Below are 72,089 nucleotides of genomic sequence, written 5' to 3'. Positions count from 1 at the left end.
ATATACAAAATCAGGCGGGTTGTCCCCTGAGACTGCTGGCAGGTATCAATCACACAGGGGAAAGGAGGAGAGGTGAGGGTTAAAGTAGAGAGAAGAAGGAGAGAAAGCTAGGACAGAGTAGGAAAGCCAAGATATGCAAGGCAACGAATCTCGCCGCCTAGATGGATTAGGGGCAAAAGTCCAACGCCAGGGCTGACGAGGTAGAAGGACAAGTGGAAGCAGGCAGGAGGTCGCACCGGTCCTGTAAGAGCTGCAGGAAAGTAGCCGAATAGTGGAGATCTTATCATTTGGCAGTTCTATCATCAGGTGGAGCGCAATGAACCCAGATAGTCCGTCTTATGTAGAAACGATGTAGACAGGAGGAGAGTATACGGCTCAGGTCACTGGAGAGGATGGATGAGACGTATGCAAAGCAGGGGGATCATTTCCAGTGGATTTCGAGGAGAGAGGGATACACCAAAGTTGGAAGAGTTGTTTTCCTTTATCGAGGTTTTTGATCGCATGAACTTGTCCGTTTCTACGGATGAGTAATTTCAGGAGGTAACCTCATCTATAAGGGACATCATTATCCTGGAGAGCAGTAGTAATAGGCATTAGCTCTCTACGCCGTCGGAGCGTGAATCTTGATAGGTCAGTGAAGAGCTTGATCTTCTGGTAAGGAGCAGGAAGCGGCTGCTTTTTCCGTGCGGCCGACATCAGAGCTTCCTTGGTGTGAAAGAAATGGATACGTGCAAGGGTGTCACGCGGGATGTGTGATCCCAGATGAGGGGGTTTTGGTATTCTGTGGGCCCGATCAATAATCATGTCAGGTACTGGGATCTGCGGTAGGAGCATTTTCATGAGGCCTTTCAAGTATGGTTGCAGTTCCTCAGGGGCCACTTCCTCAGGGATGCTTCTAAACTTTATGTTGTTTCGCCTAGAGCGATCCTCCATATCTGCCAATTTTAAATTAATAGCCTAAAGCTGGTCAGCCATGTCATTGTGTGCGTCTATGAGCTCATTTTGGGATGACGCAAAATCACTCATTTTTGTTTCAATATGGCTAATTTTGCCCTCAGCTGACTGCATCCTTGTGAATATGGGGTTAAGCAGTTTCTCCATGTCTGTATTGAGGGAGAATTTCAGGGCCAACAACATTGCTTTAAGAGAGTCTTCAGTGACTAATTTATCAGAGGAAGAGAGCCTGTGGAAAGGGTCATCAGACTGACCAGCGGTGCCTGGTTTGCTAGAAAAGTCACTGACCTGTTGTCCAGAGGGATCGGAGGGACCCAGGGTTTGCTGATGAGAGTCACTGAGTTGCGGCCATGTGAGGAGGCCAGCGCTGCCTGTGGGAGATCGGGCGCCATCTTGGCCCGCATGTACAGGATCTGTTATGTCGGCAGGGGTCGGAGGAAGAGGCGGCTGGGACATGTGGAGGAGGTAAGTAAGCCCCGGAGGGTCCGGTGGGGACGGTGAGCGGGCCACAGGTGCAGGCGATGGAGCGCTGAGAGGAGAAGCCGGCAGGGACTCATTCATGAGGCCGACGCCATCTTTCCCTCTGCCTCTGGTGAAGAAGGAGTCCACAGATCCGTATTGGAGCTTGGGCAGACTCCTCTTAGATTTCCCTATAGTAGCAGGGGATGGTAAGGGAGACAGGAGGCAATTAGATCTTCCACCCAGGAGTTCTTGGAGCAGGGCCAGCTGTGTTAACGTCGCTGCAGTGCAGGAGCACCTCTTTTATGCGGCCATCTCGGTCAGCAGCCAGGCCACGCCCCCTGCACATGCTTTTTAAGCTAGCTCCCAGAGTCCCATAAGCTGGTGTTCCTCCACTTGTTGGTGCCTTATTTCTGGTCCTCATTTTCAGCTATCCGCCAGTCTGCCTTTTCTTTTACCTTTCTCCTGAAACATTTATTGGTTGTTTACAAATGTTTTACTTATCCTTTTTTCTTTTTCCCGCAGTGAGGTCGGTCAACGGTTATTCTAAGCTGAATTTACCTGCACTCGTCAGATCGGAGAAGATAAGCAGCTTGGGGCTTGGTAGGAACCAGCTCGGGAGACTGGTTGGGAATCCCTTGTTCCGTTGACTTTAATAAAATAAAAAAAAAGCCTCCACGGGATTCGAATGGCAGAAAGGCGGTTTCCAAGCGGAAACATTTTTCGTGCTATGATTGTAGCGCGCTTTTGGAGGATAGCTGTCCCTACTCCAGGTGTGACGGCCGCCGTCCGAGGGTTCAACCTTCCACCGAACCTACGATGCAGGATATGTATCAGTGGGTAAAGACCTATGTTGATGGATCCATCAAAGGGGTTATAAGCCTGCTGGATGAGAGGCTTCCTACTCAGACTCCTATGGAGTCTTCGGCTCCAGTAGAGAGACCGTCCGTAGTCTCCTTGAGTTCCTCCTCCTCGGATGAGGAGGAGCTTACTTCATGCTTTTTTCCTCCTGATAGGACGCAACAGTTACTTAAGTTCATCAGGTCGGGGGACCATGATGTTGACCTGGGGGAGCCCTCTGATCCCGCTAGTCGGGCACTTCGTGTCTTTAAAGCGGATGAGACCCTCCTCTCTGTAATGCGCACAGAGTGGAAGAAACCCGAAAGGGGTCCGATTCTAACTAAAGATTCAGAACCATGTTTCCGATGGCTAAACCCTTGGTGGAATCGTGGAGTTCCATTCCCAAGGTGGACATGGCGATTGCCAAACTGTCCAAGCGCACTCTGGTTCCTGCGGACGATGGGTCGAGTCTGCAGGATCCCCTTGACAGGAGAGCAGAGTGCACACTCAGGAGAGGTTATACGGCAGCTGCAGCTTCCGCGTCTATGGCCATCGCTGCTACAGAAGTTTCTACCTTCCTCCGGTCTCGATTAAACCAGATCCAGATGGATGCGGATCAGAATGTGTCTCGGGACGACATTCTGGCGGCTTTCAAGACTGTCAACCTGGCGATGAATTTACTGTCTGATACAGCGCAACAACAGCTGAAGTTGGTGGCCAAAACCATAACCCTGGTGTCAGCGGCCCGCAGGCCTTTGTGGCTTAAGCCTTGGGTCGCTGACAATTCCATGTAGCCTTCCCTTTGAGCCCAACCGTTTGTTCGACTCAGAGTTGGATAAGATTATGGAAGACCAGTCCTTTCGGGGGCGGGGCAGACAAAACCGTGGTAGTAGGTCTGACCAGAAGTCAAGAGCCCGGAGGGACTGGGGAGCGCAGCGAAGAGGTTCGAGGCGCTCTTGTGAAGGAGCCAAGGATAAAAAATCCACCTCCTGACTACGGGCCTCATCAAGGCTCTTGGATGACTCCCGTGACGCCTGCCATCCTGCCAGAAGACTTCCCCACTCATCTGTCTCATCTTCCCATCGGAGGTCAACTCTCCCACTTCAAGGACATCTGGATCCTGAATGTCATATCAGAGGGGTACTCAATCAATCTTCTTTCTCTGTCTCCGGACAGGTTCATCAGAACCAAACTTCCACAGGCCGCAAGGCAGTCGGTTCTGGAGGCTTACATTCAGGATTACATCCACAAGGGGGCTCTGGAGGAGGTTCCGGCAGGGGAACGGGGCTTAGGGATTTACTCACCAGTGTTTCTGGTTCCCAAGGCGTCAGGGGATCTCCGGATGATTATCGATTTGAGACTCTTTAATCGATACGTAAGGAAAGTAAGGTTCCGTATGGAAACCATCAGGTCAGTGGTTCACGTTCTCAATCCTGGAGATGTGACGGCAACCCTGGACCTCAAGGATGCATATTTGCACATCCCGATTCATCCTGCTTCCAGGAAATATCTCAGGATCGCTGTCCAGGTGTCAGGTGTCACCAGACACCTTCAGTTCGTTGCCCTTCCCTTCGGCATTTCTTCTGCCCCTCACACTTTCACCAAGGTGGTAGTTTCTGTGGTGGCGGCTAGCACTCCAAGGACTGACCATCATTCCTCATCTGGACAATTGGCTTCTAAAAGCCTCTTCCTTTGTGGTCCTGACCAACCATCTTCATGTAGCGATATCCTTTCTGTTCCGCCTAAGGTGGATCATCAACTGGCAGAAGCCGAACGTGAGCCCGTCGACTTCAGTAAGATATTTAGGCTTCATAATCGACTCCGTTGGGAGATCTCTCTGGTTGACTCCAGAAAGAAGATCCCGAATACAGAACATGGCAGAATTCCTATCCGTGCCTTGGCGAGTTCCAATTTGGACTCTCATGAAGATGTTGGGGCTCATGTCAGCATCTGCGTAAGCAGTCCCTTGGGCTTTATGGCACCTCCGGTCGCTGCAGTCAGAGGTTCTCCCCAAATGGAATGGCAGCCCCGCCGGGCTGAACTCCCTGTGCTCCCTGTCTTGGCAAACTTGGCATTCCCTCAGATGGTGGAGCTATCTTTTAGACGGGAAGTCTATGACCCAGCCAACCTGGGTCTTATTGACAACAGATGCGTCCCAAGTAGGCTGGGGTGCTCATCTAGACGATTCTCCAGTGCACAGATCCTGGTCTCCTCAGGAGCGGCTCCTCTCATCCAATCTCCGCGAGATTCAAGCTATCAGGCTAGCCCTCCTTCACTTTGCCCCTCAGATCCGGGGCAAAGCGGTGAAAGTCCAGTCAGACAATATGACTGCGGCACTTTATATCAACAAGCAGGGAGGCACAAGATCACTTACCCTCTTATCAGAGATCGGGGTGATTCTGGATTGGGCAGAACTTAACCTTTCACACTTATCTGCTATCCACATTCGAGGCTCCCTTAATATGATAGCGGATCGGTTGAGCCGCGGTCTTCCAACAGTGGAGTGGTCTTTACATCCGGAGATATTCAAGCAGATAGTCCTCAAGTGTGGAATGCCAGAGGTGGATCTTATGGCAACAAGGTTCAACGCCAAGGTGGAGAGGTTTTTCTCCCTTTACAGGGAGGACAACCTCCTGGCGATAGATGTTCTGTCAATATCCTGGAGGTTCAGGCTGGCTTACATCTTCCCTCCCTTTTCCATGATACCGAGGGTATTGATGAAAATTCATCAGGATCAGGCCTCGGTAATAGCCATCATACCGTTTTGGCCCAAGAGATCCTGGTTTACCCAGCTCATTCAGATGAGTCGGGTACATTATTGGAGGCTCCCCCCACGGCAGACCCTGGTGTCATGGGACACTCACCTATGCCCAGATCTGCACAGGTTCAACCTGACAGACTGGAGGTTGATCAGTCCCTTGATCAGTCAGTCAGTTTCCAGAATAGAAGGGCTTTCAGAGTCGGTCCTGAGAACGCAGTCTCATTCAAGAGCAGACTCTACTAAGAGAGCCTACTCACAGATTATGAGGATATTCTCTTCTTGGTGTTCCTCAAAGGAGGTGGCGTCTGCAGATCCGCCCCTCCCCATCATCCTTCAGTTTCTGCAAGATGGCCGTGACAAAGGCCTTGCTCCATCTACCTTGAGGGGTCAAGTTTCAGCCATTCCAGCTTGTTTCAACAAGTCTTTTTCGCAGGACCCGCTCATTAAACGGTTCCTTAAAGGAGCTGAAAGATTAAAGCCTACAGTACTGAAACCCATCCCTCAATGGGATTTATCAGTAGTTCTCAGGGGGTTAGCATCTCCCCCCTTTGAGCCTTTGGAGGAGGTAGATTTCAAGTTTGTCACATGAAAACTTGTTTTTTCTTCTTGCTGTGACTTCGGCCAAGAGGGTCTCTGAGCTTCAAGCTCTATCAGCGCACGAGCCCTATACCATTTTTTTGCAAGACCGGGTCCTTTTAAGATTTCTCCTGTACTTTAGGCCTAAGGTTCCTTCTTTCCAGAATATCAACCAGGTGATATCCCTCCCGGTTCTTTATAGACCTTCTACCTCCTCCGAGGAACCTGCTATACATCCTTGGATGTCTTGAGATGCCTCCGGATCTATGTGGATAGATCAAGGAGTTCAGGAAAGATGAAAATCTTCTAATCCTGTTTGCCGGTGAGTTTAAAGGCCATAAGGCGTCTAAACCATCCATCAGTCGATGGATTAAGGAGGCTAATGGGGAATCCTTTTGTTTCCCAATCTCTAGACCCTCCGGGGTTTGTAAAAGCCAATTCTACGAGGGCTGTAGCTACTTATTTTGCCGAGAGGAGTCTTCTTCCGCTCGACATGATTTGTAAATCTGCCTCCTGGAGCTCTGAATCAACGTTCATCTCCCATTATAGACTAGATGCCAGATTAGCTGAGTACTCGGCCTTTGGGCAGACTATTCTTAGTTCTGCCAGGCATGATGGCCCTCCCTAGGGGTTCTTCTTGCTATCTCCCCATCTGTGCTGCTGGCAGGATGTAAGGGAATCGTTAATTTCTAACGATAATTTGTTTTCCCTTAGTCCTAACAGCAGCACACAAATTTCCCACCCTAGTAAGACTAGTTTTTTCTTGCTATAACACAATGGGCTGGAGGTGATTCCCTCCTTTATAGGGGAGGTTTAAGTGTTTAATTATTACTTGGGCTCATAAAAATTCCGCCAATCCTACCAGTCCATGGGGGGTGGTTAACCCCATCTGTGCTGCTGTTAGGACTAAGGGAAAACAAATTATCGTTAGAAATTAACGATTTCCTGGCTGCAGAGAGCCTTTATAAAGTTGTAGAACACTGTGCCTTGCAGGTACACGCATATGGAGTCTGCTTTGGTAGTAAAATAATACTGTGAGTTCGTATGACATGCAGATGACAGGTGTCACTCTTAGAATCACTGCACACTTCACTTATTTGGGCAGTTACGGGGCCAAAACTGACCAAATAACTCAAGTATGAACTCAGCCTTACAGGTCGATGTTAGCGCCAAGACACTCCGTGTGCTGTCCGCATCCGTTGCTCCGTTCCGTAGACCTGCAAAAATGATATATCATGTCCTATTCTTGTCCGTTTTGCTGACAAGAATAGGCATTTCTATAAAGGACCATCCGTGTTTTGCGGATCCGCAATTTGAGGACCGCAAAACACAGCACATTTGTGTGAACAAGCCCTTTATCTGAAGATATGCTAACAAATCAGAGGCCTTTGGCTAAAACTTCTCAAAGGGGTATTCCGGTAGGTGAACGTTATCCTGCTCTATCCATTTCTATGGAAGTTCCGGAGATAGGCGAGTACAGTGCTTGGCTATCTCCGGAACACCCACAGAAATGAATGGAGCGGCCGTGCGCTTGTGCGACCGGCCACGCAGGTCATTTCAGGGGAGCAGCAGGGGGCTTGCCGGGGGTACAGGGCCCTGTTCTTGTGATTGGTGGGGGTCCCACCGGTAGTACCCCCACCAACCTGATCTGATAACTTTTTCCTACCGCAATACCCTTTTAAAGGTATATAACTAAATTAGTACATACTGTATATCAACTAATGATTTAATACCTTGTGCAATCCATCTCTAAAAGGATTAGTTAGGATTAATATGCCTAATGTAGTTGTATATATGATAATTCCAGTCTGGCTCAACATCTTCCTCCTTGAGTCAGCCTCCACACATTAAAGTGGTTTTCTGGGAGTTTTATACTGATGTCCTATCCTCTGGATAGGTCATCAATATCTGATCAGTGGTGGTCTGACATCCGGGACCCTCGCTGTTCAGCTGTTTGAGAATACAACAGACCTTCTCACAGTTGACCAATGAATGTGATGTCACATGGCTTAGGGAAAGCTGAGAGAAAGCTGTGGCACTACTGCCTTCTCAAACTGCTGATCGGCGGGTGTCCCGGGTGTAGTGATGGACGAACATCGGCCGGGACGGTTCGCGAACGCGATCAAATGTTCGCGAACCGCAAGTTCGCGACGGGCCCCATTCACTTTAAAGGCAGGCGAAGCTGGAATACCTCACAAATAGTCCCACAACATGGACAGTGATGTACCAGATGTATTATTCGAATTTGCGATCTCCATTACAGAGGGAAACATTTTTTTCTCCCCACAGCATTTAAAGGGGTTGTACCACAGAAAATATTCTACAGTTTTCAAACCAGCACCTGGGTCTGAATACTTTTGTATTTATATGTAATTAAAAAGTTAGCAAAGCCACAGAGTTATTCAATAAAATGTGTCTGTGTAGCGTCACCTGCTGTTTGCTTTTTTACTTATTTCTTTGACCTGCTCACTGAGATGGCCGCACACGCTCAGTTTCATCCTTCAACTGGCACCTGAGCTGGGATAGGGAGAGCATGGACATGTCCCCTTAGCTGCAGCAGAAAAGACACTCCCTTTGAGCTGCCAGTTTGATATCAATCTAGTTTTTAAAATATTTTATTATGAGGTCATACGAATGTCAGTATCGTAGAAAATCAAAGTACAATAAGAAGTGCACATGCACTGAGATACATGGTAAACTGACATATACATAAACATGTAGCCATGTTAATTTCTCAACTTAACAGAAAGGTACAAAAGAGATGACAACAGATCATATTTGTTGTAACCACTGGGCGATAACAGTGCTGATAGGACTGTAGTTACGTGTTTAGACTGTAGGACTGTAATTGCGTAATAAGACTGTACTAGACCCGGGATAACGGAAAAACCCAGAGATCCGGCATGACAAGGCTCCATCAGGTAAAGTTGCAAAATTTTTTCCAGGCCCCCAAACCTTTTCAAATAAGGGAGAGTTATTTATCTCCCAATGCGCAATCTGCTCTAAGCGATACACTTGATCGCGCCTAGAGAGCCATTGTGGGATACCTGGTACTACATTCGAGTTCCAGTTAGAGGCGATTAAGACCCTGGCCACTGCCAACAGTTGTTGTTGAAGGCGGTAAGCTTGATGGGGACGACACTGTGGGGACTGAAGCCCTAGTAGACAACATTGTGGTAGAAGTGGAAATTCACTACCCTGCAATTTGATCAAGGTATTACATACTCCTATCCAAAAGGGTTTCACTAAGTGACATGTCCACCATATATGTAAAAAAGACCCCTCAGCACCCAAACATCTCCAGCACAGTGTGGAGGTAGAGGGAAACATCCTATGCAACCTCACCGGGGTATAGTACCACCTAGTAATCAGCTTGTAATAGTTCTCTTGAAGACGCACGCATCTAGAGATTTTGCTAGTTTGTGATATTAATGTTCTAGTCTCCTCAGAGGAGAACGTGACTTTTAAATCGTTCTCCCAACTCCTAATAAAAGGGGGTTTATGTACTTTGGATACTTCGAGGAGTGAAGAGTATATCTTGGAGATCTTTTTACTCGGTTCTCTCATTCCCATAATCATTTGTTCAAAATTTGTGGGGGAGCTACAACTAAGTATCTGAGCCCCGGCGATGGATTGCAGGAGATGTGAACAATGAAATTGAGTCAGGTTCCTTATTTGGGGGTAGTCAAGAGCGGTCTCATCACTACCATAAGGCCTTGCTATGAGATCCAGTATTGTAATAGAGTTTGCTCTTGATCCTTCGCTCAGTGTGGCTCTAAACTCTGGGGTAGAATCCCACATAACATCTCTAACCTGTAATACTGGTGAAATCGGACCTGACAACAATTTCCCCGCCACCCCCGAGTACCACACCTTGAGGGTCTTGCGCGTGAAGGGATTTGTTATATATTTCAAAATCTCCGTTCTATACCTTCTGGTCATGGCCAAAGAGCGCAAAGGAATCCCTGCCAGGTCTTGTTCTAATGCCACATCTAACCTTCCCGGCAGACTACGAATCCATTCTAAAACCCTAAGACCTTGTATAGACTTATAGTAGTTAAGAAAATCTGGAATACCCAGACCTCCATCTTTCTGAGACTTAATCACCTGACAGTAGGGCAGTCTAGGTCTGGCATCACTCCACAGGAAGCACGTCAGAACCCTTTTTAATAGGAGAAAGAAGGATCCAGGTATGGGAATTGGCAGCGCCTGTAAATGGTACAATACTTTTGGGAGAACTATCGTTTTAATTAGAGTTCTACGACCAAACCAGGAGGTAAACGGCAAGTCCCAGGATGTCATAAGATCATTGATTATACGTGGTATGTTGTCATTTTCCGCCTTACAAAGCTGAAGGATGGGAGGTGATGTTCACACCAAGGAAGGGAATGCTGCGTGTTGACCAGGTAAAGGGAGTGCTCAACTCTAGTGTATTTTGTATTTGTGAATCCAATGATACGTTTAATACTTGTGACTTGGATAAATTTACTTTGAAATTGGAGAGGGCTCCAAATCGTTCTAGTAACTCGTGAATTGCAGGGAAGGCCTCAATAGGATTAGTGATGATGAGAAGGAGGTCGTCTGCAAATGCAGCTAGTGAGTGAATAACTCCTTTAATGGTCATACCCTGTATCCGTTGATCCTGCCATATCGCTTGTAACAGCGGCTCAATGGAAAGGATAAAGAGAAGTGGGGAAAGGGGGCAGCCCTGCCTGGTACCATTACTAATTTTAAAAGCTGGGGATAGTGTATTGTTTACTAAGACTTTTGCGCAAGGATTGCTATACATGGCCATTACCACCTCAATAAAGCTTTCTGGAATGCCAAAGCTTTTCAAGGCTTCACTCATGTATGCCCAGTCCACTCTATCAAAAGTCTTCTCGGCATCAGTTCCAAGAAGGACTAGTGGAGTGGAAGTGAAGTGAGCATGATGTATTATGTTTATCAGGCGGCTTATATTCATTCTACCTTCACACCCTCCCACAAAGCCCACTTGCTCCATGTGGATCAATTGAGGCAGGAGGGACTGAAGACGAAAAGCCAGCATCTTTGCCAGCAGTTTCAGGTCGGTATTGAGCAAAGATATCGGTCTGTAACTGGCACACAAGGAGGGGTCTTTTCCTTCTTTAGGGATGATGGTTATTTGGGCAGCAAGCATATGGGGATGTAGGGGTTTCCCTTCCCAGACTGAGTTACAAACTTGAAGGACTTTGGGTAAAAGGATGCCTTGGAAGGAGTCATAGTATTTCATAGGTAATCCATCTGGACCTGGGCTTTTATGAAGGGGAGAGTCCTTAAGGGCCTTCCTCAGTTCTATAATTGTAAATAGGCGGGAAATCAGCTGCGATTGCTCTACTGTTAGCGTAAGCTTGATATCAATCTAGCAGAGCATTGAATGGGGAGAACTCTGGATCCATGTGAGGTACAGGGCTGGTTCTAGCTTTGTTAGAAAGAGGTTGTCATGTACTATATGATGTCTGATTAGAATTTTTTACATTAGTCATAGGATAACCTCTTTAAGGATAAAACAGGGTCAGTGTCTACCTGATTCCACCTCAGAGGATCACACAAATGTGTTTACAGTCACTCAAATAACTGTAGAATGGTAGAACATGTCCTATTCTTGTCCGTTTTGTGGACAAGGATTGGAAATTTCTACAGAAGTTAAAAAATAAATGGTGGCATGCTTTTGGCTGGGATCCGGCTTTTAGCGTATCCGCCATTTACAGACAATAAAACACTTGCGACCGTGTACATGAGCCCTAATATGTATAATTACTCATATTCCTATTCCTACAGCCTGTCCACCTCATGCTGTGAGTAGAGACTTTTTCTCTAGACCTCCATACATTTCCATGGGATTAAGGGATTTACTTGTGTGAAGATTGGTGCTTATCTTATTAAACAATACCACAATGGCCCAGTTGACCCAACATCTGGTATTAGCATAATTGAATTGGATCAAAAAATAGATGTTCCTATCACCACACAGCCTCCCAGATTCAGCTGATTCTGTTGACTCTTGGTTTCTCCATCTGGGACGCTGGTCTATGGCTTGTATCCTGAAAGCTTCTTGCCCTAACTATCAGCCTGGCGTCCACCGGCATGCCACGCAGATAGGAAGACTGTTGTAACTGTCTCTGTGTGGTTGGTGATTGAACCTGCTTGGTCGCTGCATCATAAATTTTGGTGATGCTATGACTGCTGTGTATTGAATCCATAAAGTCGAGTTCCTATAGAAGCAAAGAAAAGCATAGTAAATATGTGGTTGGAAACCAACTGTTTCAGATTGATAAACAAAACCTGCGGGGTAAAATATCTGCCCATTAACGGCATATCCATATCAAAAATGTCACATCCGAAAAGAGCGGAGCTCGCCTACTTGGCTATTTTCTTAAGCCGCACTAAAGTGAAAGGAGAGAGCAGCCCAACGTCGGCCACTTCCCCCTTTCCTGGCTGTGTGTTACAGGGTCCCCTGCTTGGAAATTTTACTGCAGATTTTGCTGACATTCCACAGTGGATTTCGGTGCGGATTTACCAAAGATCTAACCCTACGCATTGCAAACGGTGAAATATACAGTGGAAATCTGTAGCATAAATGAAACCAGTCAGATTATATCTTTTATTTTGAACAGCTCCTTTGGAAAATGAAATGAGGAATCTGATTGGTTGCTATGGGCAACTAAGCCAGTTCTACTTTACACCAGTTTGATAAATGACCCCCTTAATTCTTCTCTGTACCAATCCTGATTCCTATTCGTTTTGAATGTGTACTCTTTGTGGAAGCTTCCATGCTGATTTTTTTTAGATGAGGTATTGGTCATTTCAAAGACAATGTATAAGAAACTGGTTATACTAATATCTTGTTAATGTGATAGTTTGGTAGATCGCTACTTATTGGCACCAAAAGAAAAGTCCACTGGAATCTGTGTAAATTCAGATGTAGCAAATGGATTTGAGGGCATGGATGTGCATATTACACCTCAAATCTGTCATTACACTCCCTAACTTACTATTGTTAGGGCAGCTTTTAAATGCCATAGTGATTAGGGGCCTTTCTAGTGACAAGCAGGGGCGTAGCTATAGGGGGTGCTGAGGTAGCAGTTGCTACCGGGCCCAGGAGCCTGAGGGGGCCCAAAGACCCTTGTGCCACATCAGACACTGGCATTATAGAAAGTGAATACTGGTCAATTTACACCTCTGGCTAGAGGGAAGTTAAGAATTTGGCATGAGGGGGTGCCCTTTCAATGTTTGCCTCAGGCAGCAGGAAGGACATGTGTCCCCCGCCCTTTGCCAACAAGCACTGAGGGACGGGGGCCTAAGCTGAACTCTTGCACCAGGGCCCATGAGCTTTTAGCTACGCCCCTGGTGACAAGTATATTGTAGAGTCTCCAGTCAGTCAAGAAAGGGTTAATACTTGGGACCACTGTGGTTGACTTCACAGTTAAAGTGCATGAGGTAGGTATCAATAATAAGCCCCTGTAGTAACAATGACAACTGTGCTGCTGATGTCATAGATGCATAGGTCTATGACATAAAGAACCCACAGATGAAGGTTCCATAACAGAAGGACAAACGGCCATTTGCAGAGCCATGCTTGATGTGTCTGGAGATCTGGAGCTTCACCATCTGTAGAGGGAGGAAGGGGACGCCCGCCTAGCCAGCCAGATCAAGTCCAAAAAGTTGAGAGGTATGCTGACATGTGAATTAGGCTTAAAGGGGTTGTCTCACTTCAGCAAGTGGCATTTCTTATGTAGAGAAAGTAAATACAAGGCACTTACTAATGTAGTGTGATTCACCATATTACCTCCTTTGCTGGCTAGATTCATTTTTCCATTACATTATACACTGCTAGTTTCCATGGTTACGACCACCCTACAATCCATCAGTGGTGGTGGTCGTGCTCGCACACTATAGGAAAAAGCACTAGCCTATGTTAGGTTTTACGGTACCAACCCCCAAATATGTAGGTCAGCACCTTTTCCTATAGTGTGCAAGCACGGCCACCACTGATGGATTTCAGGGTGGTCATAACCATGGAAAAGAGCAGTGTATAATGTGAAATGTGGAAAAATGAGTCCAGCCAAACGAAGCAATATGGATAATGACAATAAATTAGTAAGTGGTTTGTACTAACTTCCTCTACATAATAAATGCTATTTGCTGAAGTGAGACAACCCCTTTAAGATGACCGTGGTCAGGCCGGGAAATACAAAGAAAAAAGTATACTATTAGACTCTGCCATAGGTGCTATTACACTTCTGCACATGGCTGACCTGGAGGCCTTTGTTAGGCCTACTCCTATAGCAACCCAGTGGCACCACACAATTTTGTTGCAACGTGCTGACATAGGAAGCCCCTTTCGTCTCTTAAACTCCTTAGATGCTACGATTGCTATTGTTTGCAGCATCCAAGGCATTAAACAGCCAGGCCTGGAGCCTGGTTTTCAGTCAAAACTGGCCTCCCACAGCGACCACACAGGAACAACTTCTGCTATTATGTCAATTGGCTGGAACTACATAGTTCCCATGGTGTAATAAAATGTAACAGGGTGAGAAGGGGTTAACAAGTTATGGTAAGGCTGCATTCACACCTGTGTTGTGTTTTCTGTCATATAAAAAAGGTAACCAGTACATTGCTGCCACCTAGTGGAGGTGTGAAATACATTTTAGTTACAAAGGAAAAAGCGGCCCCATTTCCACACTGGAGAAATGCATCTACTGGAGCTACTAATTAGTGGAAATGACACAAGGCTATTGAGCCTTTCAGTGCAATCTTTTCAGGGAGCTGATCCCGAACATGCTGAACCGACATGTCTGAATTCTGTTACCGTACAATCCTAAACGCTCTAAGCTCTATAAAGCCTTATTCACACCTCAGTGTTCCACGTATGTGCGCTGTACATGTTCTCCACGGACAGCTCACGTCCTCATTCATTTTAATGTGTGTATTCACGCATCAGAGTTTTAGCACGGTCCGTGGGTCTGTGTTTTCAGCACGGATAGATGCTCTACTTTGTCCGTGTTCACGGATCCATCATGCCCATTATAGTCTATGTATCCGTGAAAACCACGAATGCAACACGGATCCAACAGGGTTTCAGGGATCATTAGGAAGAGATGCTTTGAAAATAATTTTTCAGCTGTGCAGTGTCAGTGAAACACGGATGACACACGGACAGCAAAATACGCACACACGGACCACACATGGATCCTTCACAGATATCTTCATGGAGGCATCACTGACCTCCTTTTCACATATTTAAGCACGGATGTGTAAATGAGGCTTAAGGCACACTGTCAGTTTTTCGTGGCCATTTTCCAACCATTTGTGCATCCATTTTTAGTCTGTCTGTCCGTTTTTAATGCCCGTTTTCGTTTTGCATCTGTTATTCACAGCTGTTAAAAATGGCTTTTTTTTTTTAACAAAGATCCCAACCCCTGCAGTGCCCTCAGTGTACATAATACCCCCCAGCAGTAATAATCTCCCCCATAGTGGCCCCCAGCAGTAATAATATCCCCCATAGTGCCCCCCAGCAGTAATAATGTCTCCCATAGTGGCCATTAGCAGTACTAATGTTCCCCATGGTGGCCCATAATGTTCGCCATAGTGACCCCTGCAGTAATAATGTCTCCCATAGTGGCTCCCTGCTGTAATGTTTCATTTCAGCAAAAAAAAAAGAAGAAAAAAAATATATACTCACCTCATCCTCTTGCTCCTCTATTGAATGAAAAGGATCTGCCGAAGGACCGGCACTCACTGTGATGACGTCATCGCACGCTCCCAGCGCGACAGATCCTCTTCAATCAAAAGAGGAGTTACTGTCTCTTTGTGTACAAGTGGATGAGGTGAGTATCACAATATATGCAATGGGCGGCCACGCCACTGGGCCCTCTATGTAGCGTCCCAGGTGTAGGAACGGCCGAGTGGTATAGGGTGGCCTAAAATGTCTGGCTTGGCTTGGGCATGTTCAGGAGAGACGTGCCCAGCACACCCTCCCTTGGCAGGGGGTAAGCTGGAACTGACTCTCACTAATTCCTACCCTTTATGCAGGAAGTGGGACTGGCCCACTCCTACACCGAGAGGGTTTAGAATGGAATGGAAAGCTCTATTCTACCTAACTATAGCTCTGCCGTATTTGCTGCCACCTGCTGGTAAACCAGGCAAATTACATTTAAACACAACAGTTGCAAACATTAGAAATGCACAGTGTAGTGGACCTGAAATAAATACACAAGATGACATGATATTAGCACATTAGAGATAGTAGCGGGGTGAAGAAGTGGTAATGCCACTCTGGGGCGTTACATATACACTGCTCGTTACCATGGTTATGACCACCCTGTAATCCTCTCTGGTGACCAGGACTGTGGAAACTCACATAGGCTGGTGCTTTCTCCTATAGTGTGCAAGCAGGGCCACCACTGATGGTTTACAGGGTGGTCGTAACTATAGGAAAAAGCAGTGTATAATGTGATGGAAAAATGAATCCAGACAGCAAAGGAATTGAAGTTGAATAGGTCTCGATTCGTCATGGCCGCCGCACGGACATTGCCCGTGCATTAGGGACAGCAAATTGCAGTCCCCAATGCACGGAACGACCGCACAACGGCCGTGTGCATGAGGCCTAAGGCTGAGTTCACATGTACTTTAAGCATCTGTTATGCACATGTTGCCTTCGTTTTAGCCATTTCTGTCTACGATCCGTTATTTTAGACTGCAAAGAAAAACTTTATGTAGGAATTTTTTCCCTCTAAAATAACGGATCCCAGACGGAAATGGCTAAAAAGGATGCAACATGTGCATAACTGAGCATAACGGATGCTTAAAATACAGAAGAACGGAAAGCTAAACGGTGATGTGAACCTGGCCTAACAGGCACTCCAGCACTAAGATCCCGTTGGAGATTGCCACTACTTAAAAACAAAAAATCTGGATTTCTGTCACCTTTATATACTGCCCTGAGATAAGGCAGCACAAATAGGTGACAAACCCCCTTTAATTTCTTCTTCTCCATGGCATAAAATGTAAAGATTATTTGGATTTCATTCACACTTGACATAAGTGCAGGAATTCATCAAGATTAGTATTTGAAAAGAAAAAGTGATCAGGAAGGTAATGTCCCCTTTAACTCTGATGTTGACATCACCATGGCAACTGCAGTAAACAGACAGCTATTGGTCGGCTTGAATCTAAAAATCTTCAGTTGGCTCCTTGGGAGATGAAACTGATTTTATGGTTAGTGATGAATTTCGGAGACACCCGGAGGAGCTGCTTTTACACCTACTGCTCACGGTGGGATTTCTGGGGTAAGATACTGAGATATAGCTAACTGTTATATTCAAGTGTGGGATATCTCCGTATAAAACTGGTGTGTTTTTAGTAAGCTACAATAAAACAGGAAAAGATGTTTAGCGTTTTCCCTAAATTTGAACGGTTTATTATGTGTCTAGGGAAAATAGGACTTTTGGTCAGGTCTACAACACTTGTGGTGAAGTTACCTAAAGAAAGGTGAAGTATAAAGAATGGAAGACACTGCAGATGATTGCATTAGGGCCTTATTGGCACAGTCAGTGTTTGGTCAGTGATTTCCATCAGTGATTTTGAGCCAAAATCAAGTGCGGGTCCAAAACACAGAACAGGTGCAGATCTTTCCCTTCTACCTTATGTCTGTGTAGGATGCACTCCTGGTTTTGGCTCACAATCACTGATGGAAATCACTGACCAAACACTGACTGTGTGAATGAAGCCTTAAAATGTGAAAATTATTGGCGTCTTTAAACTCATCTCATGTAGTTGCCTGTAAGTGAGGTTCTTCATATGCATTGCGGCTTTAGGCCTCATGCACACGACCGTTGTTATAGGCATTTATATTGCCGGCGCCCGTTCCGTTAATTGCGGAAGGCAACACGGGCGGCTTCCGTTTTTTGCGGATCTGCGGTTTGAGGACCGCAAAAAACGGCACGGTCGTATGCATGAGGCCTTAGCTTGTGAAACCAGCTTTTTTGGATTGAACCTTTAAATGCAAATCTTGCTCTATTACTACAGGCACAGTCATATAAATATTGGAAAAACCCTCCCAAAAAGGGTAATTTTTTATTCAGATAATTGGTTGGGCTGGTATGAGTTAATTTGCATTCTCCCCTCCAAGCCTTAGGGTGCCTGTACACAGGTGTAGGGTAAGGTGCAGAAAATCAGCACAAATTTCTGTACGGATTTTTCTGCGCTTCTGCAACAAAAACCGCATGAGCAGAGCGGGCGCAATATCCGCCAGGTGCCTTCTGTTTTAAACTGCAGGCACCTGGGACTAATGTAATCGTAATGACGAAGAATAAAAATAATAGGTCAGTTTTAATGCAAAGGAAACGGTGTTAAAAAAAAAACTAATATAAATGTTGCAGAATTGTTTATTTTTTTATAATTCCACCCCATTTGAAATTTGTTTCCGCTTCCCATTCACATTGCATGCAACTATAAATGGCGCCATTAGAAAGTACATCTTGTACTGCAAAAGACAAGCCCTGATACGGCTATGTGAATAAAAAATAAAAATATGCTTGATACTTTTATTGCCCAAAATTTCCAAATTGTTGTTGCAGAGATATCTTAATGAATATGCTAATTAGGGTCTCGGTGCACGATTTGGGAATACTTTTTACACTTCTTTTTGCAACCCTTTAAGAATCTCCATTGGGCTGAGACTACATGTACATTTTTTATGTGACGACATCAACAAAATCACTGAAAATGACAGAATGTTGGAAATTAGTGAGTATCAGAAGTTGCAGTTGTCCAGTTCACTTAGCAAATGAAAGGTGAGGTGTGACAAGTTACAGTGGACATCGGGGCCACTCGTTGTTTGATACAAGATTGAGACTTGAGGTCCATCCTGATAGACAGTATGTGTTAAAGAGTCCAACAACTGCTGCAATATTTATGTCATGTTTTCTTTTTAATTCAGACACAATCTTCAGTCTCCGCAGTCTTCACAGAGAACCTTCTCACGGACCACAGGAGAAAACATCAACAGGCATTACAAATATTCTCAGTGTATAGTATATTCTTAAAGAGCGTCTGTCAGCATGATCAACCCTATTAAACCAGGCTAGTTGCCTGGTAGGGTTGATCATGCCATTAAAATGATATCTTAGTATCTTTGTATATAGCAGCATTCCTTAAATATCTGTTTTTTTTATTATTATGCAAGTTCGCTCTTTCGAGCAGAAGGGGATGGCCAGAAGCCTTGGAGCTCCGCTTTTGAAATGTCCATCTCCTCTCTCATTGACAGGGCCTGACATCTTGCCTAGCCTAGGATTTCCGTGCCTGTGCTGTGACTCAGTTCTTGTGGACCTGATTTTCTGCTTCCGACTGCACATGCACCGAGACCCTTCAGTCCACCCTGAAGTGAAGGCGCCAGGTTCGGTGCTTTCACTTCCAGGTGTAGTCTTGCATCATTGGAGCATGCACTTTCTGGATCTGCACTGTTTGAGAAGTGGCAGCAGATCGATGTGCACAAGTGCCGAGTCACAGTCCACGTCCCTGCCACAGCTCTGTTTACTCTGTTTTTATTGCAATATGTCCTCAACCTGTCCTCAATATTGGAAAATAGCTGCTGCCGTAAGTAATGTTACTGTCATGTGACTTTAGGGTTCATGTGTGCCGGCCTTGCCTCTGTTGCGGTCCGCATGCACTACTTTTTTGCTGTGTAGAGGCACGGACAGAAAACCCACGGAAGCACTCTGTAGTGCTTTCATGGGATTCCAATCTGTGCCTCTGTTCCGCACCGCACCATAATTTCCGGCGTGTACATATAGTAAGTGTAATCTATATGGTCTATATATGGGGTAAGTGTAGTCTATATAATGGATGCATAGGGTAAATGTAGTCTATATAGTGGATGTATAGGCTAAGTGTAGGCTATGCAATCTACATATAAGAAAACTATTGTTTATATAGTTTGTATATATAGGTTAAGTATACTCTATAGAGTGTGAATATGTGATAATTATAGTGTATATAGTATGTATATAGGGTAAGTGTAGTCTATATAGTATGTATATACCTATGGTAAAAGTAATCTACACAGTATGTATTCTATTCTACGGTAAGTGCAATGATTTTAGTGTATGTGTAGGGTAAGTGTAGTCTATGTAGTGTGTATATAGGATTGATGCAATCTATAATGTATCTGTATACTGGATAAGGCTAGTGTATATAGTGTATGTATAGGGTATGTGTAGTTAATATAGTGTGTACACAGGGTAAGTGTAGTGAATAGAGTGTATTTGTAATGTAAGTGTAGTCTACATAATGTGTACATAGGATAGGTGTAATCTATATAGTGTGCTTATAGGATAAGCATAATATATTTAATGTCTGCATATAAGGTAAGTGTAGTATATTTAGCGTTTATATAGAATAAGCAATCTATATAGTGTCTGCATATAGGATAAATGTAGTGTATATAGTTAATAAATAGGGTAAGTGTACTGTATATAGCATATATATAGTGTAGTCTATGTAGTGTATATATAGGATAACTGTAGTCTTTGAGTTTTATATATAAGATAAGTGTAATCTTTATAGTTAGTCTGTATATTGGGTATGTGTAGAGTATATAGTGTATGTATAGTATATATAGTGTTTTTATAGGCTAAGTGTTGTGTAATTTATACAGTGCCTGTATATTGGCTAAGTGTAATATATATATTGTATGTATATGGTATATGAAGTCTATATAGTGTGTACATACGGTAAGTGTAGTGCATATAGTGTGCATATATGATAGTTATTCTACATAGTTTCTGTATATAGGGTAAGTGTAGTGTATATATGTTATATATGTAGGGTAAGTGTAATGTATATATTGTATGTATAGAATAAGTGTAATTTATATAGGTTCTGTATATTGGGTAAGTTTAGTGTATATAGTGTATGCATATGATATGTCTCATCAATGCAGTGTGTATATATGGCAAGTGTAGCGCATTTAGTGTGTATATATAGGATAATTAATCTATATATTGCCTGTATATAGGATAAGTGTAGTATATATAGTGTGTGTTTAGGGTAAGTGTAGTGTATATAGTGAATGTGTAAGGTAAGTGTAGTCTACATAGTGTGTACATAGGATAGGTGTAATCCATATAGTGTGCTTATAGGATAAGTGTAATCTATTTAATGTCTGTAAAAAAGGTAAGTGTAGTGTATATAGCGTGTATATAGGATAAGCAATGTATAAGGTAAGTGTAGTATATATAGTGTTTATATAGGATAAACAATTATATATATATTATATGTGGGGTAAGTGCAATGTATATATTGTATGTATAGGATATGTGTAATTTATATAGTTTCTGTATATGGGGTAAGTTTAGTGTATATAGTGTATGTATATGATGTGTAGTCATTATAGCGTTACATATGGTAATTGTAAGGTATATAGTGTGTATATATGATAATTCATCTATAAAGTGCCTGTATATAGGGCAAGTGTAGTATATATAGTGTTTGTATAGTGTATATAGTGTGTGTATAGGGTAAGTGTAGTGTATACAGTTTATGTGTAAGGTAAGTGTAGTCTACATAGTGTGTACATAGGATAGGTGTAATCTATATAGTGTGCTTATAGGATAAGTGTAATCTATTTAATGTCTGTAAAAAAGGTAAGTGTAGTGTATATAGCGTGTATATAGGATAAGCAATGTATATAGTGTCAGCATATAGGATAAATGTACTGTATATAGCATATGTATAATATAGTCTATGTAGTGTGTATATAAGTGTAATCTTTATAGTTAGTCTGTATATTGAGTATGTGTAGAGTATATAGTGTATATATAGTGTATGTAGTGCTTGTATAGGGTAAGTGCTGTCAATATTGTGTGTATAAGGTATGTGTACAGTATAAAGTGTATGTATAAGGAAAGTATAATGTATATAGTATACATTTAGGGTACATGTACTCTATGTAATGTATATATAGAGTAATAATAGTCTAGTGTATATTTACGGTAAGTGTAATCTATATAGTATATATATCAGGTAAGTGTAATGTTATATATATATGTATACACTGTGCATACACAGGGTAAGTGCAGTCTATATAGTGTATGTGTATGTATAGGATAAGTGTAATTTTTATAGTGTCTGTATATGCGGTAAGTGTAGTGTATATAGTGTATGTATATGATATGTGTAGTTAATATGATGTGAGCATACGGTAAGTGTAGTGCATATAATGTGTATATATGATAATTAATCTACATAGTGTCAGTATATATGGTAAGTATAGTATATTTAGTGTATGCATAGTGTATATAGTGTTATATACGGTAAGTGTAGTGTATATAGTGTATGTGTAGGGTAAGTGTGGTCTGCATTGTGTGTACATAGGTATAATCTATATAGTGTGCTTATAGGATAAGTGTAATCTATGTAATGTCTGTATATAAGGTAAGTGTAGTAAATATAGTGTGTACATAGGGGTAAGCAATTTATACAGTGTCTGTATATAGGATAAATGTAGTGTATATAGTTTATGTATAGGTTAAGTGTATTGTATATAGTATATCTGCATAGTGTAGTCTATGTAGTATGTATATACTGTAGCATAAATGTAGTATTTATGTTTTGTATATATGATAAGTGTAATCTTTATAACTAGTCTGTATATTAGGTATGTGTAGAGTAAATAGTAAATGTATAGTGTATATAGTGTTTGCACAGGGTAAGTGTTGTTTAATTTATATATTATCTGTATATAGGGTATGTGTAGAGTGTATATATATATATATATATATATTTATGTGGGGTAAGTGTAATGTATATATTGTATGTATAGGATAAGTGTAATTTATATAGTTTCTGTATATGGGGTAAGTTTAGTGTATATAGTGTATGTATATGACATGTGTAGTCATTATAGTGTTACATACAGTATGTGTAGTGTATATAGTGTGTGTGTGTATATAGGATAATTAATCTATAAAGTGCCTGTATATAGGGTAAGTGTAGTATATTAAGTGTATGTATAGTGTATATAGTGTATATAGTGTGAGTATACGGTAAGTGTAGTGTATACAGTTTATGTGTAAGGCAAGTGTAGTCTACATAGTGTGTACATAGGATAGGTGTAGTGTAGTGTATATAGCGTGTATATAGGATAAGCAATCTATAAAGTGCCTGTATATAGGGTAAGTGTATGTATAGTGTTTATAGTGTTTGTATAGGGTAAGTGTAGTGTATACAGTTTATGTGTAAGGTAAGTGTAGTCTACATAGTGTTTACATAGGATAGGTGTAATCTATATAGTGTGCTTTTAGGATAAGTGTAATCTATTTAATGTCTGTAAAAAAGGTAAGTGTAGTGTATATAGTGTGTATATAGGATAAGTAATCTATATAGTGTCAGCATATAAGATTAATGTAGTGTATATAGTATATGTATAGTGTCGTCTCTGTAGTGTGTATATAGGTGTAATTTTTATACTTAGTCTGTATTTTGAGTATGTGTAGAGTATATAGTGTATATATCGTGTATATAGTGGTAAGTATAGGGTAAGTGTTGTCAATATTGTGTGTATAAGGTATGTGTACAGTATTTAGTGTATGTATAAGGCAAGTATAATGTATATAGTGTATATTTAGGGTACATGTACTGTATATATAGAGTAAGAATAGTCTAGTGTATATTTACGGTAAGTGTAATCTATATAGTATGTATATCAGGTAAGTGTAATCTAGTATATATATATACTGTGCATACACAGGGTAAGTGTAGTCTATATAGTGTATGTAAATGTATGCAGTGTGTATATAGGATCAGTGTAATTTATATAGTGTCTGTATATAGGTTAAGTGTAGTGTATATAGTGTATGATATCACTTCCTGCGTAATATCCATGAAATGTTACACAGGAAAAGGAGAAAAGTTCTGTTCTAAATTTTATATTTTAGAAAAATCAAAGCTTGGCCTCCGCCACATAATGCACCAAAAACAAAAAAGCTTTTCCTCTGCAGTGACTGACTATACAAACATTGCATGGCATACCAGTTGCACTCAATATTGTTATAACATTACATGGGTTGAATTCTATTTCATATATTAAATTCACATCTGTTTTGTTAGCCCTTTTGCAGTGCTTAATCCCTCCTTGTTTAGGTGGGTCCCTACACTAACACGTTATACATATAACAGGATATATTGAGTGTAACTGGTGTTATCACTTGCAGTGTGCTCTTACATTATTTTATATACAGTAGTCAGTTGTTATAGAGAAACACCAATATACTGCTTATCAGTTTGGCTTTTCAAATTAATAGTGCAAATCAGTGTAAATCATGTTATAAATAAAAGAAAGAGTCTTAGTGTAGGGACCTATCTGAATGAGGTCGCCTTGACGTGGCAGATGGGCTCACACAATGTCATCAAATTGTGTGCTAAGAACCTCAGGTTTTTAAAAGTGTGGGTGACAAGATTCTTCTGAGAGTTTTTGAGCTTCCATATGTTAAGGAATTAATCAGTTGTCCCTCTAGAAGCTTAGAGATCATAGAGATAGATGGCATCATTTATTTTTATTAATGCTACGCCATGAGTGGGCAGCACGGTGGCTCACTGGTTGGCACTGGTGCCTTGCAGTGCTGGGGTCCTAGGTTCGAATTTGACCAATAACAACATCTGCATGGAGTCTGTATTTTCTCCCTGTGTTTGTGTGGGTTTCCTCCAGGTACTCCAGTTTCCTCCTACACTCCAAAGACATACTGATAGGGAACTTAGATTGTGAGCCCCATTAAGGACAGTTGGATGCTAATGTCTGTAAAGAGCTGCGGTATATAGCAGCGCTATATATCGTATTTTTCGCCCCATAAGACGCACCCCCCCCCCCCTTAAAATGGAGGAAAAATGCCCCTGCGTCTTGTGGGGCGAATGCTGACATTTTTACATTGCTGGCTGCGATGTATGCGAGAGTGGGGAGGGACTGGGAGGAGGAGCTGGGGGTCGGCAATTGCGGCGGGGCTGTGCAGTCACTGTAGTCCGGCCCAGCCGCTCCAGTGCTGCACTATACAAATATAAAATGTCTCATTCAATTAAAAGTGATTACACATGCCCCCCCACTCCTAATATTACTGTACATCCTAACCGCTTCTGTAGAATGCAGACAGGCAGGCCGGGGGGGGGGCGGCAGCGTAACTCCCTGATATCACGTGCCTGCGCCGCCTACTTTATGAATGAAGCAGGCGGCGCATGCAAGTGACATCAGTGAGTGACACGCCGGCCGCCTGCCTGCGCGCGTTGTACAGAAGCTGTTAGGATGTACGGTAATATTAGGAGTGAGGGGGCATGTGTAATCACTTTTAATTGAATGAGACATTTTAAATTTGTATACTATAGCACTGGAGCGGAGGGGGATCTGTGGATGACAGTTTTATTGGGAACATCTGTGGATGCACTGTTAAGTGGTTGGGGGGTCTGTGGATGGCACTGTTATGGGCTGGGGGGTCTGTGGATGGAACTGCTATGGGGTGGGGGGTCTGTGGATGGAACTGTTATGGGGTGGGGGGTCTGTGGATGGAACTGTTATGGGGTGCGGGGTCTGTGGATGGCACATATATAACAGTGCCACCCACAGATCCCCCATAACAGTGCCACCCACAGATCCCCCATAACAGTGCCACCCACAGATCCCCCCTGTAACAGTACCATCCACAGATCCCCCCTGTAACAGTACCATCCACAGATCCCCCCTGTAACAGTACCATCCACAGATCCCCCCTGTAACAGTACCATCCACAGATCCCCCCTGTAACAGTACCATCCACAGATCCCCCCTGTAACAGTACCATCCACAGATCCCCCCTGTAACAGTGCCATCCACAGATATCCCTGTAACAGTGCCATCCACAGATCCCCCCTGTAACAGTGCCATCCACAGATCCCCCCTGTGACAGTGCCATCCACAGATCCCCCCTGTAACAGTGCCAGCCACAGATCCCCCCTGTAACAGTGCCAGCCACAGATCCCCCCTGTAACAGTGCCAGCCACAGATCCCCCTGTAACAGTGTCAGCCACAGATCCCCCCATAACAGTGTCCATCACAGATCCCCCATAACAGTGCGTCATCCACAGATCCCCCCCATAACAGTGTCCATCACAGATCCCCCATAACAGTGCGTCATCCACAGATCCCCCCATAACAGTGCGTCATCCACAGATCCCCCATAACAGTGCGTCATCCACAGATCCCCCATAACAGTGGGTCATCCACAGATCCCCCATAACAGTGCGTCATCCACAGATCCCCCCATAACAGTGCGTCATCCACAGATCCCCCATAACAGTGCCATCCCCAGATCCCCCCATAACAGTGTCCTTTACAGATCCCCCCATAACAGTGCCATCCACAGATCCCCAGTAATAGTGCCATCCACAGACCACCATTAGTTCCAAACCCACCAAAAGCACACCTTTTGGGTAAATTTTTTTTAAAATTATTTTCCTCCCCAAAAACCTAGGTGCGTCTTATGGGCCGGTGCGTCTTATAGGGCGAAAAATACGGTAAGTGCATAAAATAAATAATTAAATTAGGTCTGGACACCTTGGGAGACTTTTTGAAGAGTATGGGTTTCTACTGTAAAATACCAGAAATACATTTTCATTCAGACATAAGGTGCAGCAAATAATGACTGTTGGGCTCCACATTTACCCCTATCTTATATACAGGGTGGCCCACGAAAAAGTAACCCACCTCCAGCGATAGTATGACAAGATGAATGAGCAAATGGCTTGTTATTTTTTTAATTACCCACAAGTCACAAAAGATGCTGAAAGTGGTCCCTGTTCCGGTCTATGCATCTTTGGGCACATTGGATTATGTTGGCCGATACTGCTTGCAGCTCTACAGCAGTGATGCTGCAGAAACAAAAATGTCCTGCTCTTTCCAACAAGAGGGGACAACATGCCACACCTCACTGGCACGGATTCATGAACTGTTACATAGAAACATAGAATGTGTCGGCAGATAAGAACCATTTGGCTCATCTAGTCTGCCCAATATACTAAATACTATGGATAGCCCCTGGCCCTATCTTATATGAAGGATGGCCTTATGCCTATCCCATGCATGCTTAAACTCCTTCACTGTATTTGCAGCTACCACTTCTGCAGGAAGGCTATTCCATGCATCCACTACTCTCTCAGTAAAGTAATACTTCCTGATATTACTTTGTTGATGTAGGAGCAAACTGTGAGCAAGGGGTTATGGCCACCACGTTCCTCAGACTTGTCCTCATGCAATTTTTATCTGTTGGGAAATTCAAAACAGAAAATGTCCGCTAACAATCCACATCCCTGGATGAACTGAAGGAAAATATCACAAACACTATCCACAACATTACAAGTAGTATCAGCCGACATAATCCGACGTGCCCAAAAATTCGTGGGACACCCTGTATTACCCCTTCTCAACATAGAGAAGGGATACATGATGACCTTTCTATGTGTGTCATTCCTATGCAATGACCTATTTGCATATATTCTCCTACTAGTGACATCACTGTGTGCATTATTGCTATTTTGTGACATAACTGTGTAAATTATCTACAATATGTACAATAAAGTGACTTCAACTTTTACATTATCCTTGTGCATCAGGGAGACCATAATAATCATGAAATTCATGTACTGGAATTGCTGCAGAAGGTGGTCGTGATAGAGTGGGGCCCAAGTCAATTTTGCTATGAAGCCCCACGGTTACTTGCTATGCCCCTGGAATGTACATTACATATAAAGATTCTGCAAGCAGCTACATTCGGTCAGGGAGCTGTCAGAATGGCTCGAGCTGCTGCATAGATTTAGGGGGTCATTTACTATACTGAAATAGTCCGAAATTAGGCTTATTTCAGGCGCAGGTGGCGGGTCAATGCTTAGTTGCTGTTTTAGGCGTAGAAAGTGGATGCGCTGAAGTTATGCAGAGGCATGCGCCTCTTCATAACTTCGGCGGATACCCCGCTAGCTACAGGCTTTTATTATGACCGGCGTCTAAAACACCGGTCCTAATAAATGTGCCCCTTAATTTCAACAGAACTTAAAGAGAACCTGTCACCTCACCACCTGGTGGCCAGGACTGTGGGAGTGCACATAGGCCAGTGCCTTTTCCTATATTGTGTAAGCACGAGCACCACTGCTGGATTACAGGGTGGTCATAACCATGGAAATGAGCAGTGTATAATGTGACTGAAAAATGAATCAAGCCGGCAAAGGAGGCAATATGGACAATAACAATACATTAGTAATTGCCTTGTATTAAATTTCTCTACATGATAAATGCCATTTGCTGAAGTGAGACAAGTGTTTTTGCCCAAAGAAAATTTTATCCTCCTTTTTTATTTATTTTTATTTAGTTTTGTTTGGATGAATCAATATAAAAGTGTTTTTGTGCTTCAGGGTATTAAACATTGATATTTTTAATTTAACATATATATTGCTATATCACATTTTTAATAAGAGGAATTAATGAAATTGCTGGACCAATTGATGGGAGGATCATGAAACCCATGTGACCAATAAATGTGATGTCACATGGCCTAGGGAAAGCTGTGGCACTACTGCCTTCTCAAACAGCTGATCGGCGGGGGTCCCGGGTGAAGTGATGGACGAACATCGGCCGGGTCGGTTCGCAAACGCGATGAAATGTTCGCGAACCGCAAGTTCGCGGCGGGCCCCATTCATTTTAAAGGCAAGCGAAGCTGGAATACCTCACAAATAGTCCCACAACATGGACAGTGACTGTCACGGATGATGTTGCAGATAGCTGGAACTTATAAATAAACATCCAACTGGCTTGATCCCAAACTAAGGAGCATATGGGTGAGCCCTATAAAACCCTAAGAGCTCTCCCTGACTGCTATGGCCATGCAAGGGTCTCAATGTTAGACGATTGCATGCCCATGTACCTAAGACTGTGTGACACCCGAAAACCCTATAATAGTGAGGGGACACGACCACCGGCTCCCTGCACTTAATACGGACGGAGTCAGGGTCACCTAGAATCAAGCCAGCAAGGAAACACAAATAAAGGAAAGGACTTATCTGAGTAAACAGCAGCAGCAGCCTCCAGCAGTGAACTCCTCATCCAGGAAGTAGTATAAACCGCAAAATGAGGCAGTATGGGAGGGAATATAAAGGGAGACAATTAGTCTAAATAGGTGACACCTAGGAGAAGGAAAGGAGATGAGAAAGTGAAACCAAAACAAAGAACGTCATGCAAGAGGTAGAGAAGAACGTCTGCCAGACCTTCTCACAGAACTGGCGGTGGCAGTGACGTACCAGATGTATTATTCGAATTTGCGATCTCCATTACAGAGGGAAACATTTTTTCTCCACACAGCATTTAAAGGGGTTGTCCCACAGAAAATATTCTACAGTTTTCAAACCAGCACCTGGGTCTGAGTACTTTTGTATTTATATGTAATTAAAAAGTTAGCAAAGCCACAGAGTTATTCAATAAAATGTGTCTGTGTACCGTCACCTGCTGTTTGCTTTTTTTCTTATTTCTTTGACCTGCTCACTGAGATGGCCGCACATGCTCAGTTTCATCCTTCAACTGGCTCCTGAGCTGGGATAGGGAGAGCATGGACATCCCCCCTTAGCTGCAGCAGAAAAGACCCTCCCCTTGAGCTGTCAGCTTAATATCAATCTAGCAGAGCATTGAATGGGGAGATCTCTGGATCCATGTGAGGTACAGGGCTGGTTCTAGCTTTGTTAGAAAGAGGTTGTCATTTTACTATATGATGTCTGATTAGAATTTTTTACATTAGTCATAGGATAACCCCTTTAAGGATAAAACAGGGTCAGTGTCTACCTGCTTCCACCTCAGAGGATCACACAAATGTGTTTACAGTCACTCCAATAACTGTAGAATGGTAGAACTTGTCCTATTCTTGTCCGTTTTGTGGACAAGGATTGGAAATTTCTACAGAAATCCGCCATTTACAGACAATAAAACACTTACGACCGTGTACATGAGCCCTAATATGTATATTTACTCATATTCCTATTCCTACAGCCCAGGGGTGGCCAACCTTACAGACACAAAGAGCCAGAAAAAAAAATCTTATGACTGCCAGGAGCCACAAGCTATCCGTTTACACAAATATGCGTGCACACGACAGTATTACTGCAATTGAGTTATCAAACATTTAAAAGTGCATTTAAACCATCTTTCCTACCTGTAGTGTAGACAGCTTTAGTGAGAATTCTGGCAATCTTTGTTTTTCACAATGTGTTTCAAGATTTCTCAGATGACACCCTCATGCTCAGATGACCGCCCATACTCAGATGACCGCCCATGCTCAGATGACCGCCTTATGCTCAGATGACCGCCCATGTTCAGATGACACCCCATGCACAGATGACACCCCATGCACAGATGACACCCCATGCACAGATGACACCCTTATGCACAGATGACATCCTTATGCACAGATGACCGCCCATGCTCAGATGACCACCCCATGCTCAGATGACCGCCTTATTCACAGATGACCGCCCATGCTCAGATGACGCCCCATGCTCAGATGACCGCCCATGCTCAGATGACCGCCTTATGCTCAGATGACCGCCCATGCTCAGATGACCGCCTTATGTTCAGATGACCGCCCCATGCTCAGATGACCGCCTTATTATCAGATGACGCCCCATGCTTAGATGACGCCCCATGCTCAGATGACGCCCCATGCTCAGATGACCGCCTTATTATCAGATGACCGCCTTATTATCAGATGACCGCCCCATGCTCAGATGACCGCCTTATTATCAGATGACACTCCATGCTCAGATGACCGGCTTATTATCAGATGACGCCCCATGCTCAGATGACCGCCTTATTATCAGTTGACCGCCCCATGCTTAGATGACGTCCCATGCTCAGATGACGCCCCATGCTCAGATGACCGCCTTATTATCAGATGACCGCCTTATTATCAGATGACCGCCCCATGCTCAGATGACCACCTTATTATCAGATGACACCCCATGCTCAGATGACCGCCTTATTATCAGATGACGCCCCATGCTCAGATGACACCCCATGCTCAGATGACGCCCCATGCTCAGATGACGCCCCATGCTCAGATGACCGCCTTATTATCAGATGACCGCCCCATGCTCAGATGACACCCCATGCTCAGATGACGCCCCATGCTCAGATGACGCCCCATGCTCAGATGACGCCCCATGCTCAGATGACGCCCCATGCTCAGATGACGCCCCATGCTCAGATGATGCCCCATATTATCAGATGACCGCCCCTTGCTCAGATGACACCCCATGCTCAGATGCTCAGGGGTGATTTGACATAGGAGAGATGTGAGCATGGGGTGTCTGATTTTTAGTGTCTTATGTGAGCACTGGGAGGCTTATTTTGTGGGTCTGATGAGGATTTGGGGGTCTTATCTGAGCTCATAATACCCCCATGTCAGATAAGACCCCCAGATCAGTACTTTAATAAAATAAAACTGTGTAGGAGGTTTGTCCTACCTCTGCTGCCGCTGCTCTGAAGACTGGCGACCTCTCCTCAGTGACCTGACGTGCACAGCGTCAGAGCGCGGGCCTGCATGTATTAAGGGGGGGAGGTGCACTGCGCCACCAATGACAACCTTTAATACAGATACAGGAGGCGGGTGCCGGCAGAATCACAAAGCCGACACCTGGCCTCTATGCTGCGTTCCCCGGCACTTAACCCCTCAGGTGCGGGCTATATGATTCTGCAGTCAGAACCCGCCTCCTGTATTTGAATAAATGAGTGAGTTAACATCATTGGTGGCAGTGGAAACAGCCCCTCCCCTCCTCTTCCCCTCTGCATTCTCATTGGTGGCAGCGGCAGCAGCACAGGGGGGAGGAGGGGACTGCTTTCTTCTTCCTTCTCCCCTGTGCTGCTAATATTTTGAAAATCTGCGACATCCCTGGCCCGCTCCCCTGCGAGCCGCATATGTAGAGGAGACCGAGCTCCTCTGAGAGCCGCAAGTGAAGATCCGAGGAGCCACATGCGGCTCGCGAGCCGCGGGTTGGCCACCCCTGCTACAGCCTGTCCACCTCATGCTGTGAGTAGAGACTTTATCTCTAGACCTCCATACATTTCCATGGGATTAAGGGATTTACTTGGTGCTCATCTTATTAAACAATACCACAATGGCCCAGTTGACCCAACATCTGGTATTAGCATAATTGAATTGGATCAAAAAATAGATGTTCCTATAACCACACAGCCTCCCAGATTCAGCTGATTGTGTTGACTCTTGGTTTCTCCATCTGGGACGCTGGTCTATGGCTTGTATCCTGAAAGCTTCTTGCCTTAACTATCAGCCTGGCGTCCACCGGCATGCCACGCAGATAGGAAGACAGTTGTAACCGTCTCTGTGTGGTTGGTGATTGAACCTGCTTGGTCGCTGCATCATACATTTTGGTGATGCTATGACTGCTGTGTATTGAATCCATAAAGTCGAGTTCCTATAGAAGCACAGAAAAGCATAGTAAATATGTGGTTGGAAACCAACTGTTTCAGATTGATAGACAAAACCTCAGATTATCATTCAGCGGGCATCCTGTCACAACGCCGGGGGGGTCATGTGACCCCCCCGTATCGGCGATCGCCGCAAACTGCAGGTCAATTGCGGCTTTTACCTGCGGTTGAGGCGGCTGTGCGATCGGGTCCCAATGCGGCTGTAGGGGGGACCCGATGGCATGGAAGGCAGCGTGATCTCTAAGGAAGGCATCGCGCTGCCTTCCGGTGAATAGCCTGTGAGATCCAGCCCCCTGGATCTCACAGGCCGGAAGCTGTATGAGTAATACACACAGTATTACTCATACAGCCAATGCATTCCAATACAGAAGTATTGGAATGCATTGTAAAGGATTAGACCCCCAAAGTGGGACAAAAAATAAAGTGAAAAAAAAGTTGAAAAAATAAAGTTTTCCCCAAAGAAAATTAAAAATTTAAAGTAAAAATAAACAAAAACGTCATTTTCCCCAAATAAAGTTAAAAAAAAATTGGTAAATAAAATAGGGAAAAAAAAAAGTAAACATATTAGGTATCGCTGCGTCCATATCGACCGGCTCTATAAACATATCACATGACCTAACCCCTCAGATGAACACCGTAAAAAATAAAAAATAAAAACTGTGCTAAATAAACCATTTTTTGTCACCTTACATCACAAAAAGTGTAATAGCAAGCAATCAAAAAGTCACACGCACCCCAAAATAGTGGCAATATAACCGTCATCTCATCCCGCAAAAATCACACCCTACCCAAGGTAATCTCCCAAAAACTGAAAAAAATTATGGCCCTCAGACTATGGAAACACTAAAACATGATTTTCTTTGCTTCAAAAATGAAATCATTGTGTAAAACTTACATAAATTAAAAAAAAGTATACATATTAGGTATCGCCGCATCCGTGACAACCTGGTCTATAAAAATATCACATGATCTAACCTGTCAGATGAATGTTGTAAATAACAAAAAATAAAAACGGTACCAAAACAGTTATTTCTTGTTATCTTGCCTCACAAAAAGTGTAATATAAAGCAACCAAAAATCATATGTACCCTAAACTAATACCAACAATACTGCCAACCTATCCCGTAGTTTCTAAAATGGGGCCACGTTTTTGGAGTTTCTACACTAGGGGTGCATCAAATGGGACATGGTGTCAAAAAAAACAGTCCAGCAAAATCTGCCTTCCAAAAACCGTATGGCATTCCTTTCCTTCTGCGCCCTGCAGTGTGCCCGTACAGCGGTTTACGACCACATATGGGGTGTTTCTGTAAATTACAGAATCAGGGCCATAAATATTGAGTTTTGTTTGGCTGTTAACCCTTGCTTTGTAAAAGTAAAAAAAATATTAAAATGGAAAATCTGCCAAAAAAGTGAAATTTAGAAATTGTATCTATATTTTCCATTAATTCTTGTTGAACACCCAAAGGGTTAACGACGTTTATAAAATCAGTTTTGAATACCTTGAGGGGTGTAGTTTCTTATATGGGGTCACTTTTATGGAGTTTCTACTCTAGGGTTGCATCAGGGGGGCTTCAAATGGGACATGGTGTAAAAAAAAAAACAGTCTAGCAAAATCTGCCTTCCAAAAACCGTATGGCATTCCTTTCCTTCTGCGCCCTGCCGTGTGCCCGTACAGCGGTTTACGACCACATATGGCGTGTTTCTGTAAACTACAGAATCAGGGTTATAAATATTGAGTTTGGTTTGGCTGTTAACCCTTGCTTTGTAACTAGAAAAAAACAATCTCAGAATGGCCTAGATAAGTCAAAGCGTTTTAAAGTTATCACCACTTAAAGTGACACTGGTCAGATTTGCAAAAAATGGCCAAGTCCTTAAAGGGACATTGACAGGCCCAATAAGCATAATTATCTATATATATGAATGCACAGGTCTTCTAATGAGTATTAAAAACATATAAGTATAACCCCTGTCCACCTTATAAATACTGCAAACTGATGTTTTATAACCTGAAGTAATCGCTTTTCTTTCTGCCCAAGGGGCGGCGTTTCAGCTTCACTTCTGCCCAGCCAGCCGCCCCCCAACCGCCGTTTTGAAGCGCCGCCCAGCTCATCAATATTCACTTCGCTGGGCGGCTTCTGCTGTCCCCGACGTTCCGAGATCCGGCACATGCCTAATAGAAAGCTATGGGCATCGGACTCACTTTCAGCTTCTGCGCATGCGCCCGGCACCCATAGCTTTCTATTACTTCAGGTTATAAAACATCAGTTTGCAGTAAGGTGGACAGGGGTTAGACTTATATGTTTTTAATACACATTAGAAGACCTATGCCTGCATATATATAGATAATCATGCTTATTGGGCCTGTCAGTGTCCCTTTAAGGTGAAATAGGGCTGAGTCCTTAAGGGGTTAATATCTCTTCCATGTAATCTGGAAGTCGCCGTTTTAGGTAGTATCCCATCATTAACCAGAGATAAAAAGATAAAAAGGTTTTGGATAAGGGGTCTTATGGTAGCAAGAGTGATTAATGCGAGGGAGTGGGGTTCACTCTAATGATAAAATCTGAGACTCTCAGCCAATATATTTTGATCAAAACACATCTGTGCCCGCCTACCCGCGCAAAGGTTATCTCAGTCAGGTCCTACTCTAAACCTACCTATGCTGTTGGGCATCTACATTCAGGAGGGCAGATCCCGCACATATGGTATGCTGCTCCTAGTCACCTCTATGTGCATCCCGCAACTGATGAGAGGAGGAGCAAGCACACCTGTATGTACCACCTAATCAAGGCCACCTGTTAGACAGGTGGGGCAAAGAGTGCACTAGACTTATTCTCCGCCAGCACACCGCCATATTGTGTCATAGAAAACGGATCTGTCCCCATTGACTTACATTATGTCTCAGGCAGGGCCGGCCTTTGGGGTGTGCGGGCTGTGCGGCCGCACAGGGCGCCATAGCAAAAGGGGCGCCGGGCAGCCGACAGCCCGCCGTGAACTAAGTCTAGAGGAGTCTCTACTCACGATTATTCTGCGACTGCGGGCGGTCGACTAACACAGCACTCAAAGCGCACGGTCCGGACAATTGAAGGAGTGAGGAGGGGGCGGGGCCCGCGGCCGCTCTGAGCTCTGCTCTGCTGCCTGGCCTGCCTGTCTCTTTAAGAGAGCAGACCAGTGGCTGCTGGAGCGTAGCTGCCGCACAGGCACGTCTTCCCTTTTGACTTTGCCACTGAGGTCCGCCCCCAGAGAGAAGATAGAGCGCGCCCGAGCTCCAGCCAGCAGCCACAGCAAGGAAGGCCCACGCGGCAGCACTACAGTCTACACAGCAAAAGAACAAGTAGGTATTTGGAGAAATGTGCCATGGGGGCTGGGGGGGGGGGGAAATGTGCCATGGGGGCTGGGGGGGAGAAATGTGCCATGGGGGCTGGGGGGGGCAGAGATGTGCCATGGGGGCTGGGGGGGGGGGGCGGGACAGAGATGTGCTGATGCTGCAGTGCCCATCTGGAGGGGAGAAATGTGCCATGGGGCTGGGGGGACAGAGATGTGCTGATGCTGCCCATCTGGAGGGGAGAAATGTGCCATGGTGACTGGGAAGGGGGGGATGTGCTGCTGCCAGCCCACTGGCCCATGGAGTGGGAGAAGTGTGCAATGGGGGAGGGGGGGCTCAGAGAGGACTCAGGGGGGGCTCATAGAGGACAGGGGGACAGTGTGCTTTCCTGCTACTACATCAACCCCCCCCCAGGGATTTTGGGGGCCATTAAGGGTTGGACTTTAACTCCTTGCTGCTGATTTTGAGTGTGCACATAGCCACCAATGATATTCCTCTCCCCCAGCACATCAGTTACCTTTAGGAGGGGGGAATATGATTGGTGGCTATGTGCACAATCCGCATCATCCAACCCCTAATGCCCCCCAAAATGCCCGGTGTGTGTGTGTGTGTGGGGGGGGGGGGGGGGGGTATGACAGGCAGGAGGAGCAATGTGTATGCGGGCCCTTGCCCTGCACTCGCTCAGCTGTGCTTGCATACATATCGTGCCCTGTGTCCACTGTCCTGTGCCCACTCTGCTAAAGCCTGGCATAGCCCAGCTATGCCCAGCTTTACCAGACCAGACAGGCAGGAACTGTGATGTGATCATATTTATTGTATGTATGTGTGTGTGTCCGTCCCTGTGTGCGTGTGTCTCTTCCTGTGTGTCACCATCACCATGCCCACAGTGTTCCTATGTCTTGACGCAGCTGCATCAGGACATTCTGTGCGGAGGAAGAAGAAGGAAGAGGAGGCAGCGCCGCCAGCAGGGAGTCCGTGCGATAGACACAGGAAGGCACACTAAGGCTCCATTCAGACGTCCGTATGTGTTTTGCGGATCCACGGATCCGCAAAACACGGACACCGGCAATGTGCTTTCCGCATTTTGCGGATCCGCACATTGCCAGAACTATATAGAAAATGCCTTTTCTTGTCCGCAATTGCGGACAAGAATAGGACATGTTCTATATTTTTGCGGAACGGAAGTGCGGACCCGGAAGTGCAGATCCGCAATTCCGGATCCGAGCGGGACAAAGTCTGTCCCCATAGAAATGAATCGGTCCGCAATTCCGTTCCGCAAAATGCGGAACAGAATTGCGGACGTGTGAATGGGGCCTAAGGACCAGGGCCGTCTTTACCGCAGGGCAAAAGGGGCAGCTGCCCCGGGCCCAGTTGCTCCTGGGGGGCCCAAGCAGCATTTTACTTGGATTTTACTTGGGCCCCCTATATTTTGTTGCCGCCGCCGCCCGCTGGCCCTGTAACATAACAAAGTCATGGTCCGGACTATAGAAAGAGAGAGTGAGGAGGGGGCGGGGCCCGGGGCCGCTCTGCGCTCCGCTCTGCTGCCTGGCCTGCCTGTCTCTTTAACAGAGCAGACCAGTGGCTGCTGGAGCATGACGCAGCTGCCGCACAGGCAGAGAGAAGAAGGAGGCGGAGCCCCAGCCGGCAGCCACAACAGACAGCCTGAGCCAGCCAAGCAACTAACAGAACTTACAGGTATGTGGTAGCCATGGGGGGGGGGCTCATATAGGACAGACAGGGGGGGGCTCATATAGGACAGACAGGGGGGGGGGCTCATATAGGACAGGGGGGGGCTCATATAGGACAGGGGGGGGCTCATATAGGACAGGGGGGGGCTCATATAGGACAGGGGGGGCTCATATAGGACAGGGGGGGCTCATATAGGACAGGGGGGCTTATATAGGACGGGGGGGGGCTCATATAGGACAGGGGGGGCTCATATAGGACAGGGGGGCTCATATAGGACAGGGGGGGGCTCATATAGGACAGGGGGGGCTCATATAGGACGGGGGGGCTCATATAGGACAGGGGGGGCTCATATAGGACAGGGGGGGCTCATATAGGACAGGGGGGCTCATATAGGACAAGGGGGGGCTCATATAGGACGGGGGGGGGGCTCATATAGGACAGGAGGGGCTCATATAGGACAGGGGGGGCTCATATAGGAAAGGGGGGGCTCATATAAGACGGGGGGCTCATATAGGACAGGGGGGGCTCATATAGGACGGGGGGGCTCATATAGGACGAGGGGGGCTCATATAGGACAGGGGGGCTCATATAGGACAGGGGGGGCTCATATAGGACAGGGGGGGGGGCTCATATAGGACAGGGGGGGGCTCATATAGGACAGGGGGACAGTGTGTGCTTTCCTGCTACTACATCAACCCCCCCCCCCCCCCGGGATCTTGGGGGCATTAAGGGTTGGACTTTAACTCCTTGCTGCTGATGTTGAGTGTGCCAGTGTGTGTGTCCGTCCCTGTGTGTGTGTGTCCGTCCCTGTGTGTGTGTGTCCGTCCCTGTGTGTGTGTGTCCGTCCCTGTGTGTGTGTGTCCGTCCCTGTGTGTGTGTGTGTGTGTGTGTGTGTCCGTCCCTGTGTGTGTGTGTGTGTGTCCGTCCCTGTGTGTGTGTGTGTGTGTCCGTCCCTGTGTGTGTGTGTCCGTCCCTGTGTGTGTGTGTCCGTCCCTGTGTGTGTGTGTGTCCGTCCCTGTGTGTGTGTGTCCGTCCCTGTGTGTGTGTCCGTCCCTGTGTGTGTGTGTGTGTCCGGCCATGTGTGTGTGTGTCCGTCCCTGTGTGTGTGTGTGTGTCCGTCCCTGTGTGTGTGTGTGTGTGTCTGTCCCTTTGTGTGTGTGTCCGTCCCTGTGTGTGTGTGTGTCCGTCCCTGTGTGTGTGTGTCCGTCCCTGTGTGTGTGTGTCCGTCCCTGTGTGTGTGTGTCTCTCCCTGTGTGTATCACCATGCCCACAGTGTTCCTATGTCTTGACGCAGCTGCTTCAGAACGTTCTGTGCGGGACAAGAGGAAGAAGATGGAAGAGGAGGCAGCGCCAGCATGGAGTCTGTGCGATAGACACAGGGAGGCACACTAAGGACGAAGGTAACACTTCCACATGATCTACACTAGTGTTGTCTGTGGTTTTACATAGGACTGCAGGTAACACTACCACATGATCTGCACTAGTGTTATCTGTGGTTTTACATAGGACTGCAGGTAACACTACCACAAGGTTAGCTCGCACAGGGCGCCTGAACACCTAAGGCCGGCCCTGGCTGCGCACCCCAGCGCCAAGGGATGACGTCACTGATGTAATATGCCTCTTATATGTGGAGAGCGGTGATGTCACAGATGTAATATATCACCTATATATGGACAGCGGTGATGTCACTGATGTAATATATTACTTATAAGTGATATATTACATCAGTGACATCACCACTCTCCACACATAAGTAATATATTACATCAGTGACATCACTGCTGTCCACATATACCGGTAAGTGATATATTACATCAGTGACATCACCACTCTCCACACATAAGTAATACATTACATCAGTGACATCACTGCTGTCCACATATACCGGTAAGTGATATATTACATCAGTGACATCACCGCTCATCACATATATGTGGAGAGCGGTGATGTCACTGATGTAATATATCGCCTATATGTGGACAGCGGTAATGTCACTGATGTAATATATCACTTATATGTGGAGAGCGGTGATGTCACTGATGTAAAATATCACTTATATGTGGAGAGCGGTGATGTCACTGATGTAATATATCATTATATGTGGAGAGTGTTCATGTCACTGATGCAATACAGCGCTCCAGATGGCGAGCAAAATGGTCGCCAATGTGCCTTAAAATTTGCAGATGGCGACAAGACTTGTCATAGACTACAGGCCTGAGGTCTATTTGGTAGTGAAATCCCAGCGCAGGCAGGCGTGATGATGTCATCACGCCCGCCTGTGCCAGGACGCGGTGAGGTGTGCGCGTCTGCGTTGCACCATCCCTCGCCGTACCAGCAGCTAGTGAGCGCCAGTGAAAGGAAACAGGTGAGTATAAGATTTTCGCTTTTTTTTTAAGGTGTGGGAAGGCGGGATCCAGGGGGCCCAAGTAAATTCTTGCCCAGGGTCCAATCAATATTAAAGACGGCCCTGCTAAGGACGAAGGTAAAACTACCACATTATCAGCACTAGTGTTATCTGTGGTTTTACATAGGACTGCAGGTAACACATTATTTTCCTCTTTGTGTGTGTTTATGCGACCAGGTGTAAGGAGGGGTGGGGGCGCCACAAGGTTAGCTCGCACAGGGCGCCTGAACACCTAAGGCCGGCCCTGGTCTGAGGAGAGATCTGTTTGGCTCAGTTTCGTCAGACGGACAAGCTCCAAAAGCGGAACGGAGGCAAACTGATGCATTCTGAGCGGATCCTTTTCCATTCAGAATGCATTAGGGCAAAACTGATCCGTTTTGGACCGCTTGTGAGAGCCCTGAACGGATCTCACAAACGGAAAGCCAAAACGCCAGTGTGAAAGCAGCCTTAGTGAATATTTTAGATATCGGATAACCACTTTAATGGTAAAAACTGGCGTAGGGGAAAAGGGGCATGATAAATGACCCCCATCGTGCCTAGATTAACAGCGAATTTCCTGGTGACAGATTCCCCAGACAGCACCAGTATGGTAGAGCAGGTTGTGAACCCCTTTATAGGATCTTCCCCTCTGGGATATGTGGAGCACAGGAGGAAGACACAACGGGGTGTACACGGGGGCTCACAGCCATCACCCGCTCCTGCTCTTCCGTGTTTACATGACGGAGTGGGCGTGGTAACGTGACTCCAGCCGCGGCCTCACAGCACAAGCTTAACCGGAGTACAAAGATGGCGGCCGCCAGGAGGAGCTTTACGAAGGCGGGGCCGTCCTTAACCCCTCCCCTTTCTTCTTCCTACCGACTGACCTACCGGGGCCGGAGGAGGAGAGGAGCCCCGGGACCATGGAGAGTAACAAGGACGAGGCTGACCGCTGCCTGCAGATCGGGAAGGCGGCGCTGCTGGATGGGGACTGGGGGAAAGCCCGCAAATTTCTCAGAAAAGCGGAGCGACTGTACCCGAGCAGCGGAGCCCGAGGTGAGCAGAGAGCGGCCTGTGTGCTGCTGACATGTCTGGGGTCCTAGGTGTGTGCTGCTGACATGTCTGGGGTCCTAGGTGTGTGCTGCTGACATGTCTGGGGTCCTAGGTGTGTGCTGCTGACATGTCTGGGGTCCTAGGTGTGTGCTGCTGACATGTCTGGGGTCCTAGGTGTGTGCTGCTGACATGTCTGGGGTCCTAGGTGTGTGCTGCTGACATGTCTGGGGTCCTAGGTGTGTGCTGCTGACATGGCTGGGGTCCTACGTGTGTGCTGCTGACATGTCTGGGGTCCTAGGTGTGTGCTGCTGACATGGCTGGGGTCCTACGTGTGTGCTGCTGACATGTCTGGGGTCCTAGGTGTGTGCTGCTGACATGTCTGGGGTCCTACGTGTGTGCTGCTGACATGTCTGGGGTCCTACGTGTGTGCTGCTGACATGTCTGGGGTCCTACGTGTGTGCTGCTGACATGTCTGGGGTCCTACGTGTGTGCTGCTGACATGTCCGGGGTCCTACGTGTGTGCTGCTGACATGGCTGGGGTCCTACGTGTGTGCTGCTGACATGGCTGGGGTCCTAGGTGTGTGCTGCTGACATGGCTGGGGTCCTACGTGTGTGCTGCTGACATGGCTGGGGTCCTACGTGTGTGCTGCTGACATGGCTGGGGTCCTAGGTGTGTGCTGCTGACATGGCTGGGGTCCTACGTGTGTGCTGCTGACATGGCTGGGGTCCTACGTGTGTGCTGCTGACATGGCTGGGGTCCTAGGTGTGTGCTGCTGACATGGCTGGGGTCCTAGGTGTGTGCTGCTGACATGTCTGGGGTCCTAGGTGTGTGCTGCTGACATGGCTGGGGTCCTAGGTGTGTGCTGCTGACATGGCTGGGGTCCTACGTGTGTGCTGCTGACATGGCTGGGGTCCTACGTGTGTGCTGCTGACATGGCTGGGGTCCTAGGTGTGTGCTGCTGACATGTCCGGGGTCCTACGTGTGTGCTGCTGACATGGCTGGGGTCCTAGGTGTGTGCTGCTGACATGGCTGGGGTCCTAGGTGTGTGCTGCTGACATGGCTGGGGTCCTAGGTGTGTGCTGCTGACATGGCTGGGGTCCTAGGTGTGTGCTGCTGACATGGCTGGGGTCCTAGGTGTGTGCTGCTGACATGGCTGGGGTCCTACGTGTGTGCAGCTGACATGTCTGGGGTCCTACGTGTGTGCTGCTGACATGTCTGGGGTCCTACGTGTGTGCGGCTGACATGTCTGGGGTCCTACGTGTGTGCTGCTGACATGTCTGGGGTCCTACGTGTGTGCTGCTGACATGTCTGGGGTCCTACGTGTGTGCTGCTGACATGTCTGGGGTCCTACGTGTGTGCTGCTGACATGTCTGGGGTCCTACGTGTGTGCTGCTGACATGTCTGGGGTCCTACGTGTGTGCTGCTGACATGTCTGGGGTCCTACGTGTGTGCTGCTGACATGTCTGGGGTCCTACGTGTGTGCAGCTGACATGGCTGGGGTCCTACGTGTGTGCTGCTGACATGGCTGGGGTCCTACGTGTGTGCAGCTGACATGGCTGGGGTCCTACGTGTGTGCAGCTGACATGGCTGGGGTCCTACGTGTGTGCTGCTGACATGGCTGGGGTCCTACGTGTGTGCTGCTGACATGGCTGGGGTCCTACGTGTGTGCTGCTGACATGGCTGGGGTCCTACGTGTGTGCTGCTGACATGGCTGGGGTCCTACGTGTGTGCTGCTGACATGGCTGGGGTCCTACGTGTGTGCTGCTGACATGGCTGGGGTCCTACGTGTGTGCTGCTGACATGGCTGGGGTCCTACGTGTGTGCTGCTGACATGTCCGGGGTCCTACGTGTGTGCTGCTGACATGTCCGGGGTCCTACGTGTGTGCTGCTGACATGTCCGGGGTCCTACGTGTGTGCTGCTGACATGTCCGGGGTCCTACGTGTGTGCTGCTGACATGTCCGGGGTCCTACGTGTGTGCTGCTGACATGTCCGGGGTCCTACGTGTGTGCTGCTGACATGTCTGCATTTAGGTGACGACTGGCTTTGCTGTCACCCTACATGGAGGCAGGGGTGTCGTGTACATGGGTGTCCTGTAGCACCTCTCAGGCCTGGCATAGGTGACTACCAGTACAGCTGTCACTTACCATCCAGTCTTATACATTATAGACCTCCTATACTCTACCACCTATTACCCTACATACAGATGAGGATGGAGGCAGGGGTGTCATGTACATGGGTGTCCTGTAGTATGGGGGCAGCTGCCATCTCTCAAGCCTGGCATAGGGAACTACCAGTACAGCTGTCACTTACCATCCAGTCTTATACATTATAGACCAGGGGTCGGCTACCTCCGGCACTCCAGCTGTTGTGAAACTACAACCCCCAGCATGCTCCATTCATTTCTATGGGAGTTCTGAGAACAGCCAAGCAAGAGTGCATGCTGGGAGTCGTAGTTTCGCCACACCTGGAGTGCTGAAGGTTGCTGATCCCTCTTATAGACCTCCTATACACGCCACCCATTACCCTACATACAGATGAGGATGGAGGCAGGGGTGTCATGTACATGGGTGTCCTGTAGTATGGGGGCAGCTGCCATCTCTCAGGCCTGGCATAGGGAACTACCAGTACAGCTGTCACTTACCATCCAGTCTGATACATTATAGACCTCCTATACCCGCCTCACATTAACCCATTACCCTACATACAGATGAGGATGGAGGCAGGGGGTGTCATGTACATGGGTGTCCTGTAGTATGGGGGCAGCTGCCATCTCTCAGGCCTGGCATAGGGAACTACCAGTACAGCTGTCACTTACCATCCAGTCTGATACATTATAGACCTCCTATACCCTACCACCCATTACCCTACATACAGATGAGGATGGAGGCAGGGGTGTCGTGTACATGGGTGTCCTGTAATATGGGGGCTGATACCATCTCTCAGGTCTGGCATAGGTGACTACCAGTACAGCTGTCACTCTGCCATCCAGTCTGATACATTATAGACCTGTACCCACCATCCATTCCTAGCAGTTACCCCTTTTGGCCTGCTGACAGGCTGCCATGTACTAACCACAGATGCCTCCTGCATACATCAGGTGTGACTATACCAGCCTGTATATAATTTATGGCCGACCTGCAGTCATGTTCTGATGTGGAGCAATACTCTGCAGACCCCCGGAAAGTATCCTTCTTTTTCACGTTAGATAGTTCCATTTACTTCAAAGAGTGGTCTTCTAGAGTCAGCTGATCATTGCGGGTCTGGCTCCTGGCACCCATCAGTGTTGTCCCCTTCATTGGCCACTGCTGATGAAATGATACAGAAGAAATTCAGATGAGGGCTGGGGCCACACATCGAACTTTGCCGTGACACCTGTTGTGTGACAAAGATCGCCGTGTAGCCCCAGCCTAATACATGAAAGGCTGGAGTACACCATAGTGGTTCTCTGTTTTGGCTCATAAGGGAGGGGATGGTGAGGTGGCACTCCATAGACGTTATTGGAGCGTTGGCCGCGTTCTCCATTTATTTCTATGGGACTTCCGAAAAAAGCCGAGCGGGCTGCTTGCCTATTTTTGTTGCTCCCATATAAATGAATGGAGGTATGCTGCACATGCATGGTGTGCTCTGGTTCTTTTTGGAAGCTTCGTTCTAGAGATAGGTGTGGGACCTGCACCTATCTGACATTGGTGGCATATCCTAGCAATGTGCCACCAGTGTTCTAGGTGAGATGACTCCTTTAACTGCAGCACTGCTCCCATTCACTTCGGTGGGAGCAATGCTGCTGTTAGCGGCTCTGTCTTCTACGCAATGGACGGAGCTGTGTAGACTCGGCACTGGAGCTTCAGTGAAACAGCTGATCGTCAGGAGTGGGACCCCCTCCTGTCGACGGTCTATCCTGAGGATTAACAGAAGTCTGTACAGGTACAGCTGGTGGCACTGTCCTTAATGATCCAAAGGTTTCTATGGGAAACTCGCAGCAAAAATCGCATGTGGTTTCTAAAATTCTGTTAGTAAATAGGGGGGGGGGGGGAAGGATGATCTGCTATCACAAGTGTGCCCGTAGCACGGGACAAAAGTCGCCTTATTTTCTTACTTTGCTTCTTATTTTAGTTGCTTCTCTGAGATTGACGCCGCTGCAGCGGGGACCTGCTCCCTTTACTTCACATGACCATTTGTCATGACACAAGGGGAGCAGATCACCACTGCGGCCAGCGATTGGAAGTTTACATCGCCGTGGTGCTGGGAGCCAATGCCAGGAAGTATGCTTTCATTCACAGGTCTGACCAGGAGGGAGGGTTTGCCAAACCCTCCTAAATGTGCACAACCCCTTTAAGATCCTGCAACAGCATTTCAATTGGGTTGAGGTCTAGACTTTGACTGGGCTACTACAACACCTGGATGCTTTTCTTTTTCATTCATTCTGTTGTAGAATTGCTGGTGGGCTTGAGATCATTGTCCTGTTGCATGACCCAGTTTGGGCCAAGCTTTAGTTGTTGGATACTTGGTCTTACATTTGACTCTAGAATACTTTTGTATATAGAGGAGTTCAGGGTCGACTCAATGACTGCAAGTTGCCCAGGTCCTGTGGCTGCAAAACAAGCCCAAATCATCACCCCTTCATCGTGCTTGACAGTTAATATGAGGTATTTGTGCTGATTTTCTTTGTTTGGTTTTTGCCAAATGTGTCCCTGTGTGTTGTGGCCAAACATCTCCACTTTGGGCTTCTCTATCCAAAGACCGTTGTTCCAGAAGTCTTCTGGTTTTGTTCAGATGCAACTTTGCATTTTGTTCTTTTGTCATGATTTTTTTTCTTTAGAAAGAAGAACCTTTCTCAAAACAACCCTTCAAAAAAGCTATCATTGTTTAATCTTTTTCTAATTCTACTCTCATGAACTTGAACTTCCTTACTGATGCCTGTAGGCTTAGATGTAGCTGTTGGGTCTTTTGCAGTTTTGCATTAAATGGTCTGACTTTGGGGTGAAATTGCTGGGACGTCCACTCCTCAGAAGATTATTCGCTGTCTTGATTCACATCAATCGTGGCATAACCCCTTCAAGTTGGGTATAAAGTATAATTATGCTTAGGTTCCTCCTGGATCATGTTGGGCGCATTAGTTGCACATAAAACTTCCATACCGTGTGTACCATACTGTGTTCACAGACCACCTTGTAATAGAAGCAGGTACTGAATGGTATTTTTTCTTTTATAACCAACAGTGTTGGAAATCTTAGCTGGATATACTGATAACTGCCTGGTGGATGCCAACCGGACGATTTGGGATCTGTTGGGCACATGGGAGTTCACTGAGTGTTCTTCATATGCACTGTTACCCAAACTTACATGGTGGGAGTCTGGGAGCTGTACTGAGACCTGTTTTTTTATATATTTTTGTATGTATTCCTTGGGTATGTTACATGCATATGTTTGTATGTCAACGTCTTGCGAAATTTCTTCTAGGTTGTGACCTAAACAAGTTTGAGAGGTTAGACTGGCTCAGGTGATGGTGTCTGTACTATATGCAATGACTTGGCTTCTGACTGAGTAATAGGACCCGGTGCTTTTATTAATTGATTAACACTTTACTGAGATGCCTTCTAGCGTTCCGTCTGGTGATCAAGTGCTTCAGAACGATAAGACGACTTTATTTGCATCATTTATACAGTATGGGAAAAACACTGAATTGGTCGCTCCGTCCTCAGTAGGATCAGTCTCCACTTGGTGCTCCTATGATGTGGAGATCTAACAGGACAGCACAGGATGGCTTGGTCTTTCATACTCCATCTGATGAAATCCCTGCCCTGGGTTGTGCTGGCTCTGAGCCAGCAGGCAGATTGCATAGATTTTAGTGAATTCTGCTGTAAACTATCCAGTGTGACACTAGTGCTTAATACTCTGTAGGTCTTCACCCCTGAGTTTCTTTGAGCGATTCTTAGCTGCGTAGCAACACCTACAGCCGTAAATCTGCCACCTACCGCCTGTGACATGCATGCTGCTGTGCAGGGAACAGTCTTCTCTACCTCACTGGTTCCTGAGCATCCAGTACTTCCTGCCGGATGTGATCTGGCCATATATTGCAGAAATTTGTGGGACATGGAATAGAACTGCTGACGATAGACAGCTATGATAGAAGCTGGATGGTTCTCCTCTGAAAAGCAAGGGTGCATGGAGGAAATCAGAAGATCGTGCCAGATATGATAAATCAGATATGATAAACGTTTAAGACAAGTTTTAGTTGTTTTACCTTCTTTGAGATTTTGACAACAGAAATTTGGGCACAAAAAGTCAGATTTTAGGCATGTAGAAAAAACTGCTTAAAACACAAGATGCAACTTTTTGCGACAAAATTGTAGACAAAGTCAATAGTGAATATGGGCCAGATCAGGGAGTGGGTAATGACTTCATCTGTCTGCTGGGGGTTCTCTTTAAAGGGCATTTGTCAGCAGTTTTGTACCTTTGAAACTGGCTGAACTGTTAGGCTACTTTCACACTGGCGTTTTGAATTCCGTTTGTGAGATCCGTTTGTGAGATCCCTGAAATGGATCAGTTCAGCCCCAATGCATTCTGAATGTATAAGGATCCGTTCAGAATGCATCAGTTTGGCTCTGTTCAGACTCCATTCCGCTCTGGATGCGGACACCAAAACGCTGCTTGCAGCATTTTGGTGTCCGCCTGGCGATGCGGAGCCAAACGGATCCGTCCTGACTTACAATGTAAGTCAATGTAGACAAATCCGTTTTCACTGACACAATATGGTGCAGTTGAAAACGGATCCATCCCCCATTGACTTTCAATGTAAGTCAGGACGGATCCGTTTTGACTTAGACATTTTTTTTTTAAAGAATAATGCAAACGGATCCATTCTGAACGGATACAAGCGTTTGCATTATAGGTGTGGCTCCGTCTGTGCAGATACCAGACAGATCCGCACCTAACGCAGGTGTGAAAGTAGCCTTACATGTGCACTTGGCAGCTGAAGACATCTGTGTTGGTCGTATGTGCATATGTGCCTGCATGGCTGAGAAAAATTAAGTTTTACTATATATAAACGAGCCTCTAGGAGCAACGGGGGCGTTGCCATTACACCTATAGTCTACCTTTCTGCAACTGCCGCGTCCTCTGCACTTTAATTGACAGGATGATGATGTTTTCGCTGCCTGGACCTGTCAAAGTGCAGAGGACATGGCAGTTGCAGAGAGAGCAGAGCCTCTAGGTGTAATGGTAACGCCCCCGTTGCTCCTATAGACTAATTTGCATATATGAAAACATCATTTTTCTCAGCAATGATGGCACATATGAACATGGGACCAACACAGATACCTTCAGCTGCCAAGTGCATATGTAACAGGTCAGCCAGTGTCATCTGCTGACAGATGCTTTTTAAGGAAAGTTTTTGCCATAAAGTGCACTGCCTTTTGGGACAGTTAGTTGCCCCCCATCAGATTATTCTAAAATTGTTGATCTAAAGAAGGCCACACATCTCAGAGCAAACGGCGTATAGACAGTGACGCTGCAGTGAATGCTGGGAGATGGGTGCTAGCAGACTACTATGGGACTGCTTATGATCGAGCCTCTTCAGCTGGATCTTCTCACTTTCCATGGGTCCTTCATCCTGTCATCTGTAGGCTGCGTCCAGTTCCTGCATTCATTGCTTTGTGCTTTTTTTTCGTTATGTTCTGCTTACGAACAAGCGTTCATTAGGTTAGCAAGAAAAAATGGACATGGAAGGTGGTAACACATTAAAAAACTGTTAGTTCACGGTAAAACAGGCAGGGTATTCGCATGCACGGCCCAAACACTGACGCCCCCGCTGATCATTGAAATGAAGGGGCAGTAGCTCTGTGCCCTAATGTCTCACTAGGACATCAGACGTCTGAAGATTGTACTGCCGAATCCTGTGGACTTCTCCCAGCATACTATTGCACCTTGGTAGGGTATAGTTCTCTTCCAGTCTAGATGGATTTCTATAGGATATGACCATTTATTAACAGTGGTGGACCGGGAAGGGCATAGAAATGCAGTTCTAGTAAAAATCTAGATGATTTTGAGGTTCATTGTTTGAAATGTGTTTCAAGGCTATAAAATAATTGCATTCACCTCTTATCTCTCACTAATGGTCTTTACTTTTATTTTAAGAACTTCTGGAGAAGCTTGAAAAGCAAGATGGAGCGACGGGAAATGGACCAAAATGTGCAAAGATGTCGAATGGGGTGGAGCCGAATAAAACCAGCGCAGAGAAAGACGGTGCCACTGGGGATAGCATCAAAAGTTTTACCAAGGAACAGTTGGAAGGTGTAAAAAGGTAAGCGGTTTTATTTCATGTCTCTAGGCAGATGACGGTGTGAAAGCATGATTAGTGCACACGTGTCTGGGTATAAACGTGGTCTGAGCTGCATACTTATTAGCCGCCACAATGGTATATATGCATTCAACGGGATGCTACCTCTCATTAACTCTAATAGGCAGCCATTTTTCTCTTCGTAATGTACTTTATTTACTATTTCTGTCCTTATTACCTGGTCCGGAACGCGCTCACATGTCCGTTCACCTTTCTCCAACTTCCTCTGACATCACGTCCATTAGCTGATAATTCTGCTGAAGAGCGCTCAACAGCGCATGCACTGGATCTTCCCTGCTTCACTACAGGGAACAGGAGGATCTGGGGGATACACCTATTCCCTATCCATTCTAAGTGGATGGGCGTTCACGCTCCAGAATACACCACAGGTGAGAAGGTGGGGGAGTTGGAGGGAGGAGATTGGACGGGGTCACGTGAGTGTATTATGGGCTGGGCGATAGTGCTTCCTTGGGGTTCCGTGCCTCCGTTCCACACTGACCTTCCTGATTGCAGACCCATTCAAGTGATGCACAAACAGCCGGTGTCCGTATATTGCAGACCGGCTGTTTGCAGGCCCGCCCAGCACATGGTCATGTGCATGAGCCCTAAATTTGATGTAATCCGTACTGTCACCATGTGATTCCTTGCATCATGAACACGGACGGCATTTTTAAAATATGTACTGTACTCTACTACAGGTGGTCTACTATCATTTTCTATCACATTCTCATTTTTTGTAATTTTTTTAAGAATTACATAGAGGTGAGCCTCTGTTCTTATTTTTATCCCTTTGCCTAGGGAGCATCCACTCTGGACGAGGGACCAGTGGGTCTCAGTGTTCACTGATAAGTCTATTCACACTAAGCAGAAATGATGGCCACCAACGATGTTGGAGACGTCAAGGAGAGCGCTATGCATCAGACACTGTTGTCACCAGACGAGCCGTTGGTGGTGGTGGTGTTACAGTGTGGGCAAGTGTGTCTAGTCAACACAGAACTGCCCTACACTTTGTGAATGGTACAGTGACAAGCCCATACTACTTGAATAACATCATTAATCCAGTCATTGTGCCTCTGCATGAACAACACAGGCCTAATTTCATCTTCTGTTTTCATGGGCGACAATGCGCCAGCTCATCGAGGTTGCATCATTAGGAAACGGCTGCTGGAGACTGGGGTACCTCAAATGGAGTGGCCTGCACTTTCTCCAGACCTGAATCCCATTAAAAATCTATGGGATTAGCTGAGTCACCGTGTAGAGGCTCATAACTCTGTACTCCAGAACCTCAATAACCTAAGTGCCGCCCTTCAAGAAGAGTGGGATGGCATTCCGCAACAGAAAATAAGTCCACTTGTGAACAGCATGAGACATGGTTGTCACTTGTCAAGCTGTAATTGTTTCTCCAGGCCACATGACAAGTTACTGAGACCATGACTTTTTGTGGGGGTACCCACCACTGTTGTTGGCTTTTGTTTCAATAAATTGTTTGAGATGAGGAAATCACCATTGCATGCTTCCACTTAAATGCCTTACTTTCATGATATCACTGTAGCAGGAACTTTTTAAGTTTTCCATAAATTTCACCCGAAAGTCAAATATCCCTAACTTTTTGTGAGTAGTGTGATCTAACAGCATTCAGTGGAGAATCGACAGAAATCACTCCGCCTTGCTGTCCTCAAGCCCAGACTGTAATGGAAGGGCAACACCCCTGTTAAAATGTCAGGTTTCTGTGCTGTAAAAAAATGAGACAAAAATAAATAATTTCAGAACTTTTTCCACCTTTTTAATGTGACCTATAAACTGTACAACTCAATTGAAAAACAAACTGAAATCTTTTAGGTAGAGGGAAGAAAAAATGTAAAAGTAAAATAATATGGTTGCATAAGTGTGCACACCCTTAAACTAATACTTTGTTGAAGCACCTTTTGGTTTTATTACAGCACTCAGTCTTTTTGGGTATGAGTCTATCAGCATGGCACATTTTGACTTGTGCACAGTCCTCTTCAGATCACCCTACAGATTTTCAATCGGATTCAGGTCTGGGCTCTGGCTGGGCCATTCCAAAACTTTAATCTTCTTCTGGTGAAGCCTTTCCTTTGTTGGGATCTGTGGATGGCACGGTTATGGGGAGGGGGGATCTGTGGATGGCGCGGTTATGGGGAGGGGGGGATCTGTGGATGGCGCTATTATGGGGAGGGGGATCTGTGGATGGCGCTGTTATGGGGGGGGGGGGGGGGGGGGGGATCTGTGGATGACACATACAGCATAAGATGCTATATAGTGTCATCCAAAGATCCCCTGCCCATAACAGTGCCACCCACAGATCTTCCCTCCCCCCCCCCCCCCCCTTTCGTCCCCATAACAGCGCCATCCACAGATCCCCCCCCCATAAGTGTGTCATCCACAATTTGTTTTAATATGGCCTTTGAACATAATTTTTAAAGTAAACTCTAATCTTCTTCTGGTGAAGCCATTCCTTTGTTGATTTGGATGTATGCTTTGGGTCGTTGTCATGCTGAAAGATGAAGTTCTTCTTCATGTTCAGCTTTCTAGCAGAAGCCTGAAGGTTTTGTGCCAATATTGACTGGTATTTGGAAATGTTCATAATTCCCTCTAACTTAACTGAAGCCCCAGTTCCAGCTGAAGAAAAACAGCCCCAAAGCATGATGCTGCCACCACTGTGGGTATGGTGTTCTTTTGGTGATGTGCAGTGTTTTTGCGCCAAACATATCTTTTGTAATTATGGCCAAAAAGTTCAACCTTGGTTTCATCAGACCATAACACCTTTTCCCCTTATGCTTTTGGGAGACTTCAGATGTGTTTTTGCAAAATGTAGCCTGGATTGGATGTTTTTCTTCGTAAGAAAAGGCTTTCGTCTTGCCACTCTACCCCATAGCCCAGACATATGAAGAATACGGGAGATTGTTGTCACATGTACCACATAGCCAGTACTTGCCAGATATTCCTGCAGCTCCTTTAATGTTGCTGTAGGCCTCTTGGTAGCCTCCCAGACCAGTTTTCTTCTCGTCTTTTCATCAATTTTGGAGGGACGTCCAGTTCTTGGTAATGTCACGTTGTGCCATATTTTCTCCACTTGATGATGACTGTCTTCACTGTGTTCCATGGTATATCTAATGCCTTGGAAATCCTTTTGTACCCTTCTCCTGACTGATACCTTCTAACAATGAGATCCCTCTGATGCTTTGGAAACTCTCTGTGGACCATGGCTTTTGCTGTGGGATGCGACTAAGAACATTTCAGGAAAGACCAACTAGAGCAGCTGAACTTTATTTGGGGTTAATCTGAGGCACTTTAAATGATGGCAGGTGTATGCTGACTCCTATTTAACATGATTTTTAGTGTGATTGCTTAATTCTGAACACAGCTACATCCCCAGTTATAAGAGGGTGTGCACTAGGGCTGCATTGATTAATCAAAGTTATCGATAATATTCGATAACTGGATTCGTTGTCGACGAATCCAGTTATCGAATAATCGGCCAATTCGTTGCTTTGTGGGTGGGCAGTTTACTTTAACTTTAAATCAGCGCATCTTTATTACCTTACAATGAAGCTCCAGTAACAGGCAGAGCGGCTGGCGGCATAACGTCACTTACTCACGTGACACTCCTGTTCCGCCTGCTTCATTCATAAAATGGGCGGAACAGGCGTGTCACGTGAGTGAGTGACGTTACGCCGCTGCCCGCTCTGCCGGTTACTGGAGCTTCGTTATAAGGTAATAAAGATGTGCTGATTTAAAGTTAAAGTAAAAGTTAGTGCCGAGCCGGGGCTGTTATGGGGAGGGGGATCTGTGGATGGCACTGTTATGGGGAGGGGGATCTGTGGATGGCGCTGTTATGGGGAGGGGGATCTGTGGATGGTGCTGTTATGGGAGGGGGATCTGTGGATGACACACATAGCATAAGATGTTATATAGGGTCATCCATAGATTTTCCCCCCCATAGCATGGTCATCCAAAGATCCCCTCCCCATAACAGTGACACCCACAGATTCCCCCCCCCCCCCCCCCAATAAGTGTAATCCACAGACCCCCCCCCCCCCCCGGCCCCATAACAGCGCCATCCACAGATTCCCCCCCCTCGGCCCCATAACAGCGCCATCCACAGATTTCCCCCCCCCCCCCCCATAACAGCGCTATCCACAGATTCCCCCCCCCCATAACAGCGCCATCCACAACCCCCCCCCCATAACAGCACCATCCACAGATCCCCCCCCCCATAAGTGTGTCATCCACAGATCCCCCCCCCCCCATAACAGTGTGTCATCCACAATTTGTTTTAATATGGCCTTTGAACATAATTTTTCAAGTAAAATCATATAAACCCCTTTTTTTTTGTCATTTTGGTGTTTTTTCATCATTAATCGATGAAATTATCGACAACTAATCGATTATTCAAATAATCGTTAGCTGCAGCCCTAGTGTGCACACTTATGTAACCACATTATTTTAGTTCTTTTTGTTTTCTTCACTCTACCCTAAAACATTTCAGTTTGTTTTTCAATTGAGTGGTACAGTTTATAGGTCACATTAAAGGTGGAAAAAGTTCTGAAATGATTTATCTTTGTCTCATTTTTTTTACATCACAGAAACCTGACATTTTAACAGGGGTGTGTAGACTTTTTATATCCACTGTATGTGTATATCTATCAGTATTTTGCTTTTGCGTCTTTTGCAGGATAAAGAGCTGCAAAACGTATTATGAGGCGCTGGGAGTGAGTAAAGATGCAGGGGAGGAGGACTTGAAGAAAGCTTATCGGAAGCTTGCACTTAAGTTTCATCCAGATAAAAATCATGCTCCGGGAGCCACAGAGGCATTTAAAAGTAAGCACGGCTGGTTGTGTCATTCTGCGTGTTCATCGTTATCTTCTAATCACATGTTCAGTTTTCCGAGAGCCCTGCAATGCAGAACCTATGGTAAAGCATCACATTTTCCCTCACAGCAGGATCTTAAAATAAACTACTCTTTTCTGAGTCCTTGTATTGGAAGGGCTGTCTGGGCATTTTCCAGCGCACACTTTCATGAAGCCCATGCCTGCACTCCGGGCTGGATCTATATTCTATCAATCACATGACAGATTCCATGCTACCTATACAGTGATTAATATTCCGTTATCCAAAGTTAAAGAGGACCTTTCATCGGTCCAAACATTGTAAGATAACTATCAGGCTGTGCAGAGCGGCGCCCCGGGATCTCACTGCACTTACTATTATTCTGGGGTGCCGCTCCGTTCTCCCGCTATGTCCCCTGGTATTTTCGCTGATTTGGTTATACTGAGAGGAGTCTGCCCTGTTTCTCCCTGGGCGTTCCTTCTCCCAGGCTGTAGCTCTGTCCAATCGCAGCGCAGATCTCACAGCCAGGGAGACAAAAAAATGCAATACACGGGCACCGTTCTGTGTGCATTCCGCATCACGGATGCGGACCCATTCACTTCAATGGGTCCGGAGATGCGGAACAGAAGCATGGAACGGAAACCCACGGAAGCACTACGGAGTGCTTCCGTGGGGTTTTGTCCTGTACTTCCGTTCCGCAAAAATATAGGACATGTTCTATCTTTTTGCGGAATGGGCGTATCGCGGACCCATTAAAGTGAATGGGTCCGCGGTCGGTGTCCGTGCATTGCGGCTGTAATTTGCGGGCCACAGCACGGCCACGGGGCGCACACGTTCGTGTGCAATAAGCTTAAGGCCCCATGCACATGACCGTATTTAGCATCCATGTATGATCCAAATTTTTTGCCGGATTGCACACGGACGGACCGATTCATTTCTATGGGCCTGCCAAAAATGTTTTTTTTTTTTAAAAAAAGCACATGGGTGTCATCCATGTGCTGTCTACACCCGTGTGTCCGTTCAGCAAATTGTAGGACATGTCCTATTCTTGTCCGTATTGCAGACCAGAATAGCTATTTCTAGACTGCACACGGAAGGTATCTGTATTTTGCAGATCAGTGATTTGCAGACCACAATACGGACATGGTCTTGGGGATAAGGTCTTAAAAGGGGGAGGCATCCAGGTCTTCATGGAGGACATCTCGCACAGACTGTAGATGGAAGTAGAGAAAAGCAGACACAAGCAATGGAAATCACACAGGATGTTTACAAGTGTGAAGATAAAGCCAAGCACTCAGTGCAAACTAAGGCCTCTTTCACACTACCGTATGGCTATTTCAGTGTTTTGTGGTCCGTTTTTCGCGGATCCGTTTTTTGTTTTCGTTGTGTTTCGTTTTTCCGTATGGCATATACAGTATACAGTAATTACATAGAACAAATTGGGCTGGGCATAACATTTTCAATAGATGGTTCCGCAAAAAACTGAACGGATACGGAAGACAAACGGATGCATTTCCGTATGCATTCCGTTTTTTTGCGGACCCATTGACTTTAATAGAGCCACGGAACGTGATTTGTGGCCAAATATAGGACATATTCTATCTTTGCACGGAACGGAGATACGGAAACGGAATGCATACGTAGTACATTCTGTTTTTTTTTGTGGACCCATTGAAATGAATGGTTCCGTATAAGGAACGCAAAAAACGGCCCGCAAAATGGAAAAAAAAACGGTAGTGTGAAAGAGGCCTAAGGATGGTGACACTCGCAGCTTTTTGTGTGGCGGTTTTTTCTTTCAGTTCTATGAGCCAAATCTTGAAGTAGATCCAGCAGGAAGAAGTAGTATAAGTCATTCCTTTATAGTTCTCATTTACTCTAGCCCACTTCTGACTTTGCTTCAAAAAAACTGCCACAGAAAGCTGTGTGTGGCACCACCCTAAAGAGGGATGGGAATCACACACTCCTCAGTGTCCGTTACTGTCGGCACAATTTAGAGGAGAGCCCTCATGGGCTATAGAAGGGAAATCCATACAGGAATGAAGCTTTGCTGATGCATTTAGAGCTAGTCAAAGTAGCAGCATCCTGGACACACCGGTATGGCATCCAAAACTTATTAGGGTGGACATTCCCACATGAGAAAAGTCTGCAACTAGGGGCAGGTTGTAAGGGGCATCTGAAGATCAATGGAGGAATGAAAATTGCAGCCTGAAGTTCAACTTTTTTTTTTTTTTGTCCTCAAAGTAACCAGTTAAACATGTGAAATATTTTTCCCAGTTCAAAGGTGTCCTCAGCCTTTAAAGGTTTTGTTTGGGATTCAGTACAGTTGGAGCCTGGTTGACATCCGCTGAATGTAATTGTTTGAGGAAATTAGTGGGAAACGTTCTGCTGGTTTCATCATTTTATTTAGAATGACACCCATTTCTATTTTTTTGTTGTGGGTACCAGACTGCCTTTTATGAGGTCCATGGTCCTATGTGCATTTGTGGGTAATGAAATCACTCAGTGTTTTCTTTCTGTCATAGAGATTGGAAATGCTTATGCAGTACTAAGCAATCCAGAGAAACGCAGGCAATATGATATAACTGGAAGCGATGACCAAGTCCACAGCAACCACAGAAACGGTGGATTTGACTATCACAGGGGCTTTGAAGCAGACATTACCCCAGAGGATCTGTTTAACATGTTCTTTGGAGGAGGTTTCCCTTCAGGTATGTCTAGTTGAGGAAGTCTGTGGTCCACATGCACTAATGAGTTTGCGTTTAAAATCTGTCTAAAAATGGAGCAATTTTGGCACAGTTTGGTACTAGTGTTTCTACACTTTTTTTTTTTTTTTTTTTTTTTTTTTTTTACTTAGAAACATAGAATGTGTCGGCAGATAAGAACCATTTGGCCCATCTAGTCTGCCCAATATACTGAATACTATGCATAGCCCCTGGCCCTATCTTATATGAAGGATGGCCTTATGCCTATCCCATGCATGCTTAAACTCCTCCACTGTATTTGCAGCTACCACTTCTGCAGGAAGGCTATTCCATGCATCCACTACTCTCTCAGTAAAGTAATACTTCCTGATATTACTTTTAAACCTTTGCCCCTCTAATTTAAAACTGTGTCCTCTTGTAGCAGTTTTTCTTCTTTTAAATATTCTCTCCTCTTTTACCTTGTTGATTCCCTTTTATGTATTTAAAAGTTTCTATCATATCCCCTCTGTCTCGTCTTTCTTCCAAGCTATACATGTTAAGGTCCTTTAATCTTTCCTGGTAAGTTTTATCCTGCAATCCATGTACCAGTTTAGTAGCTCTTCTCTGAACTCTCTCCAAAGTATCAATATCCTTCTGGAGATATGGTCTCCAGTACTGAGCACAATACTCCAAATGAGGTCTCACTAGTGCTCTGTAGAGCGGCATGAGCACTTCCCTCTTTCTACTGGTAATTCCTCTCCCTATACACCCAAGCATTCTGCTAGCATTTCCTGCTGCTCTATGACATTGTCTGCCTACCTTTAAGTCTTCTGAAATAATGACCCCTAAATCCCTTTCCTCAGATACTGAGGTTAGGACTGTATCACTGATTTTATATTCTGCTCTTGGGTTTTTACGTCCCAGGTGCATTATCTTGCACTTATCAACATTAAATTTTAGTTGCCATATTTTTGACCATTCCTCTAGTTTTCCTAAGTCCTTTTCCATTTGGTGTATCCCTCCAGGAACATCAACCCTGTTACAAATCTTTGTGTCATCAGCAAAAAGACACACCTTACCATCGAGGCCTTCTGCAATTTCGCTGATAAAGATATTAAACAATATGGGTCCCAGAACAGATCCCTGAGGTACCCCACTGGTAACAAGACCTTGGTCTGAATATACTCCATTGACTACAACCCTCTGTTGCCTGTCCCTCAGCCACTGCCTAATCCATTCAACAATATGGGAGAAAGGGTGGTTGGTATAAAGCTAGACAAAAGTTTCTATCGCTGGACCAGATCTATCCTCCAGCCTGAGCCCCAGTGATAAATCTGGTGCAGGTCTACACAACCTGTCGGTTTACAGCATCTATAGGATTAGTAAGTCTGGGCCTATGTGTATGGAGTTTCCAAAAGTGTGCCATCCAAAATCTTTTCTACTGTTCCTGTAAGCTCACAGTTGGAACATATGAGCACAATGGCATCTTAGAAGATGGCACAATTGCCTTGTAGCATTGTGGTCCTTTTTTTTGTTTTTTAACAAGGGACCACATCTTCATGGAGTTTGTTCCTTTATGTGGATTTTCTTCAACACTTAAAACACACAAGGTGCTTTCTAGCGGCCCTAGTATGTGAGATATTGTGTCACCGAACACACAGTTCTGATGAATCCTCAAGCCATAGTCGCCCCCGGGTTCAATGGTTCCTCACTAAAATAACCAAGTGCCTAAAACATAATCTATCCAGAATATCCCTAATCTTCTCCCCATAATTGCCCACCCCTAAAAAGGAGAATTATGAATGAAGCCTTGAAAACCTCACCCTCTGCAGAAGTCCCTACAATCAATGCTGCTTAAACCACCTATTGAGGAGTATTTCACTACAGTGGCCGTGGCATGATTACTGTGTCTGTACGGTGCTGCAGAATATGTTGGTGCTATAGCAGAAATAAAATCCGTATTTTATTCTCATCAGCAAATGTCCGGAAGTTTTCCAATGGACGGACCACATGTAACCACCACCAACATCAGCATCACAGTGCTCACGAACGAGAAGATGAGAGGGGTGATGTAAGTATGTCTAATGCATTGGACATAGGGGAGGGAGGTGGCTCTTTCAAAATATCCTTACGTGTGTCACATTTATAATGCCTATCATATTTTTCTCCCTACAGGGTGGCTTCTCCATGCTGATCCAGCTACTGCCTATAATTGTCTTGATACTTGTGTCTTTGCTTAGCCAGTTATTGGTCTCCAATGCACCTTACAGTTTGTATCCCAGATCGTAAGTAAAGCCATAGATGCCACAAAAACATTGAAATGGCTTATGCCATATACATGAATTTACATTGTCAAGTGAACTTAAAGGGAACCTCCGGTTCTAGAAAAAAAAATTCACATCAACTAGGGAAAGAACAGAATACTTACCTGGTGACCACCTTTTCTGCTGCAGATCCGCCGATTTCTGTCATCCAGAATGGCCGCACCGATTCTTGTCCCGTCCTGCTCTTGGATTGGCTCATGTGAGCAACACTGGCCAATCAAAGGGCAACAGGAAGTGATTTGAACTACCAAATGCACAGTGTACCTCCGGTAGTCTGAGAAGCATTGGCCATCTTAGATGACAGAAAAGGAGCTGAGAATTGGCAGATCTGCACCTGAAAAGGGGGTCACCAGGTATTTAACCCTTTCATAACCGGGCCCAGAAAAGGCCTGAATGTCCAGGCAACTTTTTATGATTTTGTGCACGTGGTGGTTTAGTCACCGTAGCTTTCTTGTTTGACTACCAAAATAATTTTTACAATATTATTATTTTTACTTGACACTTAAAGGAAACCTGTCACCGGGATTTAGTGTATAGAGCTGAGGACATGGGTTGCTAGGTCGCCGCTAGCACATCCGCAATACCCAGTCCCCACAGCTCTGTGTGCTTTTTATTGTGTAAAAAACTATTTGATACACATGCAAATTAACCTGAGATGAGTCCTGTCCCTGAGAAAAAAATGTTTATAGCAGCACGACGAAAAAATGAAACCTTTCTTGTGGTGGTGCCAGCCGTGTTGGGAGCCAGTCTGAAGATCCCCCTTCAATGCGTCGTATATGTCAAAAAACCGCAGCACTCGCTTGTCTTCAATTATGCAGGATTTATTCACCAACAAAAATGCGACGTTTCGACCGTCATGGTCTTTCTCAAGCAACGTTGCTTGAGAAAGACCATGATGCTCGAAACGTCGCATTTTTGTTGGCGAATAAATCCTGCATAATTGAAGACAAGTGAGTGCTGCGGTTTTTTGACATATACGACTAGTGTTGAGCGAACTTCTGTTTTAAGTTCGGCGTCTAAAGTTCGGCTTCCGGTTAGCGGAGGATCCCGATATGGATTCCGAATTCCGTTGTGGTCCGTGGTAGCGGAATCAATAATGGCCGATTTATTGATTCCGCTACCACGGACCACAACGGAATTCGGAATCCATATCGGGATTCTCTGCTAACCGGAAGCCGAACTTTAGACGCCGAACTTAAAACAGAAGTTTGCTCAACACTATATACGACGCATTGAAGGGGGATCTTCAGACTGGCTCCCAACACGGCTCAGTATTGCGTTCCTCTTCTTCTCTTCGGAATCCAGCGCACCAGCCTGCCTTGTGTGAACCTGGCCTAGCACCAGATGAAAATGTTATAGCCGATTTCAAAATGAATGGTAGTTATTTTGGCTGTTTACTATTTGTTTTTGCAGGATCTGTAACTTTTAAGCATAATTTTTAGGTACAGTAGTCTTTTACCCTGCTTATTAGAGAAGTAATACCAATCCTTTAGTCATTTACATGTATGACTCTCTTCTTCCAGTGGTCAGACCATAAAGCGTGTGACAGAAAACCTTCACGTTGCTTACTATGTCAGCAAGGACTTTCAGTCTGAATACAGCAGGATGTTACTACAGAAGCTGGAGAAGAACATTGAAGAGGATTATGTGGCTAATGTCCGGAATAACTGCTGGAGAGAGAGACAGCAGAGTAAGTGCCACCATTGATTTTAGCCATGGTAACTCGTACTAGAGCTCACTTACTGAAGATAGGCTTACTGCAGCTGGCTGTGGAAAGCATGTCAAGATATATTAATAGTTGACACCCAGCATAGTCATGACAGATAAGCCTCCCTACGCTGACGGCGTTACAGAACTTTATACCATGGAGCAGCCATGAACCTGTCACCCAGCCGCTATCTCTGCATATTCATAGGGCTTTATTCCTCTGCCAGAGGCAATGTCCTTTTGGTCTTCATCGGATAGGTCTACCTTTTTTTTCTGTATAGAATAGTGAGCAGGAGTCGACTAGGATTTTCTATGCAGAAGTATTCCACAAAAAAGTATATTGCGTTGTATACGTTTTTTGAATCTGGGTGTGTGAGTGATGTATTATACACTGGCATACATCGAGCCTTTCATTGAACGTATATGTTGGGCAATGCACCCAATGTATATGCTTGAAGGAAGCCTCTAATGTATGAACAGGGCCCAAATCTCACTGTGGTGAGAGCAATGTAGAGAAGCTAAACGGATTACACTGAAGACTGATTAAGTAAGGCTATAGTCACATCTGCATTTATGATGAGAGAAGCACTCCAAGGTACATGATGCAATCTGTAGTGAAGGTAATCTTGTTACCAGTGACTGTATTTGTGACTTATAACCTCCCTTCTGATCCTCAGCTGTGTCATGTGACCAACAATCAGACTCTTCAAATCGCTCAGCATGTTGTGTGGACTGGAAGCCAGTCTCTCTATGTATTCCTATGGGAGCCTCAATGTCCGTCTCATAGGAGTGAATAGAGAAGTAACTGACTTGCTGTCTTGTGTTATTTGGAAAGGCAGAGTGATGATCACGCGACACAGCTGAGAATCAGAAGGGAAGTTATAACTCAAATATGGTCACTGGTAAGAAGATTCCATTCACTATAGTTTACATCACGTACTTTTCTAACAGGTCAGAGAATAAACATTTTTGTCGGAGTGCTAATTAAAATGAAGTTCGTAGGTTGTAACTGCAGTTATGACGTAAAATAAGTTTGCTTCAAAGGATGCAAAGAGCATAATTAAAAAATAATTTTAGAAGTTGGTTTAATCCTAGACAAAGGACCCCACAATATGCATACAGCATCATGTAGAAGTCAGGAAAAGAACAAACAGCAGGTGGCGCTATACAGATACAATTTATCGAATAGCTCAGTGGCTAAACTAAATTTTTAATTCTTGTGCCAGTTTTGGAAAAAATGTAGATTGTGTTTCATGACATAACTATTTTAACTAAAACTAAAATGTCACGAAAGATGACAGCTACTCTTTCAAGGGGTTTTCCGGGAATTAAGAAAATGAAAATACGTAAATATTACTTTATTATAAATATAATCCCAAATTAATTAGTTATAATGGCTCATTTTGTCTAGGGAGCAATCATTAGGAGAAATATAATTGCCGTCATCCTATTAGTGCACACAAAACCTGTCCTAATCACACAGCAGGACAAGTTACTTCACAGCACTGCTCTGCTTGTCAGGGATTATGATCCTGAATACAGCTGATAAGGCCTTCACCTGAATCTCTGTGGGAATGGAGTTCATGAGGAGACATGAAGTACAGTGAGGACATGCAGGACAGACTGTGGTAATGGAGACTGCATACAAGTGCTGCTGCTCATCAGCCACATCCCCACCTCCTCACCGGACTTTCTCCTCATGAACTTCATTCCTACAGAGATTCAGCTGAAGATCTTCTCATCTGTATTCAGGATTATAATCCCTGACAACTAGGAGAGAAGGATAAGGCAGCTCTTTACCTCAGTGTTGTGAAGTAACTTGTCCTACTGTGTGATTAGGACAGGTTTTGTGTGTACTAATAGGACAGCGGCCATTTTATTTCTCCTGATGATTGCTCCCTAGACAAACCTGCCACTATAACTATTATAAATATATTCCCAAATACCTTTCATTAAAGTATTATTTAATTTTATTTTTTTTAATTCTTGGAGAACCCCTTTAAAGCTGAGGGCTTTTCCCTGGATTAATGTGGATGCTTTAAAATTGAAATGTTGAAATTACTTTCTTATTGTAATATTTATTTTCTTCTTTTTAGAAGCAGATTTAATACATGCAGCAAAGGTTTACCGGGATAATAGACTGAAAGTGAAAGCAGAGTCAATATCTATGGATAATTGTAAAGAACTGCAGCGGCTGACCTCAATCTACCGAGGAGGATGATGGATCACAGTGGTCCGCCAAGCATCCGTACTTTCTTCCCTGTATATACGAACTATACATTTTATCATGAGGAGGGAGTGGGAAGTGACCCGTCCATCAAGATAACGTGGCTCATCTTATGACTTCCTGACACAACTTGAAGGTCACTCAGTCCATTAATTCCTTGTTTTTCTTTTTAGTTCCATTTACTTGGTAACTAATTGAAAAGTGTAAAAAAAAAAAAAAGTATAACGCGCCATGAGCCTGATTTTTCCTCCGTTCATGGGGATCTTGTAAATATGGCACTCCATTGTCCTGTATATAAGAGCTAATGAATTTATATGTGAAGTATGGGATTTGTTTCTTTCATTTCCAGTAACTATGAAGAATCTCCGCACTAAAGACTATTTTACTTCCAGTGTCATTTTAACCTTCTAATATTAACCAGTAGGAATATTTCAAGGGGTCTTTCCTCTGTTATTACTAGAACATACTGTGTCTTGCTATTGCCTCTCCTCAGTAAGAGCTGAGAACAGTTCTTATTCTCTATATAAGAATATTTTTTTTATTGTGAATCCATTGTCGGAGTAGGATTTTTCTTCTAGTCAGTGCACTTTTAGAAAGGACCTGGACAGCCGAGAACCAGCTAAATATACATTCCATTGCCTAAATCTTATTTCACAGAAATCTGATTACTACAGCAGCCTTAAGGGGGATTTACACGGGGCAGATTATCGGAAATGAACGTTACTGCGAACGCTCGTTCCCGACAGTCTGCCGGTGTAAAGGGGAAGCCAGTCACCCGATTAATAAATGAAACGCTTGTTCATCTGGGGATCTTGTTGTTTGTGTAGGCACCTAAATTATGGTTTCTGGGCAGCAGATTGTGCAGTCTAAACAGTGATCTGCTGCCCAGAAACAATGCAGCTGTATGAAGACGAGGCATGGTAATAGTGACCGCTCGTCCTCATACTGTGGAGGTGATCTCTGCATGTAACTGCCGAGCTTCACCCCCGCTAAACGAGCAGCTGACTGTTGGGAAGGAACACTTCCTTCCTGACATTCTGCTGCTGCTCAATGCGTGTAAATGTGTCTAGAATGGGAAAAGCAGCATGGCTGCAGTCAGTCCATGCCATCTGCACAACGCCAATCCAGCTTTTGAGCACGACATCCTCACTTGATACAAACAGACTATAGATACATTGCCTAAAGGTGACCACACACATCAGATAGAAGTTGGTTGATGGTTGAACAAACATCTGGTGAACTTTCGTTTTGTAGACTCAGCCATACACATCTTAGTCCATGTTGACCGGTCCAGTTGTTCAGACTGCACATGTATGTTTAATGAAACCGGGTGATGGACAAAAGATCTATCTGTGAAAGTTCTTTCGTTCATGAACAACTATCAGACGAAAATACTAAACATGGCTGACTTCTATTCTAACGATAATGGCCCATCATAGGTCGGCTAAACCGATCGTTCATTGCTAAATTTCACCCAATGAATGTTCATTTTGGTTGCAATGGTCCATTTTGATCAACTTTTTAGACTATTGTGTATAGCCACCTGAAGGCTTTGTTCACATATTTGCATTTGCTTCTCCATCACAAATTCCATCATATGAGGGGAAGATTACCGCTGAATGCGTTACTGTTAGGGATGAGCGAATTTCATATTTTGAAGTTCGTGTGCGGGTTTGTGTTGTGGTATTTACTGAATTGCGTTATGGTCCGTGGTAACGGAATCCATAATGCAATTCAGTAAATACCACAACACAAACCCGCACACGAACTTCAAAATATGAAATTCGCTCATCCCTAGTCACTGTGCATCCCATCACATGGTGAACCTCAAATCATCAGGCTTCGTTAGCTTTTATACATATACTGGGGATCTAATATACTGTATATACAACCTAACAGCAACCACTATACAAGTGTGAACAGAGCCTAACCACTACCATTTTTAAATAGGATTGCCAAGCATCGCATCCTAAGAAATCAGTTTGTCTCAGATTACTCTGGTAAGTGCAGAGGATAATGGACTGGCAAAGTGCTGGACAGCATTTAAAGGGATTGTCCAGGACTACACAAACGTGGCTGCTTTCTTTCAGAAGAGCTATAACACCTGTCCATGGTTTTATAGCTCAGCTCCAATGAAGTGAATGGGGCTGAGCTGTAATACCACACACAACCTGAGGACAGGTTTGGTGCTGTTTTGGAAGAAACCAGCTCGACAATCCCTGTAAATCAAACTTTTTGTTCTGTCTCTTGCTGTTGCATTAAAGGGAACCTGTCACCTGGATTTTGGGTATAGAGCTGAGGACATGGGTTGCTAGATGGCCGCTAGCACATCCGCAATACCCAGTCCCCATAGCTCTGTGTGCTTTTATTGTGTAAAAAAAAAAACGATTTCATACATATGCAAATTAACCTGAGATGAGTCCTGTCCCTGACTCATCTCACGTACAGGACTCATCTCAGGTTAATTTGCATATGTATCAAATCGTTTTTTTTTTTTTACACAATAAAAGCACACAGAGCTATGGGGACTTGGTATTGCAGATGTGCTAGCGGCCATCTAGCAACCCATATCCTCAGCTCTATACACAAAATCCCAGTGACAGGTTCCCTTTAACCAAAAAATAATAATTATAAATAATATTAAACATAATAGTAAAGCAATCTAAATATCATTCCAGAACGTAGATCACTTTTATAGAAGAACTGTATATAAAAGCAGACAACTTGGATAAGGGTACCACTTTCAGCTCTTGTGTATAGCCATACACTGCATTATAGTTTTTTACAAGAAATAATATTACAAAAACGATAACATTGATAAAATGTATGGGGAAAATGTAATAGAGGAGCGTTATCTGAGCTAATAGACGAGTTTCCTACCGTAACAAATAGAGATTTTGTTTTTTTTCTGGAAAGTGAGAGCTGGACTCCCTTGCTCCAGTTGGGATAAGGCTGTGTTCACATGTTGCAGTTATCATGTTGTTTGCCACAGTTTGACCATATTGTTAATGAACTATGATGGTTCTTTTTATGGATTTATCTTATGTTTTATAGTAATTTATTTTCCTATTTAAGATACAAAATAATAAAGAAACTGAAAAGTATGGACTATCTAATTACAAAATACTATTCTACACGAAACGTGCGGACACATTTACATTTCTCAGAACAGAATTCAGTTTGTGACCAAATTGGTTAGGCTACTTTCACACCTGCGCTAGGTGCGGATCCGTCTGGTATCTGCACAGACGGATCCGCACCTATAAATGCAAACGATGGTATCCGTTCAGTGCGGATCCGTCTGCATAACAGCTTTTTCAGATCTGAGTTTTCACGATTGTGAAAACTCAGATCCGACAGTATATTCTAACACAGAGGCGTTCCCATGGTGATGGGGACGCTTCAAGTTAGAATATACTAAGAACTGTGTACATAACTGCCCCCTGCTGCCTGGCAGCACCCGATCTCTTTCAGGTGCCGCACCTAAGGGGTTAATTGTGCGGATCTCAGTCCCCTGATCAGGTGCTGCCAGGCAGCAGGGACCAGACCCCCCTCCCTCCCCAGTATTAAAAGCATTGGTGGCCAGTGCGGCCCCCCCCCTCCCTCCCCAGTATTAAAAGCATTGGTGGTCTGTGCGGCGCATCGCACAGACCTGTCACTTACCAGTTGGAGGAGCGCCGGCCGGCCACAGACAGCGCATGTAAGTATAAGCTAAGTAACCATGGCAGCCAGGACTGCAGTAGCGTCCTGGCTGCCATGATAACCGATCGGAGCCCCAGCGATTAAACTGGGACTCCGATCGGAAATGCCGCTCCGCTGCCACCAATGATGGGGGGGGGAGGGGGGTTGTTAGCCTGCGGCACCTGAGGGGTTAATTGTGCGGATCACAGCCCCTTGTAAGAGATCGGGTGCTGCCAGGCAGCAGGGGGCAGTTATGTACACAGTTCTTAGCATATTCTAACTTGAAGCGTCCCCATCACTATGGGAACGCCTCTGTGTTAGAATATACTGTCTGATCTGAGTTTTCACGATCTAACTCAAATCCGATGGTATATTCTAACATAGATGCGTTCCCATGGTGATGGGGATGCTTCAGGTTAAAATATACCATCGGATTGGAGGAAACTCCGATCCGATGGTATATTAATAGGGACTCCTGACTTTACATTGAAAGTCAATGGGGAACGGATCCGTTTACAATTGCACCAATATTGTGTCAATGTAAACGGATCCGTCCTCATTGACTTACATTGTAAGTCAGGACGGATCCGTTCGGCTCCGCACCACCAGGCGGACACCAAAACGCTGCAAGCAGCGTTTTGGTGTCCGCCTCCAGAGCGGAATGGAGGCGGAACGGAGCCAAACTGATGCATTCTGAATGGATCCGCATCCATTCAGAATGCATTGGGGCTAAACTGATCCGTTTGGGGCCGCTTGTGAGATCTCACAGGCGGACCCTGAAACGCCAGTGTGAAAGTAGCCTTAACTTCAATTGCTTTCTCGAGATGCCTCAGACTTGTGATGTGCACGGTAAATGTTATATGACTGCAATAGCCTTACCATATTTGCTATTCCCTTCTATTGAAGTACAGCTTAGCCCCATAGGGACACAGCCTTATTTCACCTTAAGGACAAGGCCATTTTTTGCAAATCTGACCACTGTCACTTTAAGGCCTCATGCACACGACCGTTGTGTGCATCCGTGGCCGTTGTGCCGTTTTCCGTTTTTTTTTCGCGGACCCATTGACTTTCACTGGGTCGGTGGAAAAATCGGAAAGTGCACCGTTTTGCAGCCGAGACCGTGATCCGTGTATCCTGTCCGTCAAAAAAAATATGACCTGTCCTATTTTTTTGACGGACAACGGTTCACGGACCCATTCAAGTCAATGGGTCCGTGAAAGAACACGGATGCACACAAGATTGGCATCCGTGTCCGTGATCCGTGGCCGTAGGTTACTTTAATACAGACGGATCCGAAGATCCGTCTGCATAAAAGCTTTTTCAGAGCTGAGTTTTCACTTTGTGAAAACTCAGATCAGACAGTATATTCTAACACAGAGGCGTTCCCATGGTGATGGGGACGCTTCAGGTTAGAATATACTAAAAGAACTGTGTACATGACTGCCCCCTCCCTCCCCTGTAGTTAACTCGTTGGTGGCCAGTGGGGCCCCCCTCCCTCCCCTGTAGTTAACTTGTTGGCGGCCAGTGGGCCCTCTCCCCTCCCTCCCCCTCCTAATTAAAATCTTCCCCCCCCCATCATTGGTGGCAGCAGAGAGTACCGATCGGAGTCCCAGTTTAATCGCCGGGGCTCCGATCGGTAACCATGGCAACCAGGACGCTACTGCAGTCCCGGTTGCCATGGTTACTTAGCAATTTGTAGAAGCATTATACTTACCTGCGAGCTGCGATGTCTGTGTCCGGCCGGGAGCTCCTCCTACTGGTGACAGATCATTAAGCAATGCGCCGCACAGACCTGTCACTTACTAGTAGGAGGAGCTCCCGGCCGGACACAGACATCGCAGCTCGCAGGTAAGTATAATGCTTCTATAAATTGCTAAGTAACCATGGCAACCGGGACTGCAGTAGCATCCTGGTTGCCATGGTTACCGATTGGAGCCCCAGCGATTAAACTGGGACTCCGATCGGTACTCTCCGCTGCCACCAATGATAGGAGGGGGAGGGAGGGGAGAGGGCCCACTGGCCACCAATGAGTTAACTACAGGGGAGAGAGGGGGGCCCACTGGCCACCAACGAGTTAACTACAGGGGGGGGGGGCGGCCGCACTGGCCACCAATGCGTTAACTACAGGGGGGGGGGGGGCTGCAGCACCTGATCAGGGGACTGAGTTCCGCACAATTAACCCCTTAGGTGCGGCACCTGAAAGAGATCGGGTGCTGCCAGGCAGCAGGGGGCAGTCATGTACACAGTTCTTTTAGTATATTCTAACCTGAAGCGTCCCCATCACCATGGGAACGCCTCTGTGTTAGAATATACTGTCGGATTTGAGTTTCACGATGTAACTCAAATCCGATGGTATATTCTAACATTGAGGCGTTCCCATGGTGATGGGGACGCTTCAAGTTAAAATATACCATCGGATTGGAGAAAACTCTCAGATCCTATGGTATATTAACTTCTGACTTTACATTGAAAGTCAATGGGGGACGGATCCGTTTGACGTTGACACAATATGGTGCAATTTCAAACGGATCAGTCCCCATTGACTTGCATTGTAATTCAGGACGGATCCGTTTGGCTCCGCACGGCCAGGCGGACACCAAAACGACTTTTTTTTCATGTCCGTGGATCCTCCAAAAATCAAGGAAGACCCACGGACGAAAAAACGGTCACGGAAAAACGGAACCCGTTTTTTCCAGACCGCAAAAAAATACGGTCGAGTGCATGAGGCCTAAGTGCTGATAACTCTAAAACGCTTTGACTTATCCAGGCCGTTCTGAGATTGTTTTTTAGTCACATATTGTACTTCATGACACTGGTAAAATGAAGTCAAACAAATTATTTTTTTTTGCACAAAATAATACCTAATTTACCCAAAATTTGGAAAAATTAGCAAATTTCAAAGTTTCAGTTTCTCTACTTCTGTAATACATAATAATACCCCCAAAAATTGTGATGACTTTACATTCCCCATATGTCTACTTCATGTTTGAATTGTTTTGGGAATGATATTTTATTTTTTGGGGATGTTACAAGGCTTAGAAGTTTAGAAGCAAATCTTGAAATTTTTCAGAAATTTACAAAAACCCAATTTTTAGGGACCAGTTCAGGTCTGAAGTCACTTTGCGAGGCTTACATAATATAAAAAAACACCCAAAAATGACCCCATTCTATAAACTACACCCCTCAAGGTATTCAAAACAGATTTTACATACGTTGTTAACCCTTTAGGTGTTGCACAAATGGCAAATGGGGATGAAATTTGCGAATTTCATTTTTTTTGTCTAATTTTCCATTTTAACTCATGTTTTCCACTAACAAAGCAAGGGTTAACAGCCAAACAAGACTGTATCTTTATTGCCCTGACTCTGCCGTTTACAGAAACACCCCATATGTGGCCGTAAACTACTGTACGGCCACACAGCGGGGCATAGAGTGAAAGGTGCGCCGTTTGGTTTTTGGAGGGCTGATTTTTATGGACCGGTTTTTTTACACTGTGTCCTGTTTCAACCCCCCTGATGCACCCCTGGATTAGAAACTCCCTAAAAGTGACCCCATTTTGGAAACTACGGGATAAGGTGGCATTTTTGGGGGGACTATTTTTAGGGTACATATGATTTTTGGTTGCTCTATATATATTACATTTTTGTGAGGCAAGGTTACCAAAAATTGAAATTCTGAAATTTTAATCTCCATTTGCCATTAACTGTTGAACACCTAAAGGGTTAATAAAGTTTGTATAATCAGTTTTGAATACCTTGAGGGGTGTAGTTTCTTAGATGGGGTCACTTTTAGGGAGTTTTTACTCTAGGGGGGCATCAGGGGGGCTTCAAAAGGGACATGGTGTCAATAAAAAAGGCCATCAAAATCGGCCTTCCAGAAACCATGTTGGTCCTTTCCTTTTGCGGCCTCCCTTTTACTGATACAGCAGTTTACGACCACAAATGTGGCATTTCTGTAAACTACAGTATCAGGGTAATAAATATTAACTTTTGTTTGTTTGTTAACCCTTGTTTTGTTACCGGAAAAAACGGATTGAAATGGAAAAGTGCCAAAAATTGCGTTTTTGGCACCGTTTTTTAATATTTTTTTTAACCGTGTTAATCTGGGGGGTTAGCTCATGGGATATTTTTATAGAGGAGATTCTTACGGACGAGGCGATACCTAATAAGTCTACTTTTTTTTACATTTATTTAGGTTTTAGACTATATTATCCTTTTTGATACAAAAATAATAATTTGTATCTCTAAAGTCTGTCTTTTTTTTTTTTTTTTATCCGATTATCTTATGTGGGGGCTCATTTTTTGCGGGACGAGCGGACGGTTTTATTGGCACTATTTTGGGGGCTATATGACTTTTTGATCGCTTGCAATAAAACTTTTTGTTATGTAAGGTGACAAAAAAAAAAACCTTTTTGTGCACTTTTTTTTTTTTTTTTTCCTTGACTGTGTTAATCTGGGGGGTTAGGTCATGGGGTATTTTTATAGAGGAGATTACCGACGCGGCAATACCTAATATGTCTACTTTTAATAAATTATTTTAGTTTTTTTGGGTGTCAAGTCTGAGAACCAGTTTTTATTTTATCCGATGTCAGTGCTAAATTGGGATATAAATTGGGGGGCGGAGCTTGCCAATGGCCGAGTGAGCAGTGCGCATTCAGAGCTCCTGACCATCTCCGGCAGTTTTTCAGACTACAGGTCACAAGCGACTCACCTTCCGCCATGAAAAACAGAGGGAAAAGAACCTCATCCACTCCAGCACCGGTGGACCGAAAATCAGGCGCCATGGAGCGATATTTAGCGTCCAGCTCCCAGCCGGCAAGTGCCGCCAAGACAGCCATGAGACCCAAGATGGCGGACGCACCTCATGGTGAGAAAACAGCGGCGGCCGCATCCCCTGACCCCAGCCGATCACCGCCGGGCACACCGATCACACGGTCATATGCAGGGGCAGTTCGCAGCCCGTCCTCAGCGGCTCCTTCCTCGCCTGCCATGACAGAGAGCAGGCTCTCCTCACCCAGCTCCTCACCGCAGTCCCACCGCTCACCAAGCTGCCCAGACGCTGACATGCAGGCGATACCGTCCTCACAAGAGGAGGAATGGGACTGGAAAGTCCATCTTAAAGCTCTGCCCACAAAGCATGAGCTGAATGATCTTTTTATTAAGCTTGAAGCCTCACACAAGCAAGATATTGCTGGCTTACATACAGATATCAAGCAAGTAGGCCACAGAGTGGAGGATGTGGAAGCTATCCAAGAACAAACCCTCCAGACATTGGAGTCTCACCAACAGATCCTGCAAGATCACACAGGTCAGATACAGGACATACTAAGTCACCTTGATGACATAGAAAACAGAAATAGGAGAAATAATCTCCGCATAAGGGGAGTCCCAGAATCTGTTCTCCCACAGGACCTGGATCACTGGGCTCAAGATCTATTTGCCAAGTTACTTAACAGAAGCCCAGATTCTCCGGTCGAAATTGACAGGATTCACAGAACCCTGGGTCCGAAACTTGCAGATCCAGCTCGCACACGTGATATAGTGTGCCGAATTCATTTTTACAAAGAGAAGGAGGAGATCCTTAAGGCCTCAAGAAATATGATGCCAAGTCTTCCGGATTACCCCGGAGTACTCATTCTGCCAGATTTAGCTAGGCGTACGCTTATGTTAAGGAAAGCTCTCAAACCTTTATTGATCCTCCTTAAGGACAATGATATTATATACCGCTGG

General features: G+C 45.2%; 1 protein-coding gene across 1 annotated transcript; it reads left to right on the top strand.

The window, feature by feature from the left end:
* Nucleotides 1-40,377: 40,377 nt before the first annotated feature.
* DNAJB14 (DnaJ heat shock protein family (Hsp40) member B14) lies at nucleotides 40,378-63,355 on the top strand. Its single transcript, XM_040418208.1, has 8 exons — nucleotides 40,378-40,555; nucleotides 48,688-48,853; nucleotides 53,586-53,731; nucleotides 56,263-56,448; nucleotides 58,398-58,492; nucleotides 58,597-58,706; nucleotides 60,269-60,435; nucleotides 62,549-63,355. The coding sequence occupies exons 1-8, from the start codon at nucleotides 40,423-40,425 to the stop codon at nucleotides 62,671-62,673; spliced, it is 1,128 nt and encodes a 375-aa protein (XP_040274142.1). The 5' UTR covers nucleotides 40,378-40,422; the 3' UTR covers nucleotides 62,674-63,355.
* The last annotated feature ends 8,734 nt before the right edge of the window (nucleotides 63,356-72,089 follow it).

This window comes from Bufo bufo, chromosome 2 (genome assembly GCF_905171765.1).
Source record: "Bufo bufo chromosome 2, aBufBuf1.1, whole genome shotgun sequence".
Classification (NCBI taxonomy): domain Eukaryota; kingdom Metazoa; phylum Chordata; class Amphibia; order Anura; family Bufonidae; genus Bufo; species Bufo bufo.
The sequence above is the reverse complement of the archived record's forward strand: the minus strand, read 5'-3'. Positions and strand labels throughout refer to the sequence as shown.

Excerpts from the sequence above, each read along its gene's own strand:
- DNAJB14 (XM_040418208.1), top strand. The coding sequence starts at position 40,423 with ATGGAGAGTAACAAGGACGAGGCTGACCGCTGCCTGCAGATCGGGAAG. Across the intron at positions 48,854-53,585 it reads CAGTTGGAAGGTGTAAAAAG|GATAAAGAGCTGCAAAACGT; the intron begins GTAAGCGGTTTT and ends CGTCTTTTGCAG. Across the intron at positions 56,449-58,397 it reads TGGAGGAGGTTTCCCTTCAG|CAAATGTCCGGAAGTTTTCC; the intron begins GTATGTCTAGTT and ends TATTCTCATCAG.